A 72,089-nucleotide genomic window follows, 5' to 3' on the forward strand; every position below is an offset into this window, starting at 1 on the left:
AAATACATGAAAAATCCCTCAAGATCCCTGAATCGCCTCAATATCCCACAAAATCCCACAAAAATCACACAAAACCTCCACAAGTTTCCACAAAATCTAAGAAAAATTCCTCAAAATTCTTCAAGTCTCCTCAGAATCCCACACAATTCCAGAAAAAACCCACACAATTCCAGAGAAATTCCACAAAACTCCCTAAATCATTTCAAAACCCTACCAATTCACAGGAATGTCCCACAAAATCTCCACCAATTCCCAGAACATCCCACAAAAATCTCACAGAAATCCCTAAATCTTCTGAAAACTCGACCAAATTCCAGAAACGCCCCATAAAATCAGCACAGTTTCCCACAAAATTCAAGAAAAAACACCACAAAATTCCCTAAATCTTTTCAAAATACCACAAAATTCTTGAAAAGCCCCACCAAATTCCAGAAACATCCCACAAAATGTCCTCAATACCCAACAAAATCCCAGAAAAATCCCACAAAATTCCCTAAATCTTCTCAAAACACGGCCAAAATCCACAAAAATCCCACCGAATCTCCACAAATTCCCACAGAATACATGCAAAATCCCTGATAATTCATCAGTTCTCTACAGAATCTCACCAAATGCCAGAAAAGTCCCTCAAAGTTCCACAAACATCCCACAAAATCTCCTCAATATCCAACAAAATTCCAGGAAATATCACACAAAATTCCCTAAATCTTCTCAAAACACGGCCAAATTCTAGAAATATATCCCACCAAATCTCCACAAAATCCCACAAAATACATGAAAAATCCCTCAAGATCCCTGAATCGCCTCAATATCCCACAAAATCCCACAAAAATCACACAAAACCTCCACAAGTTTCCACAAAATCTAAGAAAAATCCCTCAAAATTCTTCAAGTCTCCTCAAAACCACACAAAGTCCTTGAAAAAAACCACCAAATTCCAGTAAAATCCCACAGAATCTCCACAAATTCCCACAAAAATCTAAAACAAATTCCTCAAAATTCTTCAAGTCTCCTCAGAATCCCACACAATTCCAGAAAAAACCCACAAAATTCCAGAGAAGTCCCACAAAACTCCCTAAATCATTTCAAAACCCTACCAATTCACAGGAATGTCCCACAAAATCTCCACCAATTCCCAGAACATCCCACAAAAATCTCACAGAAATCCCTAAATCTTCTGAAAACTCGACCAAATTCCAGAAACGCCCCATAAAATCAGCACAGTTTCACACAAAATTCAAGAAAAAACACCACAAAATTCCCTAAATCTTTTCAAAATACCACAAAATTCTTGAAAAGCCCCACCAAATTCCAGAAACATCCCACAAAATGTCCTCAATATCCAACAAAATCCCAGAAAAATCACACAAAATTCCCTAAATCTTCTCAAAACACGGCCAAAATCCACAAAAATCCCACCAAATCTCCACAAATTCCCACAAAATACATGAAAAATCCCTCAAGATCCCTGAATCGCCTCAATATCCAACAACATTCCACAAAAATCACACAAAACCTCCACAAGTTTCCACAAAATCTAAGAAAAATCCCTCAAAATTCTTCAAGTCTCCTCAAAACCACACAAAGTCCTTGAAAAAAACCACCAAATTCCAGTAAAATCCCACAGAATCTCCACAAATTCCCACAAAAATCTAAAACAAATTCCTCAAAATTCTTCAAGTCTCCTCAGAATCCCACACAATTCCAGAAAAAACCCACAAAATTCCAGAGAAGTCCCACAAAACTCCCTAAATCATTTCAAAACCCTACCAATTCACAGGAATGTCCCACAAAATCTCCACCAATTCCCAGAACATCCCACAAAAATCTCACAGAAATCCCTAAATCTTCTGAAAACTCGACCAAATTCCAGAAACGCCCCATAAAATCAGCACAGTTTCCCACAAAATTCAAGAAAAAACACCACAAAATTCCCTAAATCTTTTCAAAATACCACAAAATTCTTGAAAAGCCCCACCAAATTCCAGAAACATCCCACAAAATGTCCTCAATACCCAACAAAATCCCAGAAAAATCCCACAAAATTCCCTAAATCTTCTCAAAACACGGCCAAAATCCACAAAAATCCCACCGAATCTCCACAAATTCCCACAGAATACATGCAAAATCCCTGATAATTCATCAGTTCTCTACAGAATCTCACCAAATGCCAGAAAAGTTCCTCAAAGTTCCACAAACATCCCACAAAATCTCCTCAATATCCAACAAAATTCCAGGAAATATCACACAAAATTCCCTAAATCTTCTCAAAACACGGCCAAATTCTAGAAATATATCCCACCAAATCTCCACAAAATCCCACAAAATACATGAAAAATCCCTCAAGATCCCTGAATCGCCTCAATATCCCACAAAATCCCACAAAAATCACACAAAACCTCCACAAGTTTCCACAAAATCTAAGAAAAATTCCTCAAAATTCTTCAAGTCTCCTCAGAATTCCACACAATTCCAGAAAAAACCCACAAAATTCCAGAGAAGTCCCACAAAACTCCCTAAATCATTTCAAAACCCTACCAATTCACAGGAATGTCCCACAAAATCTCCACCAATTCCCAGAACATCCCACAAAAATCTCACAGAAATCCCTAAATCTTCTGAAAACTCGACCAAATTCCAGAAACGCCCCATAAAATCAGCACAGTTTCCCACAAAATTCAAGAAAAAACACCACAAAATTCCCAAAATCTTTTCAAAATACCACAAAATTCTTGAAAAGCCCCACCAAATTCCAGAAACATCCCACAAAATGTCCTCAATACCCAACAAAATCCCAGAAAAATCACACAAAATTCCCTAAATCTTCTCAAAACACGGCCAAATTCCACAAAAATCCCACCAAATCTCCACAAATTCCCACAGAATACATGAAAAATCCCTGATAATTCGTCAGTTCTCTACAGAATCTCACCAAATTCCAGAAAAGTCCCTCAAAGTTCCACAAACATCCCACAAAATCTGCCCAGTATCCAACAAAATTCCAGGAAAAATCCCACAAAATTCCCTAAATCTTCTCAAAACACGGCCAAAATCCACAAAAATCCCACCAAATCTCCACAAATTCCCACAGAATACATGAAAAATCCCTGATAATTCTTCAGTTCTCTACACAATCTCACCAAATTCCAGAAGAGTCCCTCAAAGTTCCACAAACATCCCACAAAATCTCCTCAATATCCAACAAAATTCCAGGAAATATCACACAAAATTCCCTAAATCTTCTCAAAACACGGCCAAAATCCACAAAAATCCCACCAAATCTCCACAAATTCCCACAAAATACATGAAAAATCCCCCAAGATCCCTGAATCGCCTCAATATCCAACAAAATTCCAGGAAATATCACACAAAACCTTTACAAGTTTCAACAAAATCTAAGAAAAATCCCTCAAAATTCTTCAAGTCTCCTCAAAACCACACAAAGTTTTTGAAAAAGCCCACCAAATTCCAGTAAAATCCCACAGAATCTCCACAAATTCCCACAAAAATCTAAAACAAATTCCTCAAAATTCTTCAAGTCTCCTCAGAATCCCACACAATTCCAGAAAAAACCCACAAAATTCCAGAGAAATTCCACAAAACTCCCTAAATCATTTCAAAACCCTACCAATTCACAGGAATGTCCCACAAAATCTCCACCAATTCCCAGAACATCCCACAAAAATCTCACAGAAATCCCTAAATCTTCTGAAAACTCGACCAAATTCCAGAAACGCCCCATAAAATCAGCACAGTTTCCCACAAAATTCAAGAAAAAACACCACAAAATTCCCTAAATCTTTTCAAAATACCACAAAATTCTTGAAAAGCCCCACCAAATTCCAGAAACATCCCACAAAATGTCCTCAATACCCAACAAAATCCCAGAAAAATCCCACAAAATTCCCTAAATCTTCTCAAAACACGGCCAAAATCCACAAAAATCCCACCGAATCTCCACAAATTCCCACAGAATACATGCAAAATCCCTGATAATTCATCAGTTCTCTACAGAATCTCACCAAATGCCAGAAAAGTCCCTCAAAGTTCCACAAACATCCCACAAAATCTCCTCAATATCCAACAAAATTCCAGGAAATATCACACAAAATTCCCTAAATCTTCTCAAAACACGGCCAAATTCTAGAAATATATCCCACCAAATCTCCACAAAATCCCACAAAATACATGAAAAATCCCTCAAGATCCCTGAATCGCCTCAATATCCCACAAAATCCCACAAAAATCACACAAAACCTCCACAAGTTTCCACAAAATCTAAGAAAAATCCCTCAAAATTCTTCAAGTCTCCTCAAAACCACACAAAGTCCTTGAAAAAAACCACCAAATTCCAGTAAAATCCCACAGAATCTCCACAAATTCCCACAAAAATCTAAAACAAATTCCTCAAAATTCTTCAAGTCTCCTCAGAATCCCACACAATTCCAGAAAAAACCCACAAAATTCCAGAGAAGTCCCACAAAACTCCCTAAATCATTTCAAAACCCTACCAATTCACAGGAATGTCCCACAAAATCTCCACCAATTCCCAGAACATCCCACAAAAATCTCACAGAAATCCCTAAATCTTCTGAAAACTCGACCAAATTCCAGAAACGCCCCATAAAATCAGCACAGTTTCACACAAAATTCAAGAAAAAACACCACAAAATTCCCTAAATCTTTTCAAAATACCACAAAATTCTTGAAAAGCCCCACCAAATTCCAGAAACATCCCACAAAATGTCCTCAATATCCAACAAAATCCCAGAAAAATCACACAAAATTCCCTAAATCTTCTCAAAACACGGCCAAAATCCACAAAAATCCCACCAAATCTCCACAAATTCCCACAGAATACATGAAAAATCCCTGATAATTCGTCAGTTCTCTACACAATCTCACCAAATTCCAGAAGAGTCCCTCAAAGTTCCACAAACATCCCACAAAATCTCCTCAATATCCAACAAAATTCCAGGAAATATCACACAAAATTCCCTAAATCTTCTCAAAACACGGCCAAAATCCACAAAAATCCCACCAAATCTCCACAAATTCCCACAAAATACATGAAAAATCCCTCAAGATCCCTGAATCGCCTCAATATCCAACAAAATTCCACAAAAATCACACAAAACCTCCACAAGTTTCAACAAAATCTAAGAAAAATCCCTCAAAATTCTTCAAGTCTCCTCAAAACCACACAAAGTCTTTGAAAAAGCCCACCAAATTCCAGTAAAATCCCACAGAATCTCCACAAATTCCCACAAAAATCTAAAACAAATTCCTCAAAATTCTTCAAGTCTCCTCAGAATCCCACACAATTCCAGAAAAAACCCACAAAATTCCAGAGAAGTCCCACAAAACTCCCTAAATCATTTCAAAACCCTACCAATTCACAGGAATGTCCCACAAAATCTCCACCAATTCCCAGAACATCCCACAAAAATCTCACAGAAATCCCTAAATCTTCTGAAAACTCGACCAAATTCCAGAAACGCCCCATAAAATCAGCACAGTTTCCCACAAAATTCAAGAAAAAACACCACAAAATTCCCTAAATCTTTTCAAAATACCACAAAATTCTTGAAAAGCCCCACCAAATTCCAGAAACATCCCACAAAATGTCCTCAATACCCAACAAAATCCCAGAAAAATCACACAAAATTCCCTAAATCTTCTCAAAACACGGCCAAAATCCACAAAAATCCCACCAAATCTCCACAAATTCCCACAAAATACATGAAAAATCCCTCAAGATCCCTGAATCGCCTCAATATCCAACAACATTCCACAAAAATCACACAAAACCTCCACAAGTTTCCACAAAATCTAAGAAAAATCCCTCAAAATTCTTCAAGTCTCCTCAAAACCACACAAAGTCCTTGAAAAAAACCACCAAATTCCAGTAAAATCCCACAGAATCTCCACAAATTCCCACAAAAATCTAAAACAAATTCCTCAAAATTCTTCAAGTCTCCTCAGAATCCCACACAATTCCAGAAAAAACCCACAAAATTCCAGAGAAGTCCCACAAAACTCCCTAAATCATTTCAAAACCCTACCAATTCACAGGAATGTCCCACAAAATCTCCACCAATTCCCAGAACATCCCACAAAAATCTCACAGAAATCCCTAAATCTTCTGAAAACTCGACCAAATTCCAGAAACGCCCCATAAAATCAGCACAGTTTCCCACAAAATTCAAGAAAAAACACCACAAAATTCCCTAAATCTTTTCAAAATACCACAAAATTCTTGAAAAGCCCCACCAAATTCCAGAAACATCCCACAAAATGTCCTCAATACCCAACAAAATCCCAGAAAAATCCCACAAAATTCCCTAAATCTTCTCAAAACACGGCCAAAATCCACAAAAATCCCACCGAATCTCCACAAATTCCCACAGAATACATGCAAAATCCCTGATAATTCATCAGTTCTCTACAGAATCTCACCAAATGCCAGAAAAGTCCCTCAAAGTTCCACAAACATCCCACAAAATCTCCTCAATATCCAACAAAATTCCAGGAAATATCACACAAAATTCCCTAAATCTTCTCAAAACACGGCCAAATTCTAGAAATATATCCCACCAAATCTCCACAAAATCCCACAAAATACATGAAAAATCCCTCAAGATCCCTGAATCGCCTCAATATCCCACAAAATCCCACAAAAATCACACAAAACCTCCACAAGTTTCCACAAAATCTAAGAAAAATTCCTCAAAATTCTTCAAGTCTCCTCAGAATCCCACACAATTCCAGAAAAAACCCACACAATTCCAGAGAAATTCCACAAAACTCCCTAAATCATTTCAAAACCCTACCAATTCACAGGAATGTCCCACAAAATCTCCACCAATTCCCAGAACATCCCACAAAAATCTCACAGAAATCCCTAAATCTTCTGAAAACTCGACCAAATTCCAGAAACGCCCCATAAAATCAGCACAGTTTCCCACAAAATTCAAGAAAAAACACCACAAAATTCCCTAAATCTTTTCAAAATACCACAAAATTCTTGAAAAGCCCCACCAAATTCCAGAAACATCCCACAAAATGTCCTCAATACCCAACAAAATCCCAGAAAAATCCCACAAAATTCCCTAAATCTTCTCAAAACACGGCCAAAATCCACAAAAATCCCACCGAATCTCCACAAATTCCCACAGAATACATGCAAAATCCCTGATAATTCATCAGTTCTCTACAGAATCTCACCAAATGCCAGAAAAGTCCCTCAAAGTTCCACAAACATCCCACAAAATCTCCTCAATATCCAACAAAATTCCAGGAAATATCACACAAAATTCCCTAAATCTTCTCAAAACACGGCCAAATTCTAGAAATATATCCCACCAAATCTCCACAAAATCCCACAAAATACATGAAAAATCCCTCAAGATCCCTGAATCGCCTCAATATCCCACAAAATCCCACAAAAATCACACAAAACCTCCACAAGTTTCCACAAAATCTAAGAAAAATTCCTCAAAATTCTTCAAGTCTCCTCAGAATCCCACACAATTCCAGAAAAAACCCACACAATTCCAGAGAAATTCCACAAAACTCCCTAAATCATTTCAAAACCCTACCAATTCACAGGAATGTCCCACAAAATCTCCACCAATTCCCAGAACATCCCACAAAAATCTCACAGAAATCCCTAAATCTTCTGAAAACTCGACCAAATTCCAGAAACGCCCCATAAAATCAGCACAGTTTCCCACAAAATTCAAGAAAAAACACCACAAAATTCCCTAAATCTTTTCAAAATACCACAAAATTCTTGAAAAGCCCCACCAAATTCCAGAAACATCCCACAAAATGTCCTCAATACCCAACAAAATCCCAGAAAAATCACACAAAATTCCCTAAATCTTCTCAAAACACGGCCAAATTCCACAAAAATCCCACCAAATCTCCACAAATTCCCACAGAATACATGAAAAATCCCTGATAATTCGTCAGTTCTCTACAGAATCTCACCAAATTCCAGAAAAGTCCCTCAAAGTTCCACAAACATCCCACAAAATCTGCCCAGTATCCAACAAAATTCCAGGAAAAATCCCACAAAATTCCCTAAATCTTCTCAAAACACGGCCAAAATCCACAAAAATCCCACCAAATCTCCACAAATTCCCACAAAATACATGAAAAATCCCCCAAGATCCCTGAATCGCCTCAATATCCAACAAAATTCCCGGAAATATCACACAAAACCTTTACAAGTTTCAACAAAATCTAAGAAAAATCCCTCAAAATTCTTCAAGTCTCCTCAAAACCACACAAAGTCCTTGAAAAAGCCCACCAAATTCCAGTAAAATCCCACAGAATCTACACAAATTCCCACAAAAATCTAAAACAAATTCCTCAAAATTCTTCAAGTCTCCTCAGAATCCCACACAATTCCAGAAAAAACCCACAAAATTCCAGAGAAGTCCCACAAAACTCCCTAAATCATTTCAAAACCCTACCAATTCACAGGAATGTCCCACAAAATCTCCACCAATTCCCAGAACATCCCACAAAAATCTCACAGAAATCCCTAAATCTTCTGAAAACTCGACCAAATTCCAGAAACGCCCCATAAAATCAGCACAGTTTCCCACAAAATTCAAGAAAAAACACCACAAAATTCCCAAAATCTTTTCAAAATACCACAAAATTCTTGAAAAGCCCCACCAAATTCCAGAAACATCCCACAAAATGTCCTCAATACCCAACAAAATCCCAGAAAAATCCCACAAAATTCCCTAAATCTTCTCAAAACACGGCCAAAATCCACAAAAATCCCACCGAATCTCCACAAATTCCCACAGAATACATGCAAAATCCCTGATAATTCATCAGTTCTCTACAGAATCTCACCAAATGCCAGAAAAGTCCCTCAAAGTTCCACAAACATCCCACAAAATCTCCTCAATATCCAACAAAATTCCAGGAAATATCACACAAAATTCCCTAAATCTTCTCAAAACACGGCCAAATTCTAGAAATATATCCCACCAAATCTCCACAAAATCCCACAAAATACATGAAAAATCCCTCAAGATCCCTGAATCGCCTCAATATCCCACAAAATCCCACAAAAATCACACAAAACCTCCACAAGTTTCCACAAAATCTAAGAAAAATCCCTCAAAATTCTTCAAGTCTCCTCAAAACCACACAAAGTCCTTGAAAAAAACCACCAAATTCCAGTAAAATCCCACAGAATCTCCACAAATTCCCACAAAAATCTAAAACAAATTCCTCAAAATTCTTCAAGTCTCCTCAGAATCCCACACAATTCCAGAAAAAACCCACAAAATTCCAGAGAAGTCCCACAAAACTCCCTAAATCATTTCAAAACCCTACCAATTCACAGGAATGTCCCACAAAATCTCCACCAATTCCCAGAACATCCCACAAAAATCTCACAGAAATCCCTAAATCTTCTGAAAACTCGACCAAATTCCAGAAACGCCCCATAAAATCAGCACAGTTTCCCACAAAATTCAAGAAAAAACACCACAAAATTCCCTAAATCTTTTCAAAATACCACAAAATTCTTGAAAAGCCCCACCAAATTCCAGAAACATCCCACAAAATGTCCTCAATATCCAACAAAATCCCAGAAAAATCACACAAAATTCCCTAAATCTTCTCAAAACACGGCCAAAATCCACAAAAATCCCACCAAATCTCCACAAATTCCCACAGAATACATGAAAAATCCCTGATAATTCGTCAGTTCTCTACACAATCTCACCAAATTCCAGAAGAGTCCCTCAAAGTTCCACAAACATCCCACAAAATCTCCTCAATATCCAACAAAATTCCAGGAAATATCACACAAAATTCCCTAAATCTTCTCAAAACACGGCCAAAATCCACAAAAATCCCACCAAATCTCCACAAATTCCCACAAAATACATGAAAAATCCCTCAAGATCCCTGAATCGCCTCAATATCCAACAAAATTCCACAAAAATCACACAAAACCTCCACAAGTTTCAACAAAATCTAAGAAAAATCCCTCAAAATTCTTCAAGTCTCCTCAAAACCACACAAAGTCTTTGAAAAAGCCCACCAAATTCCAGTAAAATCCCACAGAATCTCCACAAATTCCCACAAAAATCTAAAACAAATTCCTCAAAATTCTTCAAGTCTCCTCAGAATCCCACACAATTCCAGAAAAAACCCACAAAATTCCAGAGAAGTCCCACAAAACTCCCTAAATCATTTCAAAACCCTACCAATTCACAGGAATGTCCCACAAAATCTCCACCAATTCCCAGAACATCCCACAAAAATCTCACAGAAATCCCTAAATCTTCTGAAAACTCGACCAAATTCCAGAAACGCCCCATAAAATCAGCACAGTTTCCCACAAAATTCAAGAAAAAACACCACAAAATTCCCTAAATCTTTTCAAAATACCACAAAATTCTTGAAAAGCCCCACCAAATTCCAGAAACATCCCACAAAATGTCCTCAATACCCAACAAAATCCCAGAAAAATCACACAAAATTCCCTAAATCTTCTCAAAACACGGCCAAAATCCACAAAAATCCCACCAAATCTCCACAAATTCCCACAAAATACATGAAAAATCCCTCAAGATCCCTGAATCGCCTCAATATCCAACAACATTCCACAAAAATCACACAAAACCTCCACAAGTTTCCACAAAATCTAAGAAAAATCCCTCAAAATTCTTCAAGTCTCCTCAAAACCACACAAAGTCCTTGAAAAAAACCACCAAATTCCAGTAAAATCCCACAGAATCTCCACAAATTCCCACAAAAATCTAAAACAAATTCCTCAAAATTCTTCAAGTCTCCTCAGAATCCCACACAATTCCAGAAAAAACCCACAAAATTCCAGAGAAGTCCCACAAAACTCCCTAAATCATTTCAAAACCCTACCAATTCACAGGAATGTCCCACAAAATCTCCACCAATTCCCAGAACATCCCACAAAAATCTCACAGAAATCCCTAAATCTTCTGAAAACTCGACCAAATTCCAGAAACGCCCCATAAAATCAGCACAGTTTCCCACAAAATTCAAGAAAAAACACCACAAAATTCCCTAAATCTTTTCAAAATACCACAAAATTCTTGAAAAGCCCCACCAAATTCCAGAAACATCCCACAAAATGTCCTCAATACCCAACAAAATCCCAGAAAAATCCCACAAAATTCCCTAAATCTTCTCAAAACACGGCCAAAATCCACAAAAATCCCACCGAATCTCCACAAATTCCCACAGAATACATGCAAAATCCCTGATAATTCATCAGTTCTCTACAGAATCTCACCAAATGCCAGAAAAGTCCCTCAAAGTTCCACAAACATCCCACAAAATCTCCTCAATATCCAACAAAATTCCAGGAAATATAACACAAAATTCCCTAAATCTTCTCAAAACACGGCCAAATTCTAGAAATATATCCCACCAAATCTCCACAAAATCCCACAAAATACATGAAAAATCCCTCAAGATCCCTGAATCGCCTCAATATCCCACAAAATCCCACAAAAATCACACAAAACCTCCACAAGTTTCCACAAAATCTAAGAAAAATTCCTCAAAATTCTTCAAGTCTCCTCAGAATCCCACACAATTCCAGAAAAAACCCACACAATTCCAGAGAAATTCCACAAAACTCCCTAAATCATTTCAAAACCCTACCAATTCACAGGAATGTCCCACAAAATCTCCACCAATTCCCAGAACATCCCACAAAAATCTCACAGAAATCCCTAAATCTTCTGAAAACTCGACCAAATTCCAGAAACGCCCCATAAAATCAGCACAGTTTCCCACAAAATTCAAGAAAAAACACCACAAAATTCCCTAAATCTTTTCAAAATACCACAAAATTCTTGAAAAGCCCCACCAAATTCCAGAAACATCCCACAAAATGTCCTCAATACCCAACAAAATCCCAGAAAAATCCCACAAAATTCCCTAAATCTTCTCAAAACACGGCCAAAATCCACAAAAATCCCACCGAATCTCCACAAATTCCCACAGAATACATGCAAAATCCCTGATAATTCATCAGTTCTCTACAGAATCTCACCAAATGCCAGAAAAGTCCCTCAAAGTTCCACAAACATCCCACAAAATGTCCTCAATATCCAACAAAATTCCAGGAAATATCACACAAAATTCCCTAAATCTTCTCAAAACACGGCCAAATTCTAGAAATATATCCCACCAAATCTCCACAAAATCCCACAAAATACATGAAAAATCCCTCAAGATCCCTGAATCGCCTCAATATCCCACAAAATCCCACAAAAATCACACAAAACCTCCACAAGTTTCCACAAAATCTAAGAAAAATCCCTCAAAATTCTTCAAGTCTCCTCAAAACCACACAAAGTCCTTGAAAAAAACCACCAAATTCCAGTAAAATCCCACAGAATCTCCACAAATTCCCACAAAAATCTAAAACAAATTCCTCAAAATTCTTCAAGTCTCCTCAGAATCCCACACAATTCCAGAAAAAACCCACAAAATTCCAGAGAAGTCCCACAAAACTCCCTAAATCATTTCAAAACCCTACCAATTCACAGGAATGTCCCACAAAATCTCCACCAATTCCCAGAACATCCCACAAAAATCTCACAGAAATCCCTAAATCTTCTGAAAACTCGACCAAATTCCAGAAACGCCCCATAAAATCAGCACAGTTTCACACAAAATTCAAGAAAAAACACCACAAAATTCCCAAAATCTTTTCAAAATACCACAAAATTCTTGAAAAGCCCCACCAAATTCCAGAAACATCCCACAAAATGTCCTCAATATCCAACAAAATCCCAGAAAAATCACACAAAATTCCCTAAATCTTCTCAAAACACGGCCAAAATCCACAAAAATCCCACCAAATCTCCACAAATTCCCACAAAATACATGAAAAATCCCTCAAGATCCCTGAATCGCCTCAATATCCAACAACATTCCACAAAAATCACACAAAACCTCCACAAGTTTCCACAAAATCTAAGAAAAATCCCTCAAAATTCTTCAAGTCTCCTCAAAACCACACAAAGTCCTTGAAAAAAACCACCAAATTCCAGTAAAATCCCACAGAATCTCCACAAATTCCCACAAAAATCTAAAACAAATTCCTCAAAATTCTTCAAGTCTCCTCAGAATCCCACACAATTCCAGAAAAAACCCACAAAATTCCAGAGAAGTCCCACAAAACTCCCTAAATCATTTCAAAACCCTACCAATTCACAGGAATGTCCCACAAAATCTCCACCAATTCCCAGAACATCCCACAAAAATCTCACAGAAATCCCTAAATCTTCTGAAAACTCGACCAAATTCCAGAAACGCCCCATAAAATCAGCACAGTTTCCCACAAAATTCAAGAAAAAACACCACAAAATTCCCTAAATCTTTTCAAAATACCACAAAATTCTTGAAAAGCCCCACCAAATTCCAGAAACATCCCACAAAATGTCCTCAATACCCAACAAAATCCCAGAAAAATCTCACAAAATTCCCTAAATCTTCTCAAAACACGGCCAAAATCCACAAAAATCCCACCGAATCTCCACAAATTCCCACAGAATACATGCAAAATCCCTGATAATTCATCAGTTCTCTACAGAATCTCACCAAATTCCAGAAAAGTCCCTCAAAGTTCCACAAACATCCCACAAAATCTCCTCAATATCCAACAAAATTCCAGGAAATATCACACAAAATTCCCTAAATCTTCTCAAAACACGGCCAAATACTAGAAATATATCCCACCAAATCTCCACAAAATCCCACAAAATACATGAAAAATCCCTCAAGATCCCTGAATCGCCTCAATATCCAACAACATTCCACAAAAATCACACAAAACCTCCACAAGTTTCCACAAAATCTAAGAAAAATTCCTCAAAATTCTTCAAGTCTCCTCAAAACCACACAAAGTCCTTGAAAAAGCCCACACAATTCCAGTAAAATACCACAGAATCTCCACAAATTCCCACAAAAATCTAAAACAAATTCCTCAAAATTCTTCAAGTCTCCTCAGAATCCCACACAATTCCAGAAAAAACCCACAAAATTCCAGAGAAGTCCCACAAAACTCCCTAAATCATTTCAAAACCCTACCAATTCACAGGAATGTCCCACAAAATCTCCACCAATTCCCAGAACATCCCACAAAAATCTCACAGAAATCCCTAAATCTTCTGAAAACTCGACCAAATTCCAGAAACGCCCCATAAAATCAGCACAGTTTCCCACAAAATTCAAGAAAAAACACCACAAATTTCCCAAAATCTTTTCAAAATACCACAAAATTCTTGAAAAGCCCCACCAAATTCCAGAAACATCCCACAAAATGTCCTCAATACCCAACAAAATCCCAGAAAAATCCCACAAAATTCCCTAAATCTTCTCAAAACACGGCCAAAATCCACAAAAATCCCACCGAATCTCCACAAATTCCCACAGAATACATGCAAAATCCCTGATAATTCATCAGTTCTCTACAGAATCTCATCAAATGCCAGAAAAGTCCCTCAAAGTTCCACAAACATCCCACAAAATCTCCTCAATATCCAACAAAATTCCAGGAAATATCACACAAAATTCCCTAAATCTTCTCAAAACACGGCCAAATTCTAGAAATATATCCCACCAAATCTCCACAAAATCCCACAAAATACATGAAAAATCCCTCAAGATCCCTGAATCGCCTCAATATCCCACAAAATCCCACAAAAATCACACAAAACCTCCACAAGTTTCCACAAAATCTAAGAAAAATTCCTCAAAATTCTTCAAGTCTCCTCAGAATTCCACACAATTCCAGAAAAAACCCACAAAATTCCAGAGAAGTCCCACAAAACTCCCTAAATCATTTCAAAACCCTACCAATTCACAGGAATGTCCCACAAAATCTCCACCAATTCCCAGAACATCCCACAAAAATCTCACAGAAATCCCTAAATCTTCTGAAAACTCGACCAAATTCCAGAAACGCCCCATAAAATCAGCACAGTTTCCCACAAAATTCAAGAAAAAACACCACAAAATTCCCTAAATCTTTTCAAAATACCACAAAATTCTTGAAAAGCCCCACCAAATTCCAGAAACATCCCACAAAATGTCCTCAATACCCAACAAAATCCCAGAAAAATCACACAAAATTCCCTAAATCTTCTCAAAACACGGCCAAATTCCACAAAAATCCCACCAAATCTCCACAAATTCCCACAGAATACATGAAAAATCCCTGATAATTCGTCAGTTCTCTACAGAATCTCACCAAATTCCAGAAAAGTCCCTCAAAGTTCCACAAACATCCCACAAAATCTGCCCAGTATCCAACAAAATTCCAGGAAAAATCCCACAAAATTCCCTAAATCTTCTCAAAACACGGCCAAAATCCACAAAAATCCCACCAAATCTCCACAAATTCCCACAGAATACATGAAAAATCCCTGATAATTCTTCAGTTCTCTACACAATCTCACCAAATTCCAGAAGAGTCCCTCAAAGTTCCACAAACATCCCACAAAATCTCCTCAATATCCAACAAAATTCCAGGAAATATCACACAAAATTCCCTAAATCTTCTCAAAACACGGCCAAAATCCACAAAAATCCCACCAAATCTCCACAAATTCCCACAAAATACATGAAAAATCCCCCAAGATCCCTGAATCGCCTCAATATCCAACAAAATTCCAGGAAATATCACACAAAACCTTTACAAGTTTCAACAAAATCTAAGAAAAATCCCTCAAAATTCTTCAAGTCTCCTCAAAACCACACAAAGTTTTTGAAAAAGCCCACCAAATTCCAGTAAAATCCCACAGAATCTCCACAAATTCCCACAAAAATCTAAAACAAATTCCTCAAAATTCTTCAAGTCTCCTCAGAATCCCACACAATTCCAGAAAAAACCCACAAAATTCCAGAGAAATTCCACAAAACTCCCTAAATCATTTCAAAACCCTACCAATTCACAGGAATGTCCCACAAAATCTCCACCAATTCCCAGAACATCCCACAAAAATCTCACAGAAATCCCTAAATCTTCTGAAAACTCGACCAAATTCCAGAAACGCCCCATAAAATCAGCACAGTTTCCCACAAAATTCAAGAAAAAACACCACAAAATTCCCTAAATCTTTTCAAAATACCACAAAATTCTTGAAAAGCCCCACCAAATTCCAGAAACATCCCACAAAATGTCCTCAATACCCAACAAAATCCCAGAAAAATCCCACAAAATTCCCTAAATCTTCTCAAAACACGGCCAAAATCCACAAAAATCCCACCGAATCTCCACAAATTCCCACAGAATACATGCAAAATCCCTGATAATTCATCAGTTCTCTACAGAATCTCACCAAATGCCAGAAAAGTTCCTCAAAGTTCCACAAACATCCCACAAAATCTCCTCAATATCCAACAAAATTCCAGGAAATATCACACAAAATTCCCTAAATCTTCTCAAAACACGGCCAAATTCTAGAAATATATCCCACCAAATCTCCACAAAATCCCACAAAATACATGAAAAATCCCTCAAGATCCCTGAATCGCCTCAATATCCCACAAAATCCCACAAAAATCACACAAAACCTCCACAAGTTTCCACAAAACCTAAGAAAAATTCCTCAAAATTCTTCAAGTCTCCTCAGAATTCCACACAATTCCAGAAAAAACCCACAAAATTCCAGAGAAGTCCCACAAAACTCCCTAAATCATTTCAAAACCCTACCAATTCACAGGAATGTCCCACAAAATCTCCACCAATTCCCAGAACATCCCACAAAAATCTCACAGAAATCCCTAAATCTTCTGAAAACTCGACCAAATTCCAGAAACGCCCCATAAAATCAGCACAGTTTCCCACAAAATTCAAGAAAAAACACCACAAAATTCCCTAAATCTTTTCAAAATACCACAAAATTCTTGAAAAGCCCCACCAAATTCCAGAAACATCCCACAAAATGTCCTCAATACCCAACAAAATCCCAGAAAAATCTCACAAAATTCCCTAAATCTTCTCAAAACACGGCCAAAATCCACAAAAATCCCACCGAATCTCCACAAATTCCCACAGAATACATGCAAAATCCCTGATAATTCATCAGTTCTCTACAGAATCTCACCAAATTCCAGAAAAGTCCCTCAAAGTTCCACAAACATCCCACAAAATCTCCTCAATATCCAACAAAATTCCAGGAAATATCACACAAAATTCCCTAAATCTTCTCAAAACACGGCCAAATACTAGAAATATATCCCACCAAATCTCCACAAAATCCCACAAAATACATGAAAAATCCCTCAAGATCCCTGAATCGCCTCAATATCCAACAACATTCCACAAAAATCACACAAAACCTCCACAAGTTTCCACAAAATCTAAGAAAAATTCCTCAAAATTCTTCAAGTCTCCTCAAAACCACACAAAGTCCTTGAAAAAGCCCACACAATTCCAGTAAAATACCACAGAATCTCCACAAATTCCCACAAAAATCTAAAACAAATTCCTCAAAATTCTTCAAGTCTCCTCAGAATCCCACACAATTCCAGAAAAAACCCACAAAATTCCAGAGAAGTCCCACAAAACTCCCTAAATCATTTCAAAACCCTACCAATTCACAGGAATGTCCCACAAAATCTCCACCAATTCCCAGAACATCCCACAAAAATCTCACAGAAATCCCTAAATCTTCTGAAAACTCGACCAAATTCCAGAAACGCCCCATAAAATCAGCACAGTTTCCCACAAAATTCAAGAAAAAACACCACAAATTTCCCAAAATCTTTTCAAAATACCACAAAATTCTTGAAAAGCCCCACCAAATTCCAGAAACATCCCACAAAATGTCCTCAATACCCAACAAAATCCCAGAAAAATCCCACAAAATTCCCTAAATCTTCTCAAAACACGGCCAAAATCCACAAAAATCCCACCGAATCTCCACAAATTCCCACAGAATACATGCAAAATCCCTGATAATTCATCAGTTCTCTACAGAATCTCATCAAATGCCAGAAAAGTCCCTCAAAGTTCCACAAACATCCCACAAAATCTCCTCAATATCCAACAAAATTCCAGGAAATATCACACAAAATTCCCTAAATCTTCTCAAAACACGGCCAAATTCTAGAAATATATCCCACCAAATCTCCACAAAATCCCACAAAATACATGAAAAATCCCTCAAGATCCCTGAATCGCCTCAATATCCCACAAAATCCCACAAAAATCACACAAAACCTCCACAAGTTTCCACAAAATCTAAGAAAAATTCCTCAAAATTCTTCAAGTCTCCTCAGAATTCCACACAATTCCAGAAAAAACCCACAAAATTCCAGAGAAGTCCCACAAAACTCCCTAAATCATTTCAAAACCCTACCAATTCACAGGAATGTCCCACAAAATCTCCACCAATTCCCAGAACATCCCACAAAAATCTCACAGAAATCCCTAAATCTTCTGAAAACTCGACCAAATTCCAGAAACGCCCCATAAAATCAGCACAGTTTCCCACAAAATTCAAGAAAAAACACCACAAAATTCCCTAAATCTTTTCAAAATACCACAAAATTCTTGAAAAGCCCCACCAAATTCCAGAAACATCCCACAAAATGTCCTCAATACCCAACAAAATCCCAGAAAAATCACACAAAATTCCCTAAATCTTCTCAAAACACGGCCAAATTCCACAAAAATCCCACCAAATCTCCACAAATTCCCACAGAATACATGAAAAATCCCTGATAATTCGTCAGTTCTCTACAGAATCTCACCAAATTCCAGAAAAGTCCCTCAAAGTTCCACAAACATCCCACAAAATCTGCCCAGTATCCAACAAAATTCCAGGAAAAATCCCACAAAATTCCCTAAATCTTCTCAAAACACGGCCAAAATCCACAAAAATCCCACCAAATCTCCACAAATTCCCACAGAATACATGAAAAATCCCTGATAATTCTTCAGTTCTCTACACAATCTCACCAAATTCCAGAAGAGTCCCTCAAAGTTCCACAAACATCCCACAAAATCTCCTCAATATCCAACAAAATTCCAGGAAATATCACACAAAATTCCCTAAATCTTCTCAAAACACGGCCAAAATCCACAAAAATCCCACCAAATCTCCACAAATTCCCACAAAATACATGAAAAATCCCCCAAGATCCCTGAATCGCCTCAATATCCAACAAAATTCCAGGAAATATCACACAAAACCTTTACAAGTTTCAACAAAATCTAAGAAAAATCCCTCAAAATTCTTCAAGTCTCCTCAAAACCACACAAAGTTTTTGAAAAAGCCCACCAAATTCCAGTAAAATCCCACAGAATCTCCACAAATTCCCACAAAAATCTAAAACAAATTCCTCAAAATTCTTCAAGTCTCCTCAGAATCCCACACAATTCCAGAAAAAACCCACAAAATTCCAGAGAAATTCCACAAAACTCCCTAAATCATTTCAAAACCCTACCAATTCACAGGAATGTCCCACAAAATCTCCACCAATTCCCAGAACATCCCACAAAAATCTCACAGAAATCCCTAAATCTTCTGAAAACTCGACCAAATTCCAGAAACGCCCCATAAAATCAGCACAGTTTCCCACAAAATTCAAGAAAAAACACCACAAAATTCCCTAAATCTTTTCAAAATACCACAAAATTCTTGAAAAGCCCCACCAAATTCCAGAAACATCCCACAAAATGTCCTCAATACCCAACAAAATCCCAGAAAAATCCCACAAAATTCCCTAAATCTTCTCAAAACACGGCCAAAATCCACAAAAATCCCACCGAATCTCCACAAATTCCCACAGAATACATGCAAAATCCCTGATAATTCATCAGTTCTCTACAGAATCTCACCAAATGCCAGAAAAGTCCCTCAAAGTTCCACAAACATCCCACAAAATCTCCTCAATATCCAACAAAATTCCAGGAAATATCACACAAAATTCCCTAAATCTTCTCAAAACACGGCCAAATTCTAGAAATATATCCCACCAAATCTCCACAAAATCCCACAAAATACATGAAAAATCCCTCAAGATCCCTGAATCGCCTCAATATCCCACAAAATCCCACAAAAATCACACAAAACCTCCACAAGTTTCCACAAAATCTAAGAAAAATCCCTCAAAATTCTTCAAGTCTCCTCAAAACCACACAAAGTCCTTGAAAAAAACCACCAAATTCCAGTAAAATCCCACAGAATCTCCACAAATTCCCACAAAAATCTAAAACAAATTCCTCAAAATTCTTCAAGTCTCCTCAGAATCCCACACAATTCCAGAAAAAACCCACAAAATTCCAGAGAAGTCCCACAAAACTCCCTAAATCATTTCAAAACCCTACCAATTCACAGGAATGTCCCACAAAATCTCCACCAATTCCCAGAACATCCCACAAAAATCTCACAGAAATCCCTAAATCTTCTGAAAACTCGACCAAATTCCAGAAACGCCCCATAAAATCAGCACAGTTTCCCACAAAATTCAAGAAAAAACACCACAAAATTCCCTAAATCTTTTCAAAATACCACAAAATTCTTGAAAAGCCCCACCAAATTCCAGAAACATCCCACAAAATGTCCTCAATATCCAACAAAATCCCAGAAAAATCACACAAAATTCCCTAAATCTTCTCAAAACACGGCCAAAATCCACAAAAATCCCACCAAATCTCCACAAATTCCCACAGAATACATGAAAAATCCCTGATAATTCGTCAGTTCTCTACACAATCTCACCAAATTCCAGAAGAGTCCCTCAAAGTTCCACAAACATCCCACAAAATCTCCTCAATATCCAACAAAATCCCAGAAAAATCACACAAAATTCCCTAAATCTTCTCAAAACACGGCCAAAATCCACAAAAATCCCACCAAATCTCCACAAATTCCCACAAAATACATGAAAAATCCCTCAAGATCCCTGAATCGCCTCAATATCCAACAAAATTCCACAAAAATCACACAAAACCTCCACAAGTTTCCACAAAATCTAAGAAAAATCCCTCAAAATTCTTCAAGTCTCCTCAAAACCACACAAAGTCTTTGAAAAAGCCCACCAAATTCCAGTAAAATCCCACAGAATCTCCACAAATTCCCACAAAAATCTAAAACAAATTCCTCAAAATTCTTCAAGTCTCCTCAGAATCCCACACAATTCCAGAAAAAACCCACAAAATTCCAGAGAAGTCCCACAAAACTCCCTAAATCATTTCAAAACCCTACCAATTCACAGGAATGTCCCACAAAATCTCCACCAATTCCCAGAACATCCCACAAAAATCTCACAGAAATCCCTAAATCTTCTGAAAACTCGACCAAATTCCAGAAACGCCCCATAAAATCAGCACAGTTTCCCACAAAATTCAAGAAAAAACACCACAAAATTCCCTAAATCTTTTCAAAATACCACAAAATTCTTGAAAAGCCCCACCAAATTCCAGAAACATCCCACAAAATGTCCTCAATACCCAACAAAATCCCAGAAAAATCACACAAAATTCCCTAAATCTTCTCAAAACACGGCCAAAATCCACAAAAATCCCACCAAATCTCCACAAATTCCCACAAAATACATGAAAAATCCCTCAAGATCCCTGAATCGCCTCAATATCCAACAACATTCCACAAAAATCACACAAAACCTCCACAAGTTTCCACAAAATCTAAGAAAAATCCCTCAAAATTCTTCAAGTCTCCTCAAAACCACACAAAGTCCTTGAAAAAAACCACCAAATTCCAGTAAAATCCCACAGAATCTCCACAAATTCCCACAAAAATCTAAAACAAATTCCTCAAAATTCTTCAAGTCTCCTCAGAATCCCACACAATTCCAGAAAAAACCCACAAAATTCCAGAGAAGTCCCACAAAACTCCCTAAATCATTTCAAAACCCTACCAATTCACAGGAATGTCCCACAAAATCTCCACCAATTCCCAGAACATCCCACAAAAATCTCACAGAAATCCCTAAATCTTCTGAAAACTCGACCAAATTCCAGAAACGCCCCATAAAATCAGCACAGTTTCCCACAAAATTCAAGAAAAAACACCACAAATTTCCCAAAATCTTTTCAAAATACCACAAAATTCTTGAAAAGCCCCACCAAATTCCAGAAACATCCCACAAAATGTCCTCAATACCCAACAAAATCCCAGAAAAATCCCACAAAATTCCCTAAATCTTCTCAAAACACGGCCAAAATCCACAAAAATCCCACCGAATCTCCACAAATTCCCACAGAATACATGCAAAATCCCTGATAATTCATCAGTTCTCTACAGAATCTCATCAAATGCCAGAAAAGTCCCTCAAAGTTCCACAAACATCCCACAAAATCTCCTCAATATCCAACAAAATTCCAGGAAATATCACACAAAATTCCCTAAATCTTCTCAAAACACGGCCAAATTCTAGAAATATATCCCACCAAATCTCCACAAAATCCCACAAAATACATGAAAAATCCCTCAAGATCCCTGAATCGCCTCAATATCCCACAAAATCCCACAAAAATCACACAAAACCTCCACAAGTTTCCACAAAATCTAAGAAAAATTCCTCAAAATTCTTCAAGTCTCCTCAGAATTCCACACAATTCCAGAAAAAACCCACAAAATTCCAGAGAAGTCCCACAAAACTCCCTAAATCATTTCAAAACCCTACCAATTCACAGGAATGTCCCACAAAATCTCCACCAATTCCCAGAACATCCCACAAAAATCTCACAGAAATCCCTAAATCTTCTGAAAACTCGACCAAATTCCAGAAACGCCCCATAAAATCAGCACAGTTTCCCACAAAATTCAAGAAAAAACACCACAAAATTCCCTAAATCTTTTCAAAATACCACAAAATTCTTGAAAAGCCCCACCAAATTCCAGAAACATCCCACAAAATGTCCTCAATACCCAACAAAATCCCAGAAAAATCACACAAAATTCCCTAAATCTTCTCAAAACACGGCCAAATTCCACAAAAATCCCACCAAATCTCCACAAATTCCCACAGAATACATGAAAAATCCCTGATAATTCGTCAGTTCTCTACAGAATCTCACCAAATTCCAGAAAAGTCCCTCAAAGTTCCACAAACATCCCACAAAATCTGCCCAGTATCCAACAAAATTCCAGGAAAAATCCCACAAAATTCCCTAAATCTTCTCAAAACACGGCCAAAATCCACAAAAATCCCACCAAATCTCCACAAATTCCCACAGAATACATGAAAAATCCCTGATAATTCTTCAGTTCTCTACACAATCTCACCAAATTCCAGAAGAGTCCCTCAAAGTTCCACAAACATCCCACAAAATCTCCTCAATATCCAACAAAATTCCAGGAAATATCACACAAAATTCCCTAAATCTTCTCAAAACACGGCCAAAATCCACAAAAATCCCACCAAATCTCCACAAATTCCCACAAAATACATGAAAAATCCCCCAAGATCCCTGAATCGCCTCAATATCCAACAAAATTCCAGGAAATATCACACAAAACCTTTACAAGTTTCAACAAAATCTAAGAAAAATCCCTCAAAATTCTTCAAGTCTCCTCAAAACCACACAAAGTTTTTGAAAAAGCCCACCAAATTCCAGTAAAATCCCACAGAATCTCCACAAATTCCCACAAAAATCTAAAACAAATTCCTCAAAATTCTTCAAGTCTCCTCAGAATCCCACACAATTCCAGAAAAAACCCACAAAATTCCAGAGAAATTCCACAAAACTCCCTAAATCATTTCAAAACCCTACCAATTCACAGGAATGTCCCACAAAATCTCCACCAATTCCCAGAACATCCCACAAAAATCTCACAGAAATCCCTAAATCTTCTGAAAACTCGACCAAATTCCAGAAACGCCCCATAAAATCAGCACAGTTTCCCACAAAATTCAAGAAAAAACACCACAAAATTCCCTAAATCTTTTCAAAATACCACAAAATTCTTGAAAAGCCCCACCAAATTCCAGAAACATCCCACAAAATGTCCTCAATACCCAACAAAATCCCAGAAAAATCCCACAAAATTCCCTAAATCTTCTCAAAACACGGCCAAAATCCACAAAAATCCCACCGAATCTCCACAAATTCCCACAGAATACATGCAAAATCCCTGATAATTCATCAGTTCTCTACAGAATCTCACCAAATGCCAGAAAAGTCCCTCAAAGTTCCACAAACATCCCACAAAATCTCCTCAATATCCAACAAAATTCCAGGAAATATCACACAAAATTCCCTAAATCTTCTCAAAACACGGCCAAATTCTAGAAATATATCCCACCAAATCTCCACAAAATCCCACAAAATACATGAAAAATCCCTCAAGATCCCTGAATCGCCTCAATATCCCACAAAATCCCACAAAAATCACACAAAACCTCCACAAGTTTCCACAAAATCTAAGAAAAATCCCTCAAAATTCTTCAAGTCTCCTCAAAACCACACAAAGTCCTTGAAAAAAACCACCAAATTCCAGTAAAATCCCACAGAATCTCCACAAATTCCCACAAAAATCTAAAACAAATTCCTCAAAATTCTTCAAGTCTCCTCAGAATCCCACACAATTCCAGAAAAAACCCACAAAATTCCAGAGAAGTCCCACAAAACTCCCTAAATCATTTCAAAACCCTACCAATTCACAGGAATGTCCCACAAAATCTCCACCAATTCCCAGAACATCCCACAAAAATCTCACAGAAATCCCTAAATCTTCTGAAAACTCGACCAAATTCCAGAAACGCCCCATAAAATCAGCACAGTTTCCCACAAAATTCAAGAAAAAACACCACAAAATTCCCTAAATCTTTTCAAAATACCACAAAATTCTTGAAAAGCCCCACCAAATTCCAGAAACATCCCACAAAATGTCCTCAATATCCAACAAAATCCCAGAAAAATCACACAAAATTCCCTAAATCTTCTCAAAACACGGCCAAAATCCACAAAAATCCCACCAAATCTCCACAAATTCCCACAGAATACATGAAAAATCCCTGATAATTCGTCAGTTCTCTACACAATCTCACCAAATTCCAGAAGAGTCCCTCAAAGTTCCACAAACATCCCACAAAATGTCCTCAATATCCAACAAAATCCCAGAAAAATCACACAAAATTCCCTAAATCTTCTCAAAACACGGCCAAAATCCACAAAAATCCCACCAAATCTCCACAAATTCCCACAAAATACATGAAAAATCCCTCAAGATCCCTGAATCGCCTCAATATCCAACAAAATTCCACAAAAATCACACAAAACCTCCACAAGTTTCCACAAAATCTAAGAAAAATCCCTCAAAATTCTTCAAGTCTCCTCAAAACCACACAAAGTCTTTGAAAAAGCCCACCAAATTCCAGTAAAATCCCACAGAATCTCCACAAATTCCCACAAAAATCTAAAACAAATTCCTCAAAATTCTTCAAGTCTCCTCAGAATCCCACACAATTCCAGAAAAAACCCACAAAATTCCAGAGAAGTCCCACAAAACTCCCTAAATCATTTCAAAACCCTACCAATTCACAGGAATGTCCCACAAAATCTCCACCAATTCCCAGAACATCCCACAAAAATCTCACAGAAATCCCTAAATCTTCTGAAAACTCGACCAAATTCCAGAAACGCCCCATAAAATCAGCACAGTTTCCCACAAAATTCAAGAAAAAACACCACAAAATTCCCTAAATCTTTTCAAAATACCACAAAATTCTTGAAAAGCCCCACCAAATTCCAGAAACATCCCACAAAATGTCCTCAATACCCAACAAAATCCCAGAAAAATCACACAAAATTCCCTAAATCTTCTCAAAACACGGCCAAAATCCACAAAAATCCCACCAAATCTCCACAAATTCCCACAAAATACATGAAAAATCCCTCAAGATCCCTGAATCGCCTCAATATCCAACAACATTCCACAAAAATCACACAAAACCTCCACAAGTTTCCACAAAATCTAAGAAAAATCCCTCAAAATTCTTCAAGTCTCCTCAAAACCACACAAAGTCCTTGAAAAAAACCACCAAATTCCAGTAAAATCCCACAGAATCTCCACAAATTCCCACAAAAATCTAAAACAAATTCCTCAAAATTCTTCAAGTCTCCTCAGAATCCCACACAATTCCAGAAAAAACCCACAAAATTCCAGAGAAGTCCCACAAAACTCCCTAAATCATTTCAAAACCCTACCAATTCACAGGAATGTCCCACAAAATCTCCACCAATTCCCAGAACATCCCACAAAAATCTCACAGAAATCCCTAAATCTTCTGAAAACTCGACCAAATTCCAGAAACGCCCCATAAAATCAGCACAGTTTCCCACAAAATTCAAGAAAAAACACCACAAAATTCCCAAAATCTTTTCAAAATACCACAAAATTCTTGAAAAGCCCCACCAAATTCCAGAAACATCCCACAAAATGTCCTCAATACCCAACAAAATCCCAGAAAAATCCCACAAAATTCCCTAAATCTTCTCAAAACACGGCCAAAATCCACAAAAATCCCACCGAATCTCCACAAATTCCCACAGAATACATGCAAAATCCCTGATAATTCATCAGTTCTCTACAGAATCTCACCAAATGCCAGAAAAGTCCCTCAAAGTTCCACAAACATCCCACAAAATCTCCTCAATATCCAACAAAATTCCAGGAAATATCACACAAAATTCCCTAAATCTTCTCAAAACACGGCCAAATTCTAGAAATATATCCCACCAAATCTCCACAAAATCCCACAAAATACATGAAAAATCCCTCAAGATCCCTGAATCGCCTCAATATCCCACAAAATCCCACAAAAATCACACAAAACCTCCACAAGTTTCCACAAAATCTAAGAAAAATTCCTCAAAATTCTTCAAGTCTCCTCAGAATCCCACACAATTCCAGAAAAAACCCACACAATTCCAGAGAAATTCCACAAAACTCCCTAAATCATTTCAAAACCCTACCAATTCACAGGAATGTCCCACAAAATCTCCACCAATTCCCAGAACATCCCACAAAAATCTCACAGAAATCCCTAAATCTTCTGAAAACTCGACCAAATTCCAGAAACGCCCCATAAAATCAGCACAGTTTCCCACAAAATTCAAGAAAAAACACCACAAAATTCCCTAAATCTTTTCAAAATACCACAAAATTCTTGAAAAGCCCCACCAAATTCCAGAAACATCCCACAAAATGTCCTCAATACCCAACAAAATCCCAGAAAAATCCCACAAAATTCCCTAAATCTTCTCAAAACACGGCCAAAATCCACAAAAATCCCACCGAATCTCCACAAATTCCCACAGAATACATGCAAAATCCCTGATAATTCATCAGTTCTCTACAGAATCTCACCAAATGCCAGAAAAGTCCCTCAAAGTTCCACAAACATCCCACAAAATCTCCTCAATATCCAACAAAATTCCAGGAAATATCACACAAAATTCCCTAAATCTTCTCAAAACACGGCCAAATTCTAGAAATATATCCCACCAAATCTCCACAAAATCCCACAAAATACATGAAAAATCCCTCAAGATCCCTGAATCGCCTCAATATCCCACAAAATCCCACAAAAATCACACAAAACCTCCACAAGTTTCCACAAAATCTAAGAAAAATCCCTCAAAATTCTTCAAGTCTCCTCAAAACCACACAAAGTCCTTGAAAAAAACCACCAAATTCCAGTAAAATCCCACAGAATCTCCACAAATTCCCACAAAAATCTAAAACAAATTCCTCAAAATTCTTCAAGTCTCCTCAGAATCCCACACAATTCCAGAAAAAACCCACAAAATTCCAGAGAAGTCCCACAAAACTCCCTAAATCATTTCAAAACCCTACCAATTCACAGGAATGTCCCACAAAATCTCCACCAATTCCCAGAACATCCCACAAAAATCTCACAGAAATCCCTAAATCTTCTGAAAACTCGACCAAATTCCAGAAACGCCCCATAAAATCAGCACAGTTTCACACAAAATTCAAGAAAAAACACCACAAAATTCCCTAAATCTTTTCAAAATACCACAAAATTCTTGAAAAGCCCCACCAAATTCCAGAAACATCCCACAAAATGTCCTCAATATCCAACAAAATCCCAGAAAAATCACACAAAATTCCCTAAATCTTCTCAAAACACGGCCAAAATCCACAAAAATCCCACCAAATCTCCACAAATTCCCACAAAATACATGAAAAATCCCTCAAGATCCCTGAATCGCCTCAATATCCAACAACATTCCACAAAAATCACACAAAACCTCCACAAGTTTCCACAAAATCTAAGAAAAATCCCTCAAAATTCTTCAAGTCTCCTCAAAACCACACAAAGTCCTTGAAAAAAACCACCAAATTCCAGTAAAATCCCACAGAATCTCCACAAATTCCCACAAAAATCTAAAACAAATTCCTCAAAATTCTTCAAGTCTCCTCAGAATCCCACACAATTCCAGAAAAAACCCACAAAATTCCAGAGAAGTCCCACAAAACTCCCTAAATCATTTCAAAACCCTACCAATTCACAGGAATGTCCCACAAAATCTCCACCAATTCCCAGAACATCCCACAAAAATCTCACAGAAATCCCTAAATCTTCTGAAAACTCGACCAAATTCCAGAAACGCCCCATAAAATCAGCACAGTTTCCCACAAAATTCAAGAAAAAACACCACAAAATTCCCTAAATCTTTTCAAAATACCACAAAATTCTTGAAAAGCCCCACCAAATTCCAGAAACATCCCACAAAATGTCCTCAATACCCAACAAAATCCCAGAAAAATCACACAAAATTCCCTAAATCTTCTCAAAACACGGCCAAAATCCACAAAAATCCCACCGAATCTCCACAAATTCCCACAGAATACATGAAAAATCCCTGATAATTCGTCAGTTCTCTACACAATCTCACCAAATTCCAGAAGAGTCCCTCAAAGTTCCACAAACATCCCACAAAATCTCCTCAATATCCAACAAAATTCCAGGAAATATCACACAAAATTCCCTAAATCTTCTCAAAACACGGCCAAAATCCACAAAAATCCCACCAAATCTCCACAAATTCCCACAAAATACATGAAAAATCCCTCAAGATCCCTGAATCGCCTCAATATCCAACAAAATTCCACAAAAATCACACAAAACCTCCACAAGTTTCAACAAAATCTAAGAAAAATCCCTCAAAATTCTTCAAGTCTCCTCAAAACCACACAAAGTCTTTGAAAAAGCCCACCAAATTCCAGTAAAATCCCACAGAATCTCCACAAATTCCCACAAAAATCTAAAACAAATTCCTCAAAATTCTTCAAGTCTCCTCAGAATCCCACACAATTCCAGAAAAAACCCACAAAATTCCAGAGAAGTCCCACAAAACTCCCTAAATCATTTCAAAACCCTACCAATTCACAGGAATGTCCCACAAAATCTCCACCAATTCCCAGAACATCCCACAAAAATCTCACAGAAATCCCTAAATCTTCTGAAAACTCGACCAAATTCCAGAAACGCCCCATAAAATCAGCACAGTTTCCCACAAAATTCAAGAAAAAACACCACAAAATTCCCTAAATCTTTTCAAAATACCACAAAATTCTTGAAAAGCCCCACCAAATTCCAGAAACATCCCACAAAATGTCCTCAATACCCAACAAAATCCCAGAAAAATCACACAAAATTCCCTAAATCTTCTCAAAACACGGCCAAAATCCACAAAAATCCCACCAAATCTCCACAAATTCCCACAAAATACATGAAAAATCCCTCAAGATCCCTGAATCGCCTCAATATCCAACAACATTCCACAAAAATCACACAAAACCTCCACAAGTTTCCACAAAATCTAAGAAAAATCCCTCAAAATTCTTCAAGTCTCCTCAAAACCACACAAAGTTTTTGAAAAAGCCCACCAAATTCCAGTAAAATCCCACAGAATCTCCACAAATTCCCACAAAAATCTAAAACAAATTCCTCAAAATTCTTCAAGTCTCCTCAGAATCCCACACAATTCCAGAAAAAACCCACAAAATTCCAGAGAAATTCCACAAAACTCCCTAAATCATTTCAAAACCCTACCAATTCACAGGAATGTCCCACAAAATCTCCACCAATTCCCAGAACATCCCACAAAAATCTCACAGAAATCCCTAAATCTTCTGAAAACTCGACCAAATTCCAGAAACGCCCCATAAAATCAGCACAGTTTCCCACAAAATTCAAGAAAAAACACCACAAAATTCCCTAAATCTTTTCAAAATACCACAAAATTCTTGAAAAGCCCCACCAAATTCCAGAAACATCCCACAAAATGTCCTCAATACCCAACAAAATCCCAGAAAAATCCCACAAAATTCCCTAAATCTTCTCAAAACACGGCCAAAATCCACAAAAATCCCACCAAATCTCCACAAATTCCCACAGAATACATGCAAAATCCCTGATAATTCATCAGTTCTCTACAGAATCTCACCAAATGCCAGAAAAGTCCCTCAAAGTTCCACAAACATCCCACAAAATCTCCTCAATATCCAACAAAATTCCAGGAAATATCACACAAAATTCCCTAAATCTTCTCAAAACACGGCCAAATTCTAGAAATATATCCCACCAAATCTCCACAAAATCCCACAAAATACATGAAAAATCCCTCAAGATCCCTGAATCGCCTCAATATCCCACAAAATCCCACAAAAATCACACAAAACCTCCACAAGTTTCCACAAAATCTAAGAAAAATCCCTCAAAATTCTTCAAGTCTCCTCAAAACCACACAAAGTCCTTGAAAAAAACCACCAAATTCCAGTAAAATCCCACAGAATCTCCACAAATTCCCACAAAAATCTAAAACAAATTCCTCAAAATTCTTCAAGTCTCCTCAGAATCCCACACAATTCCAGAAAAAACCCACAAAATTCCAGAGAAGTCCCACAAAACTCCCTAAATCATTTCAAAACCCTACCAATTCACAGGAATGTCCCACAAAATCTCCACCAATTCCCAGAACATCCCACAAAAATCTCACAGAAATCCCTAAATCTTCTGAAAACTCGACCAAATTCCAGAAACGCCCCATAAAATCAGCACAGTTTCACACAAAATTCAAGAAAAAACACCACAAAATTCCCTAAATCTTTTCAAAATACCACAAAATTCTTGAAAAGCCCCACCAAATTCCAGAAACATCCCACAAAATGTCCTCAATACCCAACAAAATCCCAGAAAAATCCCACAAAATTCCCTAAATCTTCTCAAAACACGGCCAAAATCCACAAAAATCCCACCGAATCTCCACAAATTCCCACAGAATACATGCAAAATCCCTGATAATTCATCAGTTCTCTACAGAATCTCACCAAATGCCAGAAAAGTCCCTCAAAGTTCCACAAACATCCCACAAAATCTCCTCAATATCCAACAAAATTCCAGGAAATATCACACAAAATTCCCTAAATCTTCTCAAAACACGGCCAAATTCTAGAAATATATCCCACCAAATCTCCACAAAATCCCACAAAATACATGAAAAATCCCTCAAGATCCCTGAATCGCCTCAATATCCCACAAAATCCCACAAAAATCACACAAAACCTCCACAAGTTTCCACAAAATCTAAGAAAAATTCCTCAAAATTCTTCAAGTCTCCTCAGAATCCCACACAATTCCAGAAAAAACCCACACAATTCCAGAGAAATTCCACAAAACTCCCTAAATCATTTCAAAACCCTACCAATTCACAGGAATGTCCCACAAAATCTCCACCAATTCCCAGAACATCCCACAAAAATCTCACAGAAATCCCTAAATCTTCTGAAAACTCGACCAAATTCCAGAAACGCCCCATAAAATCAGCACAGTTTCCCACAAAATTCAAGAAAAAACACCACAAAATTCCCTAAATCTTTTCAAAATACCACAAAATTCTTGAAAAGCCCCACCAAATTCCAGAAACATCCCACAAAATGTCCTCAATACCCAACAAAATCCCAGAAAAATCCCACAAAATTCCCTAAATCTTCTCAAAACACGGCCAAAATCCACAAAAATCCCACCAAATCTCCACAAATTCCCACAGAATACATGCAAAATCCCTGATAATTCATCAGTTCTCTACAGAATCTCACCAAATGCCAGAAAAGTCCCTCAAAGTTCCACAAACATCCCACAAAATCTCCTCAATATCCAACAAAATTCCAGGAAATATCACACAAAATTCCCTAAATCTTCTCAAAACACGGCCAAATTCTAGAAATATATCCCACCAAATCTCCACAAAATCCCACAAAATACATGAAAAATCCCTCAAGATCCCTGAATCGCCTCAATATCCCACAAAATCCCACAAAAATCACACAAAACCTCCACAAGTTTCCACAAAATCTAAGAAAAATCCCTCAAAATTCTTCAAGTCTCCTCAAAACCACACAAAGTCCTTGAAAAAAACCACCAAATTCCAGTAAAATCCCACAGAATCTCCACAAATTCCCACAAAAATCTAAAACAAATTCCTCAAAATTCTTCAAGTCTCCTCAGAATCCCACACAATTCCAGAAAAAACCCACAAAATTCCAGAGAAGTCCCACAAAACTCCCTAAATCATTTCAAAACCCTACCAATTCACAGGAATGTCCCACAAAATCTCCACCAATTCCCAGAACATCCCACAAAAATCTCACAGAAATCCCTAAATCTTCTGAAAACTCGACCAAATTCCAGAAACGCCCCATAAAATCAGCACAGTTTCACACAAAATTCAAGAAAAAACACCACAAAATTCCCTAAATCTTTTCAAAATACCACAAAATTCTTGAAAAGCCCCACCAAATTCCAGAAACATCCCACAAAATGTCCTCAATATCCAACAAAATCCCAGAAAAATCACACAAAATTCCCTAAATCTTCTCAAAACACGGCCAAAATCCACAAAAATCCCACCAAATCTCCACAAATTCCCACAAAATACATGAAAAATCCCTCAAGATCCCTGAATCGCCTCAATATCCAACAACATTCCACCAAAATCACACAAAACCTCCACAAGTTTCCACAAAATCTAAGAAAAATCCCTCAAAATTCTTCAAGTCTCCTCAAAACCACACAAAGTCCTTGAAAAAAACCACCAAATTCCAGTAAAATCCCACAGAATCTCCACAAATTCCCACAAAAATCTAAAACAAATTCCTCAAAATTCTTCAAGTCTCCTCAGAATCCCACACAATTCCAGAAAAAACCCACAAAATTCCAGAGAAGTCCCACAAAACTCCCTAAATCATTTCAAAACCCTACCAATTCACAGGAATGTCCCACAAAATCTCCACCAATTCCCAGAACATCCCACAAAAATCTCACAGAAATCCCTAAATCTTCTGAAAACTCGACCAAATTCCAGAAACGCCCCATAAAATCAGCACAGTTTCCCACAAAATTCAAGAAAAAACACCACAAAATTCCCTAAATCTTTTCAAAATACCACAAAATTCTTGAAAAGCCCCACCAAATTCCAGAAACATCCCACAAAATGTCCTCAATACCCAACAAAATCCCAGAAAAATCCCACAAAATTCCCTAAATCTTCTCAAAACACGGCCAAAATCCACAAAAATCCCACCGAATCTCCACAAATTCCCACAGAATACATGCAAAATCCCTGATAATTCATCAGTTCTCTACAGAATCTCACCAAATGCCAGAAAAGTCCCTCAAAGTTCCACAAACATCCCACAAAATCTCCTCAATATCCAACAAAATTCCAGGAAATATCACACAAAATTCCCTAAATCTTCTCAAAACACGGCCAAATACTAGAAATATATCCCACCAAATCTCCACAAAATCCCACAAAATACATGAAAAATCCCTCAAGATCCCTGAATCGCCTCAATATCCCACAAAATCCCACAAAAATCACACAAAACCTCCACAAGTTTCCACAAAATCTAAGAAAAATTCCTCAAAATTCTTCAAGTCTCCTCAGAATCCCACACAATTCCAGAAAAAACCCACACAATTCCAGAGAAATTCCACAAAACTCCCTAAATCATTTCAAAACCCTACCAATTCACAGGAATGTCCCACAAAATCTCCACCAATTCCCAGAACATCCCACAAAAATCTCACAGAAATCCCTAAATCTTCTGAAAACTCGACCAAATTCCAGAAACGCCCCATAAAATCAGCACAGTTTCCCACAAAATTCAAGAAAAAACACCACAAAATTCCCTAAATCTTTTCAAAATACCACAAAATTCTTGAAAAGCCCCACCAAATTCCAGAAACATCCCACAAAATGTCCTCAATACCCAACAAAATCCCAGAAAAATCCCACAAAATTCCCTAAATCTTCTCAAAACACGGCCAAAATCCACAAAAATCCCACCGAATCTCCACAAATTCCCACAGAATACATGCAAAATCCCTGATAATTCATCAGTTCTCTACAGAATCTCACCAAATGCCAGAAAAGTCCCTCAAAGTTCCACAAACATCCCACAAAATCTCCTCAATATCCAACAAAATTCCAGGAAATATAACACAAAATTCCCTAAATCTTCTCAAAACACGGCCAAATTCTAGAAATATATCCCACCAAATCTCCACAAAATCCCACAAAATACATGAAAAATCCCTCAAGATCCCTGAATCGCCTCAATATCCCACAAAATCCCACCAAAATCACACAAAACCTCCACAAGATTCCACAAAATCTAAGAAAAATCCCTCAAAATTCTTCAAGTCTCCTCAAAACCACACAAAGTCCTTGAAAAAAACCACCAAATTCCAGTAAAATACCACAGAATCTCCACAAATTCCCACAAAAATCTAAAACAAATTCCTCAAAATTCTTCAAGTCTCCTCAGAATCCCACACAATTCCAGAAAAAACCCACAAAATTCCAGAGAAGTCCCACAAAACTCCCTAAATCATTTCAAAACCCTACCAATTCACAGGAATGTCCCACAAAATCTCCACCAATTCCCAGAACATCCCACAAAAATCTCACAGAAATCCCTAAATCTTCTGAAAACTCGACCAAATTCCAGAAACGCCCCATAAAATCAGCACAGTTTCCCACAAAATTCAAGAAAAAACACCACAAAATTCCCTAAATCTTTTCAAAATACCACAAAATTCTTGAAAAGCCCCACCAAATTCCAGAAACATCCCACAAAATGTCCTCAATATCCAACAAAATCCCAGAAAAATCACACAAAATTCCCTAAATCTTCTCAAAACACGGCCAAAATCCACAAAAATCCCACCAAATCTCCACAAATTCCCACAAAATACATGAAAAATCCCTCAAGATCCCTGAATCGCCTCAATATCCAACAACATTCCACAAAAATCACACAAAACCTCCACAAGTTTCCACAAAATCTAAGAAAAATCCCTCAAAATTCTTCAAGTCTCCTCAAAACCACACAAAGTCCTTGAAAAAAACCACCAAATTCCAGTAAAATCCCACAGAATCTCCACAAATTCCCACAAAAATCTAAAACAAATTCCTCAAAATTCTTCAAGTCTCCTCAGAATCCCACACAATTCCAGAAAAAACCCACAAAATTCCAGAGAAGTCCCACAAAACTCCCTAAATCATTTCAAAACCCTACCAATTCACAGGAATGTCCCACAAAATCTCCACCAATTCCCAGAACATCCCACAAAAATCTCACAGAAATCCCTAAATCTTCTGAAAACTCGACCAAATTCCAGAAACGCCCCATAAAATCAGCACAGTTTCCCACAAAATTCAAGAAAAAACACCACAAAATTCCCTAAATCTTTTCAAAATACCACAAAATTCTTGAAAAGCCCCACCAAATTCCAGAAACATCCCACAAAATGTCCTCAATACCCAACAAAATCCCAGAAAAATCCCACAAAATTCCCTAAATCTTCTCAAAACACGGCCAAAATCCACAAAAATCCCACCGAATCTCCACAAATTCCCACAGAATACATGCAAAATCCCTGATAATTCATCAGTTCTCTACAGAATCTCACCAAATGCCAGAAAAGTCCCTCAAAGTTCCACAAACATCCCACAAAATCTCCTCAATATCCAACAAAATTCCAGGAAATATCACACAAAATTCCCTAAATCTTCTCAAAACACGGCCAAATACTAGAAATATATCCCACCAAATCTCCACAAAATCCCACAAAATACATGAAAAATCCCTCAAGATCCCTGAATCGCCTCAATATCCCACAAAATTCCACAAAAATCACACAAAACCTCCACAAGTTTCCACAAAATCTAAGAAAAATTCCTCAAAATTCTTCAAGTCTCCTCAAAACCACACAAAGTCCTTGAAAAAGCCCACACAATTCCAGAGAAATTCCACAAAACTACCTAAATCATTTCAAAACCCTACCAATTCACAGGAATGTCCCACAAAATCTCCACCAATTCCCAGAACATCCCACAAAAATCTCACAGAAATCCCTAAATCTTCTGAAAACTCGACCAAATTCCAGAAACGCCCCATAAAATCAGCACAGTTTCCCACAAAATTCAAGAAAAAACACCACAAAATTCCCTAAATCTTTTCAAAATACCACAAAATTCTTGAAAAGCCCCACCAAATTCCAGAAACATCCCACAAAATGTCCTCAATACCCAACAAAATCCCAGAAAAATCCCACAAAATTCCCTAAATCTTCTCAAAACACGGCCAAAATCCACAAAAATCCCACCGAATCTCCACAAATTCCCACAGAATACATGCAAAATCCCTGATAATTCATCAGTTCTCTACAGAATCTCACCAAATGCCAGAAAAGTCCCTCAAAGTTCCACAAACATCCCACAAAATCTCCTCAATATCCAACAAAATTCCAGGAAATATAACACAAAATTCCCTAAATCTTCTCAAAACACGGCCAAATTCTAGAAATATATCCCACCAAATCTCCACAAAATCCCACAAAATACATGAAAAATCCCTCAAGATCCCTGAATCGCCTCAATATCCCACAAAATCCCACCAAAATCACACAAAACCTCCACAAGATTCCACAAAATCTAAGAAAAATCCCTCAAAATTCTTCAAGTCTCCTCAAAACCACACAAAGTCCTTGAAAAAAACCACCAAATTCCAGTAAAATACCACAGAATCTCCACAAATTCCCACAAAAATCTAAAACAAATTCCTCAAAATTCTTCAAGTCTCCTCAGAATCCCACACAATTCCAGAAAAAACCCACAAAATTCCAGAGAAGTCCCACAAAACTCCCTAAATCATTTCAAAACCCTACCAATTCACAGGAATGTCCCACAAAATCTCCACCAATTCCCAGAACATCCCACAAAAATCTCACAGAAATCCCTAAATCTTCTGAAAACTCGACCAAATTCCAGAAACGCCCCATAAAATCAGCACAGTTTCCCACAAAATTCAAGAAAAAACACCACAAAATTCCCTAAATCTTTTCAAAATACCACAAAATTCTTGAAAAGCCCCACCAAATTCCAGAAACATCCCACAAAATGTCCTCAATACCCAACAAAATCCCAGAAAAATCCCACAAAATTCCCTAAATCTTCTCAAAACACGGCCAAAATCCACAAAAATCCCACCGAATCTCCACAAATTCCCACAGAATACATGCAAAATCCCTGATAATTCATCAGTTCTCTACAGAATCTCACCAAATGCCAGAAAAGTCCCTCAAAGTTCCACAAACATCCCACAAAATCTCCTCAATATCCAACAAAATTCCAGGAAATATCACACAAAATTCCCTAAATCTTCTCAAAACACGGCCAAATTCTAGAAATATATCCCACCAAATCTCCACAAAATCCCACAAAATACATGAAAAATCCCTCAAGATCCCTGAATCGCCTCAATATCCCACAAAATCCCACAAAAATCACACAAAACCTCCACAAGTTTCCACAAAATCTAAGAAAAATCCCTCAAAATTCTTCAAGTCTCCTCAAAACCACACAAAGTCCTTGAAAAAAACCACCAAATTCCAGTAAAATCCCACAGAATCTCCACAAATTCCCACAAAAATCTAAAACAAATTCCTCAAAATTCTTCAAGTCTCCTCAGAATCCCACACAATTCCAGAAAAAACCCACAAAATTCCAGAGAAGTCCCACAAAACTCCCTAAATCATTTCAAAACCCTACCAATTCACAGGAATGTCCCACAAAATCTCCACCAATTCCCAGAACATCCCACAAAAATCTCACAGAAATCCCTAAATCTTCTGAAAACTCGACCAAATTCCAGAAACGCCCCATAAAATCAGCACAGTTTCCCACAAAATTCAAGAAAAAACACCACAAAATTCCCTAAATCTTTTCAAAATACCACAAAATTCTTGAAAAGCCCCACCAAATTCCAGAAACATCCCACAAAATGTCCTCAATATCCAACAAAATCCCAGAAAAATCACACAAAATTCCCTAAATCTTCTCAAAACACGGCCAAAATCCACAAAAATCCCACCAAATCTCCACAAATTCCCACAGAATACATGAAAAATCCCTGATAATTCGTCAGTTCTCTACACAATCTCACCAAATTCCAGAAGAGTCCCTCAAAGTTCCACAAACATCCCACAAAATGTCCTCAATATCCAACAAAATCCCAGAAAAATCACACAAAATTCCCTAAATCTTCTCAAAACACGGCCAAAATCCACAAAAATCCCACCAAATCTCCACAAATTCCCACAAAATACATGAAAAATCCCTCAAGATCCCTGAATCGCCTCAATATCCAACAAAATTCCACAAAAATCACACAAAACCTCCACAAGTTTCCACAAAATCTAAGAAAAATCCCTCAAAATTCTTCAAGTCTCCTCAAAACCACACAAAGTCTTTGAAAAAGCCCACCAAATTCCAGTAAAATCCCACAGAATCTCCACAAATTCCCACAAAAATCTAAAACAAATTCCTCAAAATTCTTCAAGTCTCCTCAGAATCCCACACAATTCCAGAAAAAACCCACAAAATTCCAGAGAAGTCCCACAAAACTCCCTAAATCATTTCAAAACCCTACCAATTCACAGGAATGTCCCACAAAATCTCCACCAATTCCCAGAACATCCCACAAAAATCTCACAGAAATCCCTAAATCTTCTGAAAACTCGACCAAATTCCAGAAACGCCCCATAAAATCAGCACAGTTTCCCACAAAATTCAAGAAAAAACACCACAAAATTCCCTAAATCTTTTCAAAATACCACAAAATTCTTGAAAAGCCCCACCAAATTCCAGAAACATCCCACAAAATGTCCTCAATACCCAACAAAATCCCAGAAAAATCACACAAAATTCCCTAAATCTTCTCAAAACACGGCCAAAATCCACAAAAATCCCACCAAATCTCCACAAATTCCCACAAAATACATGAAAAATCCCTCAAGATCCCTGAATCGCCTCAATATCCAACAACATTCCACAAAAATCACACAAAACCTCCACAAGTTTCCACAAAATCTAAGAAAAATCCCTCAAAATTCTTCAAGTCTCCTCAAAACCACACAAAGTCCTTGAAAAAAACCACCAAATTCCAGTAAAATCCCACAGAATCTCCACAAATTCCCACAAAAATCTAAAACAAATTCCTCAAAATTCTTCAAGTCTCCTCAGAATCCCACACAATTCCAGAAAAAACCCACAAAATTCCAGAGAAGTCCCACAAAACTCCCTAAATCATTTCAAAACCCTACCAATTCACAGGAATGTCCCACAAAATCTCCACCAATTCCCAGAACATCCCACAAAAATCTCACAGAAATCCCTAAATCTTCTGAAAACTCGACCAAATTCCAGAAACGCCCCATAAAATCAGCACAGTTTCCCACAAAATTCAAGAAAAAACACCACAAAATTCCCAAAATCTTTTCAAAATACCACAAAATTCTTGAAAAGCCCCACCAAATTCCAGAAACATCCCACAAAATGTCCTCAATACCCAACAAAATCCCAGAAAAATCCCACAAAATTCCCTAAATCTTCTCAAAACACGGCCAAAATCCACAAAAATCCCACCGAATCTCCACAAATTCCCACAGAATACATGCAAAATCCCTGATAATTCATCAGTTCTCTACAGAATCTCACCAAATGCCAGAAAAGTCCCTCAAAGTTCCACAAACATCCCACAAAATCTCCTCAATATCCAACAAAATTCCAGGAAATATCACACAAAATTCCCTAAATCTTCTCAAAACACGGCCAAATTCTAGAAATATATCCCACCAAATCTCCACAAAATCCCACAAAATACATGAAAAATCCCTCAAGATCCCTGAATCGCCTCAATATCCCACAAAATCCCACAAAAATCACACAAAACCTCCACAAGTTTCCACAAAATCTAAGAAAAATTCCTCAAAATTCTTCAAGTCTCCTCAGAATCCCACACAATTCCAGAAAAAACCCACACAATTCCAGAGAAATTCCACAAAACTCCCTAAATCATTTCAAAACCCTACCAATTCACAGGAATGTCCCACAAAATCTCCACCAATTCCCAGAACATCCCACAAAAATCTCACAGAAATCCCTAAATCTTCTGAAAACTCGACCAAATTCCAGAAACGCCCCATAAAATCAGCACAGTTTCCCACAAAATTCAAGAAAAAACACCACAAAATTCCCTAAATCTTTTCAAAATACCACAAAATTCTTGAAAAGCCCCACCAAATTCCAGAAACATCCCACAAAATGTCCTCAATACCCAACAAAATCCCAGAAAAATCCCACAAAATTCCCTAAATCTTCTCAAAACACGGCCAAAATCCACAAAAATCCCACCGAATCTCCACAAATTCCCACAGAATACATGCAAAATCCCTGATAATTCATCAGTTCTCTACAGAATCTCACCAAATGCCAGAAAAGTCCCTCAAAGTTCCACAAACATCCCACAAAATCTCCTCAATATCCAACAAAATTCCAGGAAATATCACACAAAATTCCCTAAATCTTCTCAAAACACGGCCAAATTCTAGAAATATATCCCACCAAATCTCCACAAAATCCCACAAAATACATGAAAAATCCCTCAAGATCCCTGAATCGCCTCAATATCCCACAAAATCCCACAAAAATCACACAAAACCTCCACAAGTTTCCACAAAATCTAAGAAAAATCCCTCAAAATTCTTCAAGTCTCCTCAAAACCACACAAAGTCCTTGAAAAAAACCACCAAATTCCAGTAAAATCCCACAGAATCTCCACAAATTCCCACAAAAATCTAAAACAAATTCCTCAAAATTCTTCAAGTCTCCTCAGAATCCCACACAATTCCAGAAAAAACCCACAAAATTCCAGAGAAGTCCCACAAAACTCCCTAAATCATTTCAAAACCCTACCAATTCACAGGAATGTCCCACAAAATCTCCACCAATTCCCAGAACATCCCACAAAAATCTCACAGAAATCCCTAAATCTTCTGAAAACTCGACCAAATTCCAGAAACGCCCCATAAAATCAGCACAGTTTCACACAAAATTCAAGAAAAAACACCACAAAATTCCCTAAATCTTTTCAAAATACCACAAAATTCTTGAAAAGCCCCACCAAATTCCAGAAACATCCCACAAAATGTCCTCAATATCCAACAAAATCCCAGAAAAATCACACAAAATTCCCTAAATCTTCTCAAAACACGGCCAAAATCCACAAAAATCCCACCAAATCTCCACAAATTCCCACAAAATACATGAAAAATCCCTCAAGATCCCTGAATCGCCTCAATATCCAACAACATTCCACAAAAATCACACAAAACCTCCACAAGTTTCCACAAAATCTAAGAAAAATCCCTCAAAATTCTTCAAGTCTCCTCAAAACCACACAAAGTCCTTGAAAAAAACCACCAAATTCCAGTAAAATCCCACAGAATCTCCACAAATTCCCACAAAAATCTAAAACAAATTCCTCAAAATTCTTCAAGTCTCCTCAGAATCCCACACAATTCCAGAAAAAACCCACAAAATTCCAGAGAAGTCCCACAAAACTCCCTAAATCATTTCAAAACCCTACCAATTCACAGGAATGTCCCACAAAATCTCCACCAATTCCCAGAACATCCCACAAAAATCTCACAGAAATCCCTAAATCTTCTGAAAACTCGACCAAATTCCAGAAACGCCCCATAAAATCAGCACAGTTTCCCACAAAATTCAAGAAAAAACACCACAAAATTCCCTAAATCTTTTCAAAATACCACAAAATTCTTGAAAAGCCCCACCAAATTCCAGAAACATCCCACAAAATGTCCTCAATACCCAACAAAATCCCAGAAAAATCACACAAAATTCCCTAAATCTTCTCAAAACACGGCCAAAATCCACAAAAATCCCACCGAATCTCCACAAATTCCCACAGAATACATGAAAAATCCCTGATAATTCGTCAGTTCTCTACACAATCTCACCAAATTCCAGAAGAGTCCCTCAAAGTTCCACAAACATCCCACAAAATCTCCTCAATATCCAACAAAATTCCAGGAAATATCACACAAAATTCCCTAAATCTTCTCAAAACACGGCCAAAATCCACAAAAATCCCACCAAATCTCCACAAATTCCCACAAAATACATGAAAAATCCCTCAAGATCCCTGAATCGCCTCAATATCCAACAAAATTCCACAAAAATCACACAAAACCTCCACAAGTTTCAACAAAATCTAAGAAAAATCCCTCAAAATTCTTCAAGTCTCCTCAAAACCACACAAAGTCTTTGAAAAAGCCCACCAAATTCCAGTAAAATCCCACAGAATCTCCACAAATTCCCACAAAAATCTAAAACAAATTCCTCAAAATTCTTCAAGTCTCCTCAGAATCCCACACAATTCCAGAAAAAACCCACAAAATTCCAGAGAAGTCCCACAAAACTCCCTAAATCATTTCAAAACCCTACCAATTCACAGGAATGTCCCACAAAATCTCCACCAATTCCCAGAACATCCCACAAAAATCTCACAGAAATCCCTAAATCTTCTGAAAACTCGACCAAATTCCAGAAACGCCCCATAAAATCAGCACAGTTTCCCACAAAATTCAAGAAAAAACACCACAAAATTCCCTAAATCTTTTCAAAATACCACAAAATTCTTGAAAAGCCCCACCAAATTCCAGAAACATCCCACAAAATGTCCTCAATACCCAACAAAATCCCAGAAAAATCACACAAAATTCCCTAAATCTTCTCAAAACACGGCCAAAATCCACAAAAATCCCACCAAATCTCCACAAATTCCCACAAAATACATGAAAAATCCCTCAAGATCCCTGAATCGCCTCAATATCCAACAACATTCCACAAAAATCACACAAAACCTCCACAAGTTTCCACAAAATCTAAGAAAAATCCCTCAAAATTCTTCAAGTCTCCTCAAAACCACACAAAGTTTTTGAAAAAGCCCACCAAATTCCAGTAAAATCCCACAGAATCTCCACAAATTCCCACAAAAATCTAAAACAAATTCCTCAAAATTCTTCAAGTCTCCTCAGAATCCCACACAATTCCAGAAAAAACCCACAAAATTCCAGAGAAATTCCACAAAACTCCCTAAATCATTTCAAAACCCTACCAATTCACAGGAATGTCCCACAAAATCTCCACCAATTCCCAGAACATCCCACAAAAATCTCACAGAAATCCCTAAATCTTCTGAAAACTCGACCAAATTCCAGAAACGCCCCATAAAATCAGCACAGTTTCCCACAAAATTCAAGAAAAAACACCACAAAATTCCCTAAATCTTTTCAAAATACCACAAAATTCTTGAAAAGCCCCACCAAATTCCAGAAACATCCCACAAAATGTCCTCAATACCCAACAAAATCCCAGAAAAATCCCACAAAATTCCCTAAATCTTCTCAAAACACGGCCAAAATCCACAAAAATCCCACCAAATCTCCACAAATTCCCACAGAATACATGCAAAATCCCTGATAATTCATCAGTTCTCTACAGAATCTCACCAAATGCCAGAAAAGTCCCTCAAAGTTCCACAAACATCCCACAAAATCTCCTCAATATCCAACAAAATTCCAGGAAATATCACACAAAATTCCCTAAATCTTCTCAAAACACGGCCAAATTCTAGAAATATATCCCACCAAATCTCCACAAAATCCCACAAAATACATGAAAAATCCCTCAAGATCCCTGAATCGCCTCAATATCCCACAAAATCCCACAAAAATCACACAAAACCTCCACAAGTTTCCACAAAATCTAAGAAAAATCCCTCAAAATTCTTCAAGTCTCCTCAAAACCACACAAAGTCCTTGAAAAAAACCACCAAATTCCAGTAAAATCCCACAGAATCTCCACAAATTCCCACAAAAATCTAAAACAAATTCCTCAAAATTCTTCAAGTCTCCTCAGAATCCCACACAATTCCAGAAAAAACCCACAAAATTCCAGAGAAGTCCCACAAAACTCCCTAAATCATTTCAAAACCCTACCAATTCACAGGAATGTCCCACAAAATCTCCACCAATTCCCAGAACATCCCACAAAAATCTCACAGAAATCCCTAAATCTTCTGAAAACTCGACCAAATTCCAGAAACGCCCCATAAAATCAGCACAGTTTCACACAAAATTCAAGAAAAAACACCACAAAATTCCCTAAATCTTTTCAAAATACCACAAAATTCTTGAAAAGCCCCACCAAATTCCAGAAACATCCCACAAAATGTCCTCAATACCCAACAAAATCCCAGAAAAATCCCACAAAATTCCCTAAATCTTCTCAAAACACGGCCAAAATCCACAAAAATCCCACCGAATCTCCACAAATTCCCACAGAATACATGCAAAATCCCTGATAATTCATCAGTTCTCTACAGAATCTCACCAAATGCCAGAAAAGTCCCTCAAAGTTCCACAAACATCCCACAAAATCTCCTCAATATCCAACAAAATTCCAGGAAATATCACACAAAATTCCCTAAATCTTCTCAAAACACGGCCAAATTCTAGAAATATATCCCACCAAATCTCCACAAAATCCCACAAAATACATGAAAAATCCCTCAAGATCCCTGAATCGCCTCAATATCCCACAAAATCCCACAAAAATCACACAAAACCTCCACAAGTTTCCACAAAATCTAAGAAAAATTCCTCAAAATTCTTCAAGTCTCCTCAGAATCCCACACAATTCCAGAAAAAACCCACACAATTCCAGAGAAATTCCACAAAACTCCCTAAATCATTTCAAAACCCTACCAATTCACAGGAATGTCCCACAAAATCTCCACCAATTCCCAGAACATCCCACAAAAATCTCACAGAAATCCCTAAATCTTCTGAAAACTCGACCAAATTCCAGAAACGCCCCATAAAATCAGCACAGTTTCCCACAAAATTCAAGAAAAAACACCACAAAATTCCCTAAATCTTTTCAAAATACCACAAAATTCTTGAAAAGCCCCACCAAATTCCAGAAACATCCCACAAAATGTCCTCAATACCCAACAAAATCCCAGAAAAATCCCACAAAATTCCCTAAATCTTCTCAAAACACGGCCAAAATCCACAAAAATCCCACCAAATCTCCACAAATTCCCACAGAATACATGCAAAATCCCTGATAATTCATCAGTTCTCTACAGAATCTCACCAAATGCCAGAAAAGTCCCTCAAAGTTCCACAAACATCCCACAAAATCTCCTCAATATCCAACAAAATTCCAGGAAATATCACACAAAATTCCCTAAATCTTCTCAAAACACGGCCAAATTCTAGAAATATATCCCACCAAATCTCCACAAAATCCCACAAAATACATGAAAAATCCCTCAAGATCCCTGAATCGCCTCAATATCCCACAAAATCCCACAAAAATCACACAAAACCTCCACAAGTTTCCACAAAATCTAAGAAAAATCCCTCAAAATTCTTCAAGTCTCCTCAAAACCACACAAAGTCCTTGAAAAAAACCACCAAATTCCAGTAAAATCCCACAGAATCTCCACAAATTCCCACAAAAATCTAAAACAAATTCCTCAAAATTCTTCAAGTCTCCTCAGAATCCCACACAATTCCAGAAAAAACCCACAAAATTCCAGAGAAGTCCCACAAAACTCCCTAAATCATTTCAAAACCCTACCAATTCACAGGAATGTCCCACAAAATCTCCACCAATTCCCAGAACATCCCACAAAAATCTCACAGAAATCCCTAAATCTTCTGAAAACTCGACCAAATTCCAGAAACGCCCCATAAAATCAGCACAGTTTCACACAAAATTCAAGAAAAAACACCACAAAATTCCCTAAATCTTTTCAAAATACCACAAAATTCTTGAAAAGCCCCACCAAATTCCAGAAACATCCCACAAAATGTCCTCAATATCCAACAAAATCCCAGAAAAATCACACAAAATTCCCTAAATCTTCTCAAAACACGGCCAAAATCCACAAAAATCCCACCAAATCTCCACAAATTCCCACAAAATACATGAAAAATCCCTCAAGATCCCTGAATCGCCTCAATATCCAACAACATTCCACCAAAATCACACAAAACCTCCACAAGTTTCCACAAAATCTAAGAAAAATCCCTCAAAATTCTTCAAGTCTCCTCAAAACCACACAAAGTCCTTGAAAAAAACCACCAAATTCCAGTAAAATCCCACAGAATCTCCACAAATTCCCACAAAAATCTAAAACAAATTCCTCAAAATTCTTCAAGTCTCCTCAGAATCCCACACAATTCCAGAAAAAACCCACAAAATTCCAGAGAAGTCCCACAAAACTCCCTAAATCATTTCAAAACCCTACCAATTCACAGGAATGTCCCACAAAATCTCCACCAATTCCCAGAACATCCCACAAAAATCTCACAGAAATCCCTAAATCTTCTGAAAACTCGACCAAATTCCAGAAACGCCCCATAAAATCAGCACAGTTTCCCACAAAATTCAAGAAAAAACACCACAAAATTCCCTAAATCTTTTCAAAATACCACAAAATTCTTGAAAAGCCCCACCAAATTCCAGAAACATCCCACAAAATGTCCTCAATACCCAACAAAATCCCAGAAAAATCCCACAAAATTCCCTAAATCTTCTCAAAACACGGCCAAAATCCACAAAAATCCCACCGAATCTCCACAAATTCCCACAGAATACATGCAAAATCCCTGATAATTCATCAGTTCTCTACAGAATCTCACCAAATGCCAGAAAAGTCCCTCAAAGTTCCACAAACATCCCACAAAATCTCCTCAATATCCAACAAAATTCCAGGAAATATCACACAAAATTCCCTAAATCTTCTCAAAACACGGCCAAATACTAGAAATATATCCCACCAAATCTCCACAAAATCCCACAAAATACATGAAAAATCCCTCAAGATCCCTGAATCGCCTCAATATCCCACAAAATCCCACAAAAATCACACAAAACCTCCACAAGTTTCCACAAAATCTAAGAAAAATTCCTCAAAATTCTTCAAGTCTCCTCAGAATCCCACACAATTCCAGAAAAAACCCACACAATTCCAGAGAAATTCCACAAAACTCCCTAAATCATTTCAAAACCCTACCAATTCACAGGAATGTCCCACAAAATCTCCACCAATTCCCAGAACATCCCACAAAAATCTCACAGAAATCCCTAAATCTTCTGAAAACTCGACCAAATTCCAGAAACGCCCCATAAAATCAGCACAGTTTCCCACAAAATTCAAGAAAAAACACCACAAAATTCCCTAAATCTTTTCAAAATACCACAAAATTCTTGAAAAGCCCCACCAAATTCCAGAAACATCCCACAAAATGTCCTCAATACCCAACAAAATCCCAGAAAAATCCCACAAAATTCCCTAAATCTTCTCAAAACACGGCCAAAATCCACAAAAATCCCACCGAATCTCCACAAATTCCCACAGAATACATGCAAAATCCCTGATAATTCATCAGTTCTCTACAGAATCTCACCAAATGCCAGAAAAGTCCCTCAAAGTTCCACAAACATCCCACAAAATCTCCTCAATATCCAACAAAATTCCAGGAAATATAACACAAAATTCCCTAAATCTTCTCAAAACACGGCCAAATTCTAGAAATATATCCCACCAAATCTCCACAAAATCCCACAAAATACATGAAAAATCCCTCAAGATCCCTGAATCGCCTCAATATCCCACAAAATCCCACCAAAATCACACAAAACCTCCACAAGATTCCACAAAATCTAAGAAAAATCCCTCAAAATTCTTCAAGTCTCCTCAAAACCACACAAAGTCCTTGAAAAAAACCACCAAATTCCAGTAAAATACCACAGAATCTCCACAAATTCCCACAAAAATCTAAAACAAATTCCTCAAAATTCTTCAAGTCTCCTCAGAATCCCACACAATTCCAGAAAAAACCCACAAAATTCCAGAGAAGTCCCACAAAACTCCCTAAATCATTTCAAAACCCTACCAATTCACAGGAATGTCCCACAAAATCTCCACCAATTCCCAGAACATCCCACAAAAATCTCACAGAAATCCCTAAATCTTCTGAAAACTCGACCAAATTCCAGAAACGCCCCATAAAATCAGCACAGTTTCACACAAAATTCAAGAAAAAACACCACAAAATTCCCTAAATCTTTTCAAAATACCACAAAATTCTTGAAAAGCCCCACCAAATTCCAGAAACATCCCACAAAATGTCCTCAATATCCAACAAAATCCCAGAAAAATCACACAAAATTCCCTAAATCTTCTCAAAACACGGCCAAAATCCACAAAAATCCCACCAAATCTCCACAAATTCCCACAAAATACATGAAAAATCCCTCAAGATCCCTGAATCGCCTCAATATCCAACAACATTCCACAAAAATCACACAAAACCTCCACAAGTTTCCACAAAATCTAAGAAAAATCCCTCAAAATTCTTCAAGTCTCCTCAAAACCACACAAAGTCCTTGAAAAAAACCACCAAATTCCAGTAAAATCCCACAGAATCTCCACAAATTCCCACAAAAATCTAAAACAAATTCCTCAAAATTCTTCAAGTCTCCTCAGAATCCCACACAATTCCAGAAAAAACCCACAAAATTCCAGAGAAGTCCCACAAAACTCCCTAAATCATTTCAAAACCCTACCAATTCACAGGAATGTCCCACAAAATCTCCACCAATTCCCAGAACATCCCACAAAAATCTCACAGAAATCCCTAAATCTTCTGAAAACTCGACCAAATTCCAGAAACGCCCCATAAAATCAGCACAGTTTCCCACAAAATTCAAGAAAAAACACCACAAAATTCCCTAAATCTTTTCAAAATACCACAAAATTCTTGAAAAGCCCCACCAAATTCCAGAAACATCCCACAAAATGTCCTCAATACCCAACAAAATCCCAGAAAAATCCCACAAAATTCCCTAAATCTTCTCAAAACACGGCCAAAATCCACAAAAATCCCACCGAATCTCCACAAATTCCCACAGAATACATGCAAAATCCCTGATAATTCATCAGTTCTCTACAGAATCTCACCAAATGCCAGAAAAGTCCCTCAAAGTTCCACAAACATCCCACAAAATCTCCTCAATATCCAACAAAATTCCAGGAAATATCACACAAAATTCCCTAAATCTTCTCAAAACACGGCCAAATACTAGAAATATATCCCACCAAATCTCCACAAAATCCCACAAAATACATGAAAAATCCCTCAAGATCCCTGAATCGCCTCAATATCCCACAAAATTCCACAAAAATCACACAAAACCTCCACAAGTTTCCACAAAATCTAAGAAAAATTCCTCAAAATTCTTCAAGTCTCCTCAAAACCACACAAAGTCCTTGAAAAAGCCCACACAATTCCAGAGAAATTCCACAAAACTACCTAAATCATTTCAAAACCCTACCAATTCACAGGAATGTCCCACAAAATCTCCACCAATTCCCAGAACATCCCACAAAAATCTCACAGAAATCCCTAAATCTTCTGAAAACTCGACCAAATTCCAGAAACGCCCCATAAAATCAGCACAGTTTCCCACAAAATTCAAGAAAAAACACCACAAAATTCCCTAAATCTTTTCAAAATACCACAAAATTCTTGAAAAGCCCCACCAAATTCCAGAAACATCCCACAAAATGTCCTCAATACCCAACAAAATCCCAGAAAAATCCCACAAAATTCCCTAAATCTTCTCAAAACACGGCCAAAATCCACAAAAATCCCACCGAATCTCCACAAATTCCCACAGAATACATGCAAAATCCCTGATAATTCATCAGTTCTCTACAGAATCTCACCAAATGCCAGAAAAGTCCCTCAAAGTTCCACAAACATCCCACAAAATCTCCTCAATATCCAACAAAATTCCAGGAAATATAACACAAAATTCCCTAAATCTTCTCAAAACACGGCCAAATTCTAGAAATATATCCCACCAAATCTCCACAAAATCCCACAAAATACATGAAAAATCCCTCAAGATCCCTGAATCGCCTCAATATCCCACAAAATCCCACCAAAATCACACAAAACCTCCACAAGATTCCACAAAATCTAAGAAAAATCCCTCAAAATTCTTCAAGTCTCCTCAAAACCACACAAAGTCCTTGAAAAAAACCACCAAATTCCAGTAAAATACCACAGAATCTCCACAAATTCCCACAAAAATCTAAAACAAATTCCTCAAAATTCTTCAAGTCTCCTCAGAATCCCACACAATTCCAGAAAAAACCCACAAAATTCCAGAGAAGTCCCACAAAACTCCCTAAATCATTTCAAAACCCTACCAATTCACAGGAATGTCCCACAAAATCTCCACCAATTCCCAGAACATCCCACAAAAATCTCACAGAAATCCCTAAATCTTCTGAAAACTCGACCAAATTCCAGAAACGCCCCATAAAATCAGCACAGTTTCCCACAAAATTCAAGAAAAAACACCACAAAATTCCCTAAATCTTTTCAAAATACCACAAAATTCTTGAAAAGCCCCACCAAATTCCAGAAACATCCCACAAAATGTCCTCAATACCCAACAAAATCCCAGAAAAATCCCACAAAATTCCCTAAATCTTCTCAAAACACGGCCAAAATCCACAAAAATCCCACCGAATCTCCACAAATTCCCACAGAATACATGCAAAATCCCTGATAATTCATCAGTTCTCTACAGAATCTCACCAAATGCCAGAAAAGTCCCTCAAAGTTCCACAAACATCCCACAAAATCTCCTCAATATCCAACAAAATTCCAGGAAATATCACACAAAATTCCCTAAATCTTCTCAAAACACGGCCAAATTCTAGAAATATATCCCACCAAATCTCCACAAAATCCCACAAAATACATGAAAAATCCCTCAAGATCCCTGAATCGCCTCAATATCCCACAAAATCCCACAAAAATCACACAAAACCTCCACAAGTTTCCACAAAATCTAAGAAAAATCCCTCAAAATTCTTCAAGTCTCCTCAAAACCACACAAAGTCCTTGAAAAAAACCACCAAATTCCAGTAAAATCCCACAGAATCTCCACAAATTCCCACAAAAATCTAAAACAAATTCCTCAAAATTCTTCAAGTCTCCTCAGAATCCCACACAATTCCAGAAAAAACCCACAAAATTCCAGAGAAGTCCCACAAAACTCCCTAAATCATTTCAAAACCCTACCAATTCACAGGAATGTCCCACAAAATCTCCACCAATTCCCAGAACATCCCACAAAAATCTCACAGAAATCCCTAAATCTTCTGAAAACTCGACCAAATTCCAGAAACGCCCCATAAAATCAGCACAGTTTCCCACAAAATTCAAGAAAAAACACCACAAAATTCCCTAAATCTTTTCAAAATACCACAAAATTCTTGAAAAGCCCCACCAAATTCCAGAAACATCCCACAAAATGTCCTCAATATCCAACAAAATCCCAGAAAAATCACACAAAATTCCCTAAATCTTCTCAAAACACGGCCAAAATCCACAAAAATCCCACCAAATCTCCACAAATTCCCACAAAATACATGAAAAATCCCTCAAGATCCCTGAATCGCCTCAATATCCAACAACATTCCACAAAAATCACACAAAACCTCCACAAGTTTCCACAAAATCTAAGAAAAATCCCTCAAAATTCTTCAAGTCTCCTCAAAACCACACAAAGTCCTTGAAAAAAACCACCAAATTCCAGTAAAATCCCACAGAATCTCCACAAATTCCCACAAAAATCTAAAACAAATTCCTCAAAATTCTTCAAGTCTCCTCAGAATCCCACACAATTCCAGAAAAAACCCACAAAATTCCAGAGAAGTCCCACAAAACTCCCTAAATCATTTCAAAACCCTACCAATTCACAGGAATGTCCCACAAAATCTCCACCAATTCCCAGAACATCCCACAAAAATCTCACAGAAATCCCTAAATCTTCTGAAAACTCGACCAAATTCCAGAAACGCCCCATAAAATCAGCACAGTTTCCCACAAAATTCAAGAAAAAACACCACAAAATTCCCTAAATCTTTTCAAAATACCACAAAATTCTTGAAAAGCCCCACCAAATTCCAGAAACATCCCACAAAATGTCCTCAATACCCAACAAAATCCCAGAAAAATCCCACAAAATTCCCTAAATCTTCTCAAAACACGGCCAAAATCCACAAAAATCCCACCGAATCTCCACAAATTCCCACAGAATACATGCAAAATCCCTGATAATTCATCAGTTCTCTACAGAATCTCACCAAATGCCAGAAAAGTCCCTCAAAGTTCCACAAACATCCCACAAAATCTCCTCAATATCCAACAAAATTCCAGGAAATATCACACAAAATTCCCTAAATCTTCTCAAAACACGGCCAAATTCTAGAAATATATCCCACCAAATCTCCACAAAATCCCACAAAATACATGAAAAATCCCTCAAGATCCCTGAATCGCCTCAATATCCCACAAAATCCCACAAAAATCACACAAAACCTCCACAAGTTTCCACAAAATCTAAGAAAAATTCCTCAAAATTCTTCAAGTCTCCTCAGAATCCCACACAATTCCAGAAAAAACCCACAAAATTCCAGAGAAGTCCCACAAAACTCCCTAAATCATTTCAAAACCCTACCAATTCACAGGAATGTCCCACAAAATCTCCACCAATTCCCAGAACATCCCACAAAAATCTCACAGAAATCCCTAAATCTTCTGAAAACTCGACCAAATTCCAGAAACGCCCCATAAAATCAGCACAGTTTCCCACAAAATTCAAGAAAAAACACCACAAAATTCCCTAAATCTTTTCAAAATACCACAAAATTCTTGAAAAGCCCCACCAAATTCCAGAAACATCCCACAAAATGTCCTCAATACCCAACAAAATCCCAGAAAAATCACACAAAATTCCCTAAATCTTCTCAAAACACGGCCAAAATCCACAAAAATCCCACCGAATCTCCACAAATTCCCACAGAATACATGCAAAATCCCTGATAATTCATCAGTTCTCTACAGAATCTCACCAAATTCCAGAAAAGTCCCTCAAAGTTCCACAAACATCCCACAAAATCTCCTCAATATCCAACAAAATTCCAGGAAATATCACACAAAATTCCCTAAATCTTCTCAAAACACGGCCAAATACTAGAAATATATCCCACCAAATCTCCACAAAATCCCACAAAATACATGAAAAATCCCTCAAGATCCCTGAATCGCCTCAATATCCCACAAAATCCCACAAAAATCACACAAAACCTCCACAAGTTTCCACAAAATCTAAGAAAAATTCCTCAAAATTCTTCAAGTCTCCTCAAAACCACACAAAGTCCTTGAAAAAGCCCACACAATTCCAGAGAAATTCCACAAAACTCCCTAAATCATTTCAAAACCCTACCAATTCACAGGAATGTCCCACAAAATCTCCACCAATTCCCAGAACATCCCACAAAAATCTCACAGAAATCCCTAAATCTTCTGAAAACTCGACCAAATTCCAGAAACGCCCCATAAAATCAGCACAGTTTCCCACAAAATTCAAGAAAAAACACCACAAAATTCCCTAAATCTTTTCAAAATACCACAAAATTCTTGAAAAGCCCCACCAAATTCCAGAAACATCCCACAAAATGTCCTCAATACCCAACAAAATCCCAGAAAAATCCCACAAAATTCCCTAAATCTTCTCAAAACACGGCCAAAATCCACAAAAATCCCACCGAATCTCCACAAATTCCCACAGAATACATGCAAAATCCCTGATAATTCATCAGTTCTCTACAGAATCTCACCAAATGCCAGAAAAGTCCCTCAAAGTTCCACAAACATCCCACAAAATCTCCTCAATATCCAACAAAATTCCAGGAAATATCACACAAAATTCCCTAAATCTTCTCAAAACACGGCCAAATTCTAGAAATATATCCCACCAAATCTCCACAAAATCCCACAAAATACATGAAAAATCCCTCAAGATCCCTGAATCGCCTCAATATCCCACAAAATCCCACAAAAATCACACAAAACCTCCACAAGTTTCCACAAAATCTAAGAAAAATCCCTCAAAATTCTTCAAGTCTCCTCAAAACCACACAAAGTCCTTGAAAAAAACCACCAAATTCCAGTAAAATCCCACAGAATCTCCACAAATTCCCACAAAAATCTAAAACAAATTCCTCAAAATTCTTCAAGTCTCCTCAGAATCCCACACAATTCCAGAAAAAACCCACAAAATTCCAGAGAAGTCCCACAAAACTCCCTAAATCATTTCAAAACCCTACCAATTCACAGGAATGTCCCACAAAATCTCCACCAATTCCCAGAACATCCCACAAAAATCTCACAGAAATCCCTAAATCTTCTGAAAACTCGACCAAATTCCAGAAACGCCCCATAAAATCAGCACAGTTTCCCACAAAATTCAAGAAAAAACACCACAAAATTCCCTAAATCTTTTCAAAATACCACAAAATTCTTGAAAAGCCCCACCAAATTCCAGAAACATCCCACAAAATGTCCTCAATATCCAACAAAATCCCAGAAAAATCACACAAAATTCCCTAAATCTTCTCAAAACACGGCCAAAATCCACAAAAATCCCACCAAATCTCCACAAATTCCCACAAAATACATGAAAAATCCCTCAAGATCCCTGAATCGCCTCAATATCCAACAACATTCCACAAAAATCACACAAAACCTCCACAAGTTTCCACAAAATCTAAGAAAAATCCCTCAAAATTCTTCAAGTCTCCTCAAAACCACACAAAGTCCTTGAAAAAAACCACCAAATTCCAGTAAAATCCCACAGAATCTCCACAAATTCCCACAAAAATCTAAAACAAATTCCTCAAAATTCTTCAAGTCTCCTCAGAATCCCACACAATTCCAGAAAAAACCCACACAATTCCAGAGAAATTCCACAAAACTCCCTAAATCATTTCAAAACCCTACCAATTCACAGGAATGTCCCACAAAATCTCCACCAATTCCCAGAACATCCCACAAAAATCTCACAGAAATCCCTAAATCTTCTGAAAACTCGACCAAATTCCAGAAACGCCCCATAAAATCAGCACAGTTTCCCACAAAATTCAAGAAAAAACACCACAAAATTCCCTAAATCTTTTCAAAATACCACAAAATTCTTGAAAAGCCCCACCAAATTCCAGAAACATCCCACAAAATGTCCTCAATACCCAACAAAATCCCAGAAAAATCCCACAAAATTCCCTAAATCTTCTCAAAACACGGCCAAAATCCACAAAAATCCCACCGAATCTCCACAAATTCCCACAGAATACATGCAAAATCCCTGATAATTCATCAGTTCTCTACAGAATCTCACCAAATGCCAGAAAAGTCCCTCAAAGTTCCACAAACATCCCACAAAATCTCCTCAATATCCAACAAAATTCCAGGAAATATCACACAAAATTCCCTAAATCTTCTCAAAACACGGCCAAATTCTAGAAATATATCCCACCAAATCTCCACAAAATCCCACAAAATACATGAAAAATCCCTCAAGATCCCTGAATCGCCTCAATATCCCACAAAATCCCACAAAAATCACACAAAACCTCCACAAGTTTCCACAAAATCTAAGAAAAATTCCTCAAAATTCTTCAAGTCTCCTCAGAATTCCACACAATTCCAGTAAAAACCCACAAAATTCCAGAGAAGTCCCACAAAACTCCCTAAATCATTTCAAAACCCTACCAATTCACAGGAATGTCCCACAAAATCTCCACCAATTCCCAGAACATCCCACAAAAATCTCACAGAAATCCCTAAATCTTCTGAAAACTCGACCAAATTCCAGAAACGCCCCATAAAATCAGCACAGTTTCCCACAAAATTCAAGAAAAAACACCACAAAATTCCCTAAATCTTTTCAAAATACCACAAAATTCTTGAAAAGCCCCACCAAATTCCAGAAACATCCCACAAAATGTCCTCAATACCCAACAAAATCCCAGAAAAATCCCACAAAATTCCCTAAATCTTCTCAAAACACGGCCAAAATCCACAAAAATCCCACCGAATCTCCACAAATTCCCACAGAATACATGCAAAATCCCTGATAATTCATCAGTTCTCTACAGAATCTCACCAAATGCCAGAAAAGTCCCTCAAAGTTCCACAAACATCCCACAAAATCTCCTCAATATCCAACAAAATTCCAGGAAATATCACACAAAATTCCCTAAATCTTCTCAAAACACGGCCAAATACTAGAAATATATCCCACCAAATCTCCACAAATTCCCACAAAATACATGAAAAATCCCTCAAGATCCCTGAATCGCCTCAATATCCCACAAAATTCCACAAAAATCACACAAAACCTCCACAAGTTTCCACAAAATCTAAGAAAAATTCCTCAAAATTCTTCAAGTCTCCTCAAAACCACACAAAGTCCTTGAAAAAGCCCACACAATTCCAGAGAAATTCCACAAAACTCCCTAAATCATTTCAAAACCCTACCAATTCACAGGAATGTCCCACAAAATCTCCACCAATTCCCAGAACATCCCACAAAAATCTCACAGAAATCCCTAAATCTTCTGAAAACTCGACCAAATTCCAGAAACGCCCCATAAAATCAGCACAGTTTCCCACAAAATTCAAGAAAAAACACCACAAAATTCCCTAAATCTTTTCAAAATACCACAAAATTCTTGAAAAGCCCCACCAAATTCCAGAAACATCCCACAAAATGTCCTCAATACCCAACAAAATCCCAGAAAAATCCCACAAAATTCCCTAAATCTTCTCAAAACACGGCCAAAATCCACAAAAATCCCACCAAATCTCCACAAATTCCCACAGAATACATGCAAAATCCCTGATAATTCATCAGTTCTCTACAGAATCTCACCAAATGCCAGAAAAGTCCCTCAAAGTTCCACAAACATCCCACAAAATCTCCTCAATATCCAACAAAATTCCAGGAAATATCACACAAAATTCCCTAAATCTTCTCAAAACACGGCCAAATTCTAGAAATATATCCCACCAAATCTCCACAAAATCCCACAAAATACATGAAAAATCCCTCAAGATCCCTGAATCGCCTCAATATCCCACAAAATCCCACAAAAATCACACAAAACCTCCACAAGATTCCACAAAATCTAAGAAAAATCCCTCAAAATTCTTCAAGTCTCCTCAAAACCACACAAAGTCCTTGAAAAAAACCACCAAATTCCAGTAAAATCCCACAGAATCTCCACAAATTCCCACAAAAATCTAAAACAAATTCCTCAAAATTCTTCAAGTCTCCTCAGAATCCCACACAATTCCAGAAAAAACCCACAAAATTCCAGAGAAGTCCCACAAAACTCCCTAAATCATTTCAAAACCCTACCAATTCACAGGAATGTCCCACAAAATCTCCACCAATTCCCAGAACATCCCACAAAAATCTCACAGAAATCCCTAAATCTTCTGAAAACTCGACCAAATTCCAGAAACGCCCCATAAAATCAGCACAGTTTCCCACAAAATTCAAGAAAAAACACCACAAAATTCCCTAAATCTTTTCAAAATACCACAAAATTCTTGAAAAGCCCCATTAAATTCCAGAAACATCCCACAAAATGTCCTCAATACCCAACAAAATCCCAGAAAAATCCCACAAAATTCCCTAAATCTTCTCAAAACACGGCCAAAATCCACAAAAATCCCACCGAATCTCCACAAATTCCCACAGAATACATGCAAAATCCCTGATAATTCATCAGTTCTCTACAGAATCTCACCAAATTCCAGAAAAGTCCCTCAAAGTTCCACAAACATCCCACAAAATCTCCTCAATATCCAACAAAATTCCAGGAAATATCACACAAAATTCCCTAAATCTTCTCAAAACACTGCCAAAATCCACAAAAATCCCACCAAATCTCCACAAATTCCCACAGAATACATGAAAAATCCCTGATAATTCGTCAGTTCTCTACAGAATCTCACCAAATTCCAGAAAAGTCCCTCAAAGTTCCACAAACATCCCACAAAATCTCCCCAGTATCCAACAAAATTCCAGGAAAAATCACACAAAATTCCCTAAATCTTCTCAAAACACGGCCAAAATCCACAAAAATCCCACCAAATCTCCACAAAATCCCACAAAATACATGAAAAATCCCTCAAGATCCCTGAATCGCCTCAATATCCCACAAAATCCCACAAAAATCACACAAAACCTCCACAGGTTTCCACAAAATCTAAGAAAAATCCCTCAAAATTCTTCAAGACTCCTCAAAACCACACAATGTCCTTGAAAAAAACCACCAAATTCCAGTAAAATCCCACAGAATCTCCACAAATTCCCACAAAAATCTAAAACAAATTCCTCAAAATTCTTCAAGTCTCCTCAGAATCCCACACAATTCCAGAAAAAACCCACAAAATTCCAGAGAAGTCCCACAAAACTCCCTAAATCATTTCAAAACCCTACCAATTCACAGGAATGTCCCACAAAATCTCCACCAATTCCCAGAACATCCCACAAAAATCTCACAGAAATCCCTAAATCTTCTGAAAACTCGACCAAATTCCAGAAACGCCCCATAAAATCAGCACAGTTTCCCACAAAATTCAAGAAAAAACACCACAAAATTCCCTAAATCTTTTCAAAATACCACAAAATTCTTGAAAAGCCCCACCAAATTCCAGAAACATCCCACAAAATGTCCTCAATACCCAACAAAATCCCAGAAAAATCTCACAAAATTCCCTAAATCTTCTCAAAACACGGCCAAAATCCACAAAAATCCCACCGAATCTCCACAAATTCCCACAGAATACATGCAAAATCCCTGATAATTCATCAGTTCTCTACAGAATCTCACCAAATTCCAGAAAAGTCCCTCAAAGTTCCACAAACATCCCACAAAATCTCCTCAATATCCAACAAAATTCCAGGAAATATCACACAAAATTCCCTAAATCTTCTCAAAACACGGCCAAATACTAGAAATATATCCCACCAAATCTCCACAAAATCCCACAAAATACATGAAAAATCCCTCAAGATCCCTGAATCGCCTCAATATCCCACAAAATTCCACAAAAATCACACAAAACCTCCACAAGTTTCCACAAAATCTAAGAAAAATACCTCAAAATTCTTCAAGTCTCCTCAAAACCACACAAAGTCCTTGAAAAAGCCCACACAATTCCAGAGAAATTCCACAAAACTCCCTAAATCATTTCAAAACCCTACCAATTCACAGGAATGTCCCACAAAATCTCCACCAATTCCCAGAACATCCCACAAAAATCTCACAGAAATCCCTAAATCTTCTGAAAACTCGACCAAATTCCAGAAACGCCCCATAAAATCAGCACAGTTTCCCACAAAATTCAAGAAAAAACACCACAAAATTCCCTAAATCTTTTCAAAATACCACAAAATTCTTGAAAAGCCCCACCAAATTCCAGAAACATCCCACAAAATGTCCTCAATACCCAACAAAATCCCAGAAAAATCCCACAAAATTCCCTAAATCTTCTCAAAACACGGCCAAAATCCACAAAAATCCCACAGAATCCCCACAAATTCCCACAGAATACATGAAAAATCCCTGATAATTCATCAGTTCTCTACAGAATCTCACCAAATTCCAGAAAAGTCCCTCAAAGTTCCACAAACATCCCACAAAATCTCCTCAATATCCAACAAAATTCCAGGAAATATCACACAAAATTCCCTAAATCTTCTCAAAACACGGCCAAATTCTAGAAATATATCACACCAAATCTCCACAAATTCCCACAGAATACATGAAAAATCCCTCAAGATCCCTGAATCGCCTCAATATCCCACAAAATTCCACAAAAATCACACAAAACCTCCACAAGTTTCCACAAAATCTAAGAAAAATTCCTCAAAATTCTTCAAGTCTCCTCAAAACCACACAAAGTCCTTGAAAAAGCCCACACAATTCCAGAGAAATTCCACAAAACTCCCTAAATCATTTCAAAACCCTACCAATTCACAGGAATGTCCCACAAAATCTCCACCAATTCCCAGAACATCCCACAAAAATCTCACAGAAATCCCTAAATCTTCTGAAAACTCGACCAAATTCCAGAAACGCCCCATAAAATCAGCACAGTTTCCCACAAAATTCAAGAAAAAACACCACAAAATTCCCTAAATCTTTTCAAAATACCACAAAATTCTTGAAAAGCCCCACCAAATTCCAGAAACATCCCACAAAATGTCCTCAATACCCAACAAAATCCCAGAAAAATCCCACAAAATTCCCTAAATCTTCTCAAAACACGGCCAAAATCCACAAAAATCCCACCAAATCTCCACAAATTCCCACAGAATACATGCAAAATCCCTGATAATTCATCAGTTCTCTACAGAATCTCACCAAATGCCAGAAAAGTCCCTCAAAGTTCCACAAACATCCCACAAAATCTCCTCAATATCCAACAAAATTCCAGGAAATATCACACAAAATTCCCTAAATCTTCTCAAAACACGGCCAAATTCTAGAAATATATCCCACCAAATCTCCACAAAATCCCACAAAATACATGAAAAATCCCTCAAGATCCCTGAATCGCCTCAATATCCCACAAAATCCCACAAAAATCACACAAAACCTCCACAAGATTCCACAAAATCTAAGAAAAATCCCTCAAAATTCTTCAAGTCTCCTCAAAACCACACAAAGTCCTTGAAAAAAACCACCAAATTCCAGTAAAATCCCACAGAATCTCCACAAATTCCCACAAAAATCTAAAACAAATTCCTCAAAATTCTTCAAGTCTCCTCAGAATCCCACACAATTCCAGAAAAAACCCACAAAATTCCAGAGAAGTCCCACAAAACTCCCTAAATCATTTCAAAACCCTACCAATTCACAGGAATGTCCCACAAAATCTCCACCAATTCCCAGAACATCCCACAAAAATCTCACAGAAATCCCTAAATCTTCTGAAAACTCGACCAAATTCCAGAAACGCCCCATAAAATCAGCACAGTTTCCCACAAAATTCAAGAAAAAACACCACAAAATTCCCAAAATCTTTTCAAAATACCACAAAATTCTTGAAAAGCCCCACACAATTCCAGAAACATCCCACAAAATGTCCTCAATACCCAACAAAATCCCAGAAAAATCCCACAAAATTCCCTAAATCTTCTCAAAACACGGCCAAAATCCACAAAAATCCCACCGAATCTCCACAAATTCCCACAGAATACATGCAAAATCCCTGATAATTCATCAGTTCTCTACAGAATCTCACCAAATGCCAGAAAAGTCCCTCAAAGTTCCACAAACATCCCACAAAATCTCCTCAATATCCAACAAAATTCCAGGAAATATCACACAAAATTCCCTAAATCTTCTCAAAACACTGCCAAAATCCACAAAAATCCCACCAAATCTCCACAAATTCCCACAGAATACATGAAAAATCCCTGATAATTCGTCAGTTCTCTACAGAATCTCACCAAATTCCAGAAAAGTCCCTCAAAGTTCCACAAACATCCCACAAAATCTCCTCAATATCCAACAAAATTCCAGGAAATATCACACAAAATTCCCTAAATCTTCTCAAAACACGGCCAAATACTAGAAATATATCCCACCAAATCTCCACAAAATCCCACAAAATACATGAAAAATCCCTCAAGATCCCTGAATCGCCTCAATATCCCACAAAATTCCACAAAAATCACACAAAACCTCCACAAGTTTCCACAAAATCTAAGAAAAATTCCTCAAAATTCTTCAAGTCTCCTCAAAACCACACAAAGTCCTTGAAAAAGCCCACACAATTCCAGAGAAATTCCACAAAACTCCCTAAATCATTTCAAAACCCTACCAATTCACAGGAATGTCCCACAAAATCTCCACCAATTCCCAGAACATCCCACAAAAATCTCACAGAAATCCCTAAATCTTCTGAAAACTCGACCAAATTCCAGAAACGCCCCATAAAATCAGCACAGTTTCCCACAAAATTCAAGAAAAAACACCACAAAATTCCCAAAATCTTTTCAAAATACCACAAAATTCTTGAAAAGCCCCACCAAATTCCAGAAACATCCCACAAAATGTCCTCAATACCCAACAAAATCCCAGAAAAATCACACAAAATTCCCTAAATCTTCTCAAAACACGGCCAAAATCCACAAAAATCCCACAGAATCCCCACAAATTCCCACAGAATACATGAAAAATCCCTGATAATTCATCAGTTCTCTACAGAATCTCACCAAATTCCAGAAAAGTCCCTCAAAGTTCCACAAACATCCCACAAAATCTCCTCAATATCCAACAAAATTCCAGGAAATATCACACAAAATTCCCTAAATCTTCTCAAAACACGGCCAAATTCTAGAAATATATCCCACCAAATCTCCACAAATTCCCACAGAATACATGAAAAATCCCTCAAGATCCCTGAATCGCCTCAATATCCCACAAAATTCCACAAAAATCACACAAAACCTCCACAAGTTTCCACAAAATCTGAGAAAAATTCCTCAAAATTCCTCAAGTCTCCTCAAAACCACACAAAGTCCTTGAAAAAGCCCACCAAATTCCAGTAAAATCCCACAGAATCTACACAAATTCCCACAAAAATCTAAAACAAATTCCTCAAAATTCTTCAAGTCTCCTCAGAATCCCACACAATTCCAGAAAAAACCCACAAAATTCCAGAGAAGTCCCACAAAACTCCCTAAATCATTTCAAAACCCTACCAATTCACAGGAATGTCCCACAAAATCTCCACCAATTCCCAGAACATCCCACAAAAATCTCACAGAAATCCCTAAATCTTCTGAAAACTCGACCAAATTCCAGAAACGCCCCATAAAATCAGCACAGTTTCACACAAAATTCAAGAAAAAACACCACAAAATTCCCAAAATCTTTTCAAAATACCACAAAATTCTTGAAAAGCCCCACCAAATTCCAGAAACATCCCACAAAATGTCCTCAATACCCAACAAAATCCCAGAAAAATCACACAAAATTCCCTAAATCTTCTCAAAACACGGCCAAAATCCACAAAAATCCCACAGAATCCCCACAAATTCCCACAGAATACATGAAAAATCCCTGATAATTCATCAGTTCTCTACAGAATCTCACCAAATTCCAGAAAAGTCCCTCAAAGTTCCACAAACATCCCACAAAATCTCCTCAATATCCAACAAAATTCCAGGAAATATCACACAAAATTCCCTAAATCTTCTCAAAACACGGCCAAAATCCACAAAAATCCCACCAAATCTCCACAAATTCCCACAAAATACATGAAAAATCCCTCAAGATCCCTGAATTGCCTCAATATCCCACAAAATCCCACAAAAATCACACAAAACCTCCACAAGTTTCCACAAAATCTAAGAAAAATTCCTCAAAATTCTTCAAGTCTCCTCAAAACCACACAAAGTCCTTGAAAAAGCCCACACAATTCCAGAGAAATTCCACAAAACTCCCTAAATCATTTCAAAACCCTACCAATTCACAGGAATGTCCCACAAAATCTCCACCAATTCCCAGAACATCCCACAAAAATCTCACAGAAATCCCTAAATCTTCTGAAAACTCGACCAAATTCCAGAAACGCCCCATAAAATCAGCACAGTTTCCCACAAAATTCAAGAAAAAACACCACAAAATTCCCTAAATCTTTTCAAAATACCACAAAATTCTTGAAAAGCCCCACCAAATTCCAGAAACATCCCACAAAATGTCCTCAATACCCAACAAAATCCCAGAAAAATCACACAAAATTCCCTAAATCTTCTCAAAACACGGCCAAAATCCACAAAAATCCCACAGAATCCCCACAAATTCCCACAGAATACATGAAAAATCCTTGATAATTCGTCAGTTCTCTACAGAATCTCACCAAATTCCAGAAGAGTCCCTCAAAGTTCCACAAACATCCCACAAAATCTCCTCAATATCCAACAAAATTCCAGGAAATATCACACAAAATTCCCTAAATCTTCTCAAAACACGGCCAAATTCTAGAAATATATCCCACCAAATCTCCACAAATTCCCACAAAATACATGAAAAATCCCTCAAGATCCCTAAATCGCCTCAATATCCAACAAAATTCCACAAAAATCACACAAAACCTCCACAAGTTTCCACAAAATCTAAGAAAAATCCCTCAAAATTCTTCAAGTCTCCTCAAAAAAACACAAAGTCCTTGAAAAAGCCCACCAAATTCCAGTAAAATCCCACAGAATCTACACAAATTCCCACAAAAATCTAAAACAAATTCCTCAAAATTCTTCAAGTCTCCTCAGAATCCCACACAATTCCAGAAAAAACCCACAAAATTCCAGAGAAGTCCCACAAAACTCCCTAAATCATTTCAAAACCCTACCAATTCACAGGAATGTCCCACAAAATCCCCACCAATTCCCAGAACATCCCACAAAAATCCCACAAAAATCCCTAAATCTTCTGAAAACTCGACCAAATTCCAGAAACGCCCCATAAAATCAGCACAGTTTCCCACAAAATTCAAGAAAAAACACCACAAAATTCCCAAAATCTTTTCAAAATACCACAAAATTCTTGAAAAGCCCCACCAAATTCCAGAAACATCCCACAAAATGTCCTCAATACCCAACAAAATCCCAGAAAAATCACACAAAATTCCCTAAATCTTCTCAAAACATGGCCAAAATCCACAAAAATCCCACAGAATCCCCACAAATTCCCACAGAATACATGAAAAATCCCTGATAATTCGTCAGTTCTCTACACAATCTCACCAAATTCCAGAAGAGTCCCTCAAAGTTCCACAAACATCCCACAAAATCTCCTCAATAGCCAACAAAATTCCAGGAAAAATCCCACAAAATTCCCTAAATCTTCTCAAAACACGACCAAATTCTAGAAATATATCCCACCAAATCTCCACAAAATCCCACAAAATACATGAAAAATCCCTCAAGATCCCTAAATCGCCTCAATATCCAACAAAATTCCACAAAAATCACACAAAACCTCCACAAGTTTCCACAAAATCTAAGAAAAATTCCTCAAAATTCTTCAAGTCTCCTCAAAACCACACAAAGTCCTTGAAAAAGCCCACCAAATTCCAGTAAAATCCCACAGAATCTCCACAAATTCCCACAAAAATCTAAAACAAATTCCTCAAAATTCTTCAAGTCTCCTCAGAATCCCACACAATTCCAGAAAAAACCCACAAAATTCCAGAGAAGTCCCACAAAACTCCCTAAATCATTTCAAAACCCTACCAATTCACAGGAATGTCCCACAAAATCCCCACCAATTCCCAGAACAACACACAAAAATCCCACAAAAATCCCTAAATCTTCTGAAAACTCGACCAAATTCCAGAAACGCCCCATAAAATCAGCACAGTTTCCCACAAAATTCAAGAAAAAACACCACAAAATTCCCAAAATCTTTTCAAAATACCACAAAATTCTTGAAAAGCCCCACCAAATTCCAGAAACATCCCACAAAATGTCCTCAATACCCAACAAAATCCCAGAAAAATCACACAAAATTCCCTAAATCTTCTCAAAACACGGCCAAAATCCACAAAAATCCCACAGAATCCCCACAAATTCCCACAGAATACATGAAAAATCCCTGATAATTCGTCAGTTCTCTACACAATCTCACCAAATTCCAGAAGAGTCCCTCAAAGTTCCACAAACATCCCACAAAATCTCCTCAATATCCAACAAAATTCCAGGAAAAATCCCACAAAATTCCCTAAATCTTCTCAAAACACGACCAAATTCTAGAAATATATCCCACCAAATCTCCACAAAATCCCACAAAATACATGAAAAATCCCTCAAGATCCCTAAATCGCCTCAATATCCAACAAAATTCCACAAAAATCACACAAAACCTCCACAAGTTTCCACAAAATCTAAGAAAAATTCCTCAAAATTCTTCAAGTCTCCTCAAAACCACACAAAGTCCTTGAAAAAGCCCACCAAATTCCAGTAAAATCCCACAGAATCTCCACAAATTCCCACAAAAATCTAAAACAAATTCCTCAAAATTCTTCAAGTCTCCTCAGAATCCCACACAATTCCAGAAAAAACCCACAAAATTCCAGAGAAGTCCCACAAAACTCCCTAAATCATTTCAAAACCCTACCAATTCACAGGAATGTCCCACAAAATCTCCACCAATTCCCAGAACATCCCACAAAAATCTCACAGAAATCCCTAAATCTTCTGAAAACTCGACCAAATTCCAGAAACGCCCCATAAAAACAGCACAGTTTCACACAAAATTCAAGAAAAAACACCACAAAATTCCCAAAATCTTTTCAAAATACCACAAAATTCTTGAAAAGCCCCACCAAATTCCAGAAACATCCCACAAAATGTCCTCAATATCCAACAAAATCCCAGAAAAATCACACAAAATTTCCTAAATCTTCTCAAAACACGGCCAAGAAGAGAAGAGGAGGCTCAGAAGCGGCAGATTAAAATGATGGTGGCTGCTGTAAGAGAGAGTAGGGATCAAACCTGGAAAGAGAAACAACAGAGACTGATCAGAGATTCAAAGGAAAGACAGAACACTTAAACTTGTTTTTACTGTGGAAAGAAAGGACATTTTAAAAGAGAATGCAGGGTAAGGATCCAGGATGAAAAGATGTTCAAAGAAGACTAGGGAAGTCAGGGGCTCTTTATTTTAGAGACCCAAGACCACCAGAAAGAGCCCTCGATAAAGCTAAAAGTGGTTCCCCAGCACCAAGAAATAACATTCTTGGAGGATACTGGAGCTGAGAGATCAACCATTCAGTTTTTACCTAAAGGATGTAGTATATCTAAAGAAGCTGCCACGGTAGTGGGGGCAAAGAGGGAACCCTTTGAAGTGGGGGTTATTAAAGATGTGACAATAGAATCAGAGTCAAAAATTGGGGTGGGAAATTTTTTGTTAGTACCAGAAGCAGATTATAATTTGTTGGGACGAGATTTAATTGTTGAATTGGGAATACATTTAGATATAGTTGATAAGGAGTGGAGAAAAAGATTATGTCCTTTAAGAATAAAAGATGAAGACAAAATAAACCCAGAAGTGTGGTATACACCTGAGAGTGTGGGACAGCTGAAGATAACCCCATTCTCGGTCACTATTAAAAACCCAGAAATTCCAGTCAGAATAAAACAATATCCCTTGTCACTTGAGGGACGAAGAGGGTTGAAACTAGAAATTGACAGATTGTTAAGCAAGGGACTATTAGAACCATGTGTGTCACCTTTTAACACACCCATACTGCCAGTAAAGAAGCCAGATGGGACATATCGTTAGGTACAAGATTTAAGAGAAATTAACAAACGTACAGTAGCACAGTTTCCCGTAGTTGCAAATCCGTACACGTTGCTAAGTAAGTTGGGGCCTGACAGTTTGTGGTACAGTGTTATAGATTTAAAAGATGCATTCTGGGCCTGTCCTCTTGATGAGGCTAGTTGAGATTATTTCGCATTTGAATGGGAAGATCCAGATACGGGGAGGAGACAACAACTGATATGGACGGTATTACCCCAGGGATTCACCGAATCCCCCAGTTTATTTGGGCAAGCATTAGAGCAGATTTTACAGGATTATCAGATAGACCCGGGAGTGACCTTGATACAATATGTGGATGACTTGCTTTTAGCTGGGAAAGAGGAAGAAGACGTAAGGAGAGAGAGTATTAAGTTGTTAAATTTTCTGGGTTTAAAGGGATTGAAAGTATCTAAGGCAAAGCTCCAATTCGTTGAAAAAGAGGTAAGATATTTAGGTCACCTTAAAGAAGGAAAAAAAAAGATAGACCCTGAAAGAGTACAAGGAATTTTGTCACTACCAATTCCAAAAAATAAGACAGATACGTCAAATCTTGGGATTAACAGGATACTGTAGACAGTGGATTGAAAATTATAGTAGCAAAGTTAAATTTCTATATCATAAATTGACAAAAGAGGGATTAATGAAATGGAGTTTAGAAGATACAGAAAAATTCCGGGAGCTAAAAGAGAGTTTAATTCATGCTCCTGTCTTGAGTCTCCCAGATTTAAGAAGACCTTTTTATTTGTTTGTAAATGTGGAAGATGGAATTGCCTTCAGAGTCTTGACTCAGGAGTGGGCAGGGAGAAAGAAGCCGATAGGGTATCTATCAAAGATCTTGGACCCCGTGAGTAAGGGCTGGCCAGCTTGTCTGCAAGTAGTAGCAGGATGTGCCCTACTGGTGGAGGAAGCTAGGAAAATCACCTTTAATAGCAATTTGAAGGTAATGTCCCCCCATAATATTCAGGGTGTGTTACAACAAAAGGCGGATAAGTGGATTTCAGATGCTAGACTTCTAAAATATGAAGGAATTTTAGTTGAGGCCCCAAACTTAATATTAGAAACCACTACTTTACAAAATCCGGCTGCATTTTTATATGGAGAACCCGAAGGCAAATCTCTGACACATGATTGTATAACTACAATTGAGGAACAAACCAAAATTAGACCTGATTTGGAAGAACAAGAATTAGAAAGCGGAGAAAAGTTGTTTGTGGATGGGTCCTCCATAATAGAAGTAATAGAAGTAATAGAAGGAAAGAGGAAAACAGGCTATGCCATCGTACGAGGACCTGATTTGCAAGTCCTAGAATCAGGTCCATTAAACAAATCTTGGTCAGCCCAAGCTTGTGAATTGTATGCAGTATTAAGAGCATTGGAATTATTAGAAGGAAAGGAGGGGACAATATATACAGATTCCAGATATAGTTATGGAGTAGTGCATACGTTTGGTAAACTGTGGGAAGAAAGAGGTTTAATAAACTCCCAAGGGAAAGATTTAGTCCATCAAAAACTCATAATCGCAGTATTAAAAGCCCTGAGAGGGCCCAAAAGGTTGGCAGTGGTTCATTTGAAAGGACGTCAGAAGGGAATGGACTTGAGGAGTAGGGGAAATAATGCCGCAGAACAGGAGGCAAAACGGGCGGCATTATGGACAATGGTCCTAAAAGAAAAAGGGGGGCATGAAGACATTCTGGAACATAAGGATAGTGATCTAAGAAGTAAATTTACTGAGGAAGAGAGATTAAAACTCCCAGAGACAAGAGCGATAGAAAACTCAGAGGGGAGATGGTTCCTTCCAGATGGCCGGGAAGTACTACCAAAAGCCATAGCTCAAAGAATATTAGAAAAAATACATCAAAGGACACATTGGGGAGCACAAGGACTAATAGATTATTTTGCGGCAAAGTATATGAGCACAGGTATTCGAGACTTAGCTAAGCAAATTACTAGAAGCTGCCTCCCATGTTTATAAACAAATAGAAAAAAATCTCAGAAAATTACCTTATGGAGGGAGACCCTTGGCAAAAAGACCTTTTGCAAATATTATTCAGATTGACTTTACAGAACTACCAAAGGTAGGGAGACTTAAATAACTCCTGGTCCTAGTGGATCATCTCACCCATTTTGTAGAAGCTTTCCCGACATCTAGGGAAACTTCACGAACAGTTGTAAAGGTGCTATTGGAAGAAATAATTCCCAGATATGGGGTACCAGAGACAATAGACTCTGACAAAGGTCCCCATTTTACATCAAAAATAACTCAGGAGGTGTCGCAGGCATTAGGAATAAAGTGGGAACAACACACCCCTTGGCACCCTCAAAGTTCCGGAAGAGTAGAAAGAATGAATGGAGAAATAAAAAAACAACTTACTAAGCTAGTAATGGAAACAAAACTATCATGGGTTAAATGTGTTCCACTAGCCCTTCTGAATATTTGAACTCAGCCAAGGGCAGATTTGGGAATTTCCCCTTTTGAGATGTTATATGGTATGCCTTATAACATAGAGGAAGTTCAAACACATCCAAATGTGAGTGATCAATATATCAATATATCAATATATCAATAAATCAATATTAATAAAATTAATGAAGTATAAGAAGGCATTGTGGGAAAAAGGAATGCTAGCTCAAAAACCACCATTGGATTTTATATTACACCAGGTACAACCCGGAGAGTGGGTGCTGATAAGAAGTTGGAAAGAGAATCCCCTAACACCGAAGTGGGAAGGACCATATCAAGTCCTACTAACAACTGATTCAGCAGTCCGAACTGCGGAGAAGGGATGGACACATGCCAGTCGAATTAAGGGACCACCAAAATCTAATAACTGGGAAGTGGTTAGCCCAGCTGGGGACCTGAGACTTAAAATATCCCGAAAAAAAAATAACATCTGAAAATTACTAATCTGCTTAGAAACTTATGAATAGTAAACTCCATAAAGGCTTTTATATAGAATATAAGATACCCCCATCTAGTAATGAGGAAATATATAATAGTGATGTTAAATAGGTTGTGCTGTATGTCAGAATTGTTACCCTTTTGTTTGTTTTAAATGTATAGTATGTGAAGAACATTGGTGGACCCACTGTCATAGAGGCTACCCACCAAGAGGGGTGTGTAGATTTTGCTACATTGCCCAAAGGAGACTCACCGATTGGGCCTTAAGAACCAAAACACAGGCAGGGGAATTTGAGAAAGGATCGGAAAAGTGGTGGGCCATTTACTCAAAAGGAGTCAATTCCTTGTATTACTGTTACCATCTAAACGAACCTGCACCTTTTGTAGTAAATATAGTAGCTGGGTTGTGCAGACGGTGGCTTCAGGAATTGAGGTGTGATACCCCTTTAGTAAAGCATAGAAGTTGGGAAAAATATATACAAAGAAATAATAAAAAAATGAGTAATCTCCCTCCTGAAGAATACTCTTGCTGCTGAGAAGATGGTACACCCCGTGTCCCGAGGCAACCGGGTCGACGACGGGAGAGGCAGAGGAGTAATAAACTGTGGAGGGAAACACTCCAATATACATGGTATTGAGAGACCGCCAGCTATTCACCAGTCTTCACAGAAGTAATTGTGAATGCCGTTTATTTCTATTATTAACACACCTTTTATAGGGTTTTACAGGGTCTGTGGGCAGAGCAAGCTACTATTGGCTAACACACACAGGTTTACATTCCTATCCTGGTACACAAAGATATTGTTTTGCTTTACTCTCTCTTCTGCAGGCAAGTTTCAAGGATTTTAGCCCTTAATATCACGACTTATTTCAAAGGCTGGTTTGTGCATACAGGCCTTTACTAATATATAAAATATATCAACAATTCCCCCTTTCTCTTTTTGCACAAACCAGGCTTTGGATAAGATAACATACAACTTAAACTGTCTTTCCCATTGATCCCCTATAAGTAAAATCCGCCCCCCCTTCTAGCACAAGAGACCTCAACCATCCGGTGATGCCCCAGCTGGCGAACCAGCTTCCAGTGGGGTCACTATCTTCTTTCAGGGCATGTAACTCATCCTGTAGCTGTTGTAGTTGCTTATAAATGGAAACTGAATGATCAGTAAGATTCAAGCAGCACATGCCTTCATGCCTTCAAACTCCTCACAACCAGGTCCTTGTGCTAAGAGCAAAAGGTCAATTGCAGCTCGATTTCATAATACTGCATGACATACACTACTCACATTGGCTGAAAGCTCACTTAACATTGTGGATGTTAAGTTCAATCCTTCCTTCGTCCAGCAAGTGAGCCTTTTTAGGGTGGCTAAACTTTAATT

Source organism: Cyanistes caeruleus, chromosome 2, assembly GCF_971803275.1.
Source record: "Cyanistes caeruleus chromosome 2, bCyaCae1.hap1.1, whole genome shotgun sequence".
NCBI classification, from domain to species: domain Eukaryota; kingdom Metazoa; phylum Chordata; class Aves; order Passeriformes; family Paridae; genus Cyanistes; species Cyanistes caeruleus.